Below are 71,772 nucleotides of genomic sequence, written 5' to 3' on the forward strand. Positions count from 1 at the left end.
AATAGCCAGCCCAGCCTTCTGATGGAAGCCATCGGGGAGATGGGAGGAACTTGCTGAAGGCCACTGAGCACTGGAGGGCACAAGGACTGGCCCCGGCTTCCTGGTCCCAACATTCCAGGTCAAAGCTCACAATTGTGCTGCTTTATCTCCTTAACATGCAACTGAACCTAATTGCAGAATGAAATCAGAAAAAGAAAGCATAGGAGGAAGAAAAGAGCATCTTGGGGTCTCGTCTTCCAGATGGCCTCTCTATGGGTGCACACCCGCCCTCCACAGAAACGGACTGAGTGCGTTTAACAGTGGGAGAAGCAGGTCCCTGGGAATCCAGTACAGCCCACGCTCTGAATTCCTTGGAAGAAAGAAAGGTTCTTTGGAAGAAAGTCACCCTGAGCAGAGGAGAAAAAAATGCGGAGGGGGAGAATGGCTGGTGCTTTGGCCAGCCTCAGTTTCCCCAGCTGCTCCTTGGCAGAGGAGGAGAGACAAGCAGAGAGCAGGTGACCTGTGAGTTCCTGTGGGGACACTTGCATCCTGTGGGTCTCTGCATTCTCTTTTCTACTTGGAATATCTGGTGTTTCCTGGACCAGGAGGCAAAGTGGTGTTAACTCTGCTCCTTTGTGTGGGTTTAGAATCTGCCACGGGAAATGAGTGGCATCACCCACGAGGGGCCAGGCAGTGCCTTTCAGACCCTCCCACACCATGCATGCCCCACTGGAGGGGTGGGATCTCCGATGGCGTTGCAATGGACAGTTTTGATTTTCACATTTCTGAGTGCTCGGCCACTGAGCTGCGTGCCAGCCACATACATGTTCTGATGCCCGTTAGCAGGGCTGGTCCTAGGCCCGTTTGACAAGAATGAAACAGGTGGCAACCAGCAGAGCAGATGCTGGCAGCGACTCACCCGGGAGTGTCTCCAGCTGCCCGGAACTGAAGTAAGAAGAGCTTGATTTTCTCCACCTGCCTGGGATCGTGGCGCTCAGGGTCCCCCAAGAGCAGGTGCGTGTAGATCATGTTGTTTTTCACATTGGCTCTGAGCATGGATTCTGGGGTCCTGAGGAAAAGGAGGAGGGAAGGATGATGGGGGCGTGGGGAAGGGCTGTGTGCTGGAGCCCACCTCTCACCTGGGATCCCCTGGGAGGCGCGGGATGATCAGAGACTTTGACCCAGAGACTTTCAGAAGCCATCTCCCCTGGACCAGCTGTGGCTCCCTGCTAGCAGGTGTCCATTTGCAAGGTATTTGTGTCTCACTGGTGATTTGTTACTCCGGTAACATTTTTCATTGTGATATAAAATTTAGGGAGAAAATGCTTACAGGTCCTACAGATGATCACCACCACACCGCCGTACCCATTCCCAGGACCCTCACCACCCCTTCCCAGTGACAGTGTCCCCTCAGCCCCTAGAGCTATGCTGCTGACTTTTATTTGATACTAATCATCTCTTTGCTGTTCGTTTTAGTTCCACCACCTAGGGAAGAAGCCATGGTTTGTAAGTGGGGCTCCTTTTATTTGAAAAAAAAAATATTGGTGATCCTGTTTTTTCATTTCTCTACGTCTCCTCCCCTCCCCCACTTATGGCAGATGAAACTGGTTTTCCCTACCCACGGAGGGAGTTCAAGTTTCTCTTTTAAAGCAATTTATTTATTTATTTTATTAGAGCTTCATGGTTATAAATAGTAGTTGGGTTCATCGAGACAAACCCATCCACACATGGGAACAAAATATAGTTTACTAAATTTTTTTTTCTTTCTCAGCTTTTAAACTTTTGAATCTCTTTCCCACCTCTTTCAGGAAAAACGAACAAAAAAAGAATGAAAGAAAAAAAAAAAAACAACTTGAACCTTTCTTCCACTTCCCTACTTCCTAAAATACTTCACACTTTTCATTTCCACTTCTCAAAATCTAATGTTCCCCATAAAATGAATTATTCACGTAAGTACATTTAGAAAAAAATAGTTCAGGGAGCCACACACACGTAGGAGATGGGCAAAATTAAGACGGTACCCAAAGAACTGAAGTTTGGGGAACACTGATTATGTTCCATTTGTGAAGAAAGTCTTGGAGAGGTCCCTGGAGGGTCAGGGGCTGGAACTCAGATGCTCTGTGCCCCAGAGAGGGCAACAGGGACACTACTAACAGGCGGCAGGCGGGCGCAGCAGGAAAGCCACGCTGCTGCAGCGCCGCCACAGGCCACCAGAGGGCAGCACGGCCCCAGCTTCTGACTCCAGGCAGCGTCTGGCGGGGTGCGCAAGGGGCGGCTCCCGCTGGGGACGTGAATTTGCCCAGACTCACCCCAGCCTAAGGACCCTTAAATGGAGGTCTGGGACACGCTCCCTTCAAAATTACCTGGTGCTTGTTAATGTTTTGGGGCCCTCTTGGACTCATTAAATCAGCATCTCTGAAGATCCAAGTGTGAACAAGGTCATGGCCAGAAGACATTTGAGAACAGGGATCTAGGGAGGTGGGCACCAGCTTGCAGGGTCAGAGTTTGGGAGGGAGTATGTGTGTTTGTGTGGCGGGGAGCAGGTTTAATTTTTTTTAATTAAAAAACTTTTTATAAATCCACTCATCATTCATCCTTCCATTGTCAGTCTGTCATCTGTCTGTCCATCCATCCATCCATCCACCCATCCATCTCCCCATCTATTTATCCATCCATTCATCTGTCTGTCCATCCATCCATCCACCCACCCACCCACCCATCCATCCATCTATCCATCTACCCATCCACCCATCCTTCCATCATTCCATGCATGCATCCATCCATCCATCCACCCATCCATCTCCCCACCTATTTATCCATCCATCCATCTGTCTGTCCTTCCATCTATCCATCTATCCACCCACCCATCCATCCATCCATCCACCCATCCACCCATCCATCCATCCATCCAATCATCCACCCATCCACTCACCCATCCATCCACCCACCCATCTATTCATCATCCATCTCTTCATCTATTCATTCATCCATCTATCCATCTGTCTGTCCATCTACCCATCCATCCATCCATCCATCCATCCATCCATCCAGTATTTAGTTACTAAACTCTTCCTTGTGTTCTTTCTAAATGTGGGGCCACAGTGGTGGACGAGACAGACTCCATTCCTTCCCTTGTAGAGTCCATGCTTTTCTGGACAAGCCAGATAATAGCAAATATGAAATGGCAGCCTATGCGAGCTGCCTTGGAGGAGCTGTGTTTGAAGCAAGGCTACAGTGGCTTGAGGGAGGGGGCGAGGGATTCTTCCCTGAGGAAATTAAGCTTGAACTGAGATCTGAAGGGTGAAGAAGTAGTTCACCAGGCAAAGAGCCGGGAGGAAGAGTATTCCAGGTAGAGGAATGTCATGTGCAAAGTCCCTGAGGTGGAAATGAGCTCACTCTGTGGAGGAAGCCAAGAGGGCAGCATGGCTGGAGCCAGGGGAGAGGGGCAGGGCGGCTGGACCTGGGGCTCAGGCAGGAGGTGGAGACTGAACACGCAGGTTGTCTAGTTGCTCTTCAAAATGGGACAGTAAAGTCTGTCTTGCAGGGAGGACTAAGTGTAGTGAGGGGCTTGAAACACGCAGTGTCCCGTCCAGCACACAGTTGGTGTCAATATGGGGAGCAAACCTGGACATGACCGAGTGTGGGTCCTCTGGGCAGAGGCACAGCTGTGGGGAAGCCCCGACAGGTGCGAGGCCAGGGCTGTCACCGAGGGCTGCAGGACCAGCAGAGAAGCCTGTTCTCAGCAGGGTGAAAATTACCGTTGGCATGGCTCTCTTGTTGAAAGCAAAGTGAAATTGGAGAACATACTGTTTTCCCTAACTAGGCCAAGATGACTAATTATCAGACTCATTTTGAAAGGTTACCATATACAGACAAGCCCCGAGATGGGGAGAGGAGAGTGTGGAGCCCTGATTCATTCTGAAACCCCAAGATGGAACTCGTGTGCGTAATGACTGTGAACGTTCGGTTTCACTCAGCTGTCACCGCAGGCGCGATTCAAAACAAGATGCTCAGCAGCTGCTCCCTGGAGCATCTTGGGCAGCTCCCGGGGCGCTCAGGAGGGCTCTGCCAGGCGGCCCAGGGCATGTGATGTGACAGCTGGTGCCAGGGAAGCGGCCCCCGACCTGGTGTCTGGAAGCCGAGTCCAGGTTTGACTTTGTCACCTTTTGACTGTGTGGCTTTGGCTAGTTCCCTGCCCGTCTTCTGGGCCTCAGTTTCCCCATCTGGAAAATGAGGTCCTGACCAGATGAGGGCGTCTGCAGGGTCGTTCTAAAGCACTTGTAAGTGGTGTGGTTTGGGAGGCCCCGTCTTTGGCTCCTTGGGCTTTAGTTTCCTCTTGGTCATTTTGGGTCCCTGGAGAGGGCGCGTTCATTTTGCTCTGCATAGTTGTCCCCTCCCTGGGAAGCCCAGCGACTCTAAGTCCCCCACTGTAGACCCCTCTGAGACAAAGTCCCTGTTCCCGCCCCCCGGGGTCAGTGGTTCCCTCTGCACCAGGCCACCATGCTCCAGTCGGGGAGGTGGGGACAGGGTGGCCCACTGTGGAAATGTGCAGGTCCCCTGGGTCTCACCTGGGGGTGGTGGGGTTTGACACTCCCAGCCCAAGGGGCCCCTGAAGGCCCTGAAGCCCTTCAGATGTCACTCTCCATCTCTGGGACCAGCAAGGGAGGAGCCCTTGAGCTCGTGTCAGGGCCAAAGACGGATCGGGGCTTCCAAGTGCCGAGTGCAGCGTGGGCCCTGGGCCGTCCAGGACCCCGTGGGCTGCTCACAGTGACCCTGTGGGGCCGACGGGCTGAGGGGCCTCCCCAAGGCTGCACAGTGCGGAAGGGGCGGGGGCTTTTCACGCAGCCTGTTGACTCTGCCCTCCGCAGCTCTGCAGGGGCCGCCAGCTGTCCACTGGACCTGCACAGGGACGCAGTAGCTCTGAGCAGCACCCAGGGAGGCAGAGCTTGGAGCAAAGCTGAGGAGACCTTGTGGGTGGGCAGAACGGCTCACAGACGTCCATGCTCATTCCGCCTCCAGGTGGCTCGGAGGGCAGGAGCTTCACTGTCCACGTGGCTGCGTGGAGACCTTCCATCCACCCCCCTCCTATGGCCACGTTCAATGGCATGGGCCTTCCTGTGGGCCAGCTGAATGGTCAAGAGTGTCCCTGTGCAGGGCTGTAGCTGTGTCCAGCCACTTTATCGGTCTTCCAAAGAGTCTTCAGAGGTCTGTTTTTTTTGTACTGGGAATTGAACCCAGGGGCACTTAACCACTGAGCCACATCCCAGCCCTTTTTATTTTATTTATTAATTTATTATTTAGAGACAGAGTCTTGCTAAATTCCTTAGGGCCTCCCTAAGTTGCCGAGGCTGGCTTTGAACTTGTGATCCTCCTGTCTTAGCCTCCACTTGGATTACAGGTGTGCGCCACTGTGCCTAGCTTCAGAGGTAATTTTGAAAACAGTGTTTGCCCTGAGTATTGGCCTTAGACCTAAGCCAGACTGGACCTGGGGCCACACTGGTGCCTCTTCCTGAGCGTCCTGAGCACACTGGTCACTGGGATAACTGCCATCAAGTAAATAGTTTGTTGCCTGCACTCAGACCTCACCTCCAAAAAGCAGGACTGTCACGGGTCACTTCCACGTGGAGATGGTGGTACCTGGTGGGGCATTCAGACCAAAATGAGAACTGTTTTCAAATTGAACATAAGCCACTGTTGGGTACTGTCCGTGATGTGCTTAAGTATAATGCATCATGTAAAGCAGGATTTCCAGGAATACAAATTGCTCAACACCCACTAAAAGATTCTTGCTCAGAGAAGATCCTCTAGGGGTAGATGTGAAGAGTCCCTGGACGTGGGGATGTGATTGTCAAATCACATCCCAAACCTGAACACTTCTCACCACTTTCTCTTGACCACTTCATCCAAGCCCTGGTGCAGATCAGTCAGATCCTGGGGTCTCTGCTCACGACTCTCCATGGTTTCCCTTTTACCCTGAGTCTGGGCTGGAGTCCTTCCTGTGCTCACCTGGTTCCTGCCCCTACAACCTCCTTGCTCTTCCCCCCACCGCAGGGCCTTTGCACTTGCTGCTAGCTCTCCCGCTGACGTCCGTCTGGCTTCCTCCTTGCCTCTTCAGGCTCAGCTGTCTCCTTCTTGGAGTTGCTCCTCTGGATCAGTCTCTGTGGAGTATTAGCTTCCTAAAGTCACAGGTACCTCCCTCACTCTGTGTCCTCTGCCTGCCTCGCTTGCCTTCCTATTTTGTCCCCACCTGGCCTGGGGTCGTGCATGGTCCTCAGTGGAAACAGTGACTTTGCCTTCTTCCCTGCGACATCCCCAGAGCCAAGGCTAGTTCCTGGGCTATGGGAGGACACAGCAGCCTTGGCTGAATGGATGAAGGCCCAGTAGAGGCAGGAACCGGGCTTTGGTTGGTCAGCACTTGGCCGGTGCCTTGCTGGAGGCTCCCGGGCCGCGTCTCTGGTTTGCGGTGGAGTTGGAGCCGTTCCCGGGACCCGAGCCGCGCTGCCGAGCCCACGCTCCTGTTCTGCCCATCACGGTTTCCTGGGCACCTGCACTTTCTCTTCCCTCCTCCTCAGCGCCATCCCCGACACAGCAGTTGGGTTTCTTTGGGGCCGTTTCTCACAAAAAGCCAACTTTCACCACTTCCTGGAAGTGGCTGGGGCCACGGGGACTAGAGAGGAGACGGGCTGGTGGGTGGCTTTGCTCGCTCCTGGCCGGGGGTCTGACCGCCTCCACCCGCAGCCAGTCCTGCAGGGCCCAGCGCATGAGCCCCTTCCTCGGTGGGCAGCAGCGGTCCACGCCACAGGCTGGACAAGGACGAAGGTGACTTCCCAGGGCAGAGGAGCCTGGGGACCTGCTCAGACTCTGGTGGCCTGGACGTCCTCCAGCCTGCGTGGCTCGCTCCCATTCTGAAGTTGGCAGAGTTGGTTCTAGAGACCTCCGGGTGTCTGTGGAGACAGTCTCTCCCCGGGGGGGAGAATGTCGCTGGAGGTTAGGTAGGGGAGGGCTGCGGGGCACCTGCCGCCTTGCTGTGAGCAGAGCCGTCCGCCACGTCCCCTGCCTTGGTTTCTCTGCCACTGTGGAAGGTAGAAAAGGGAAGCTGTCCCCAGCCCAGGACTGCAAGCCCTGAGGTGTCCCTTACTTTGGAAACACACAGAGGACCTCTCCTCTGGCCCCTGGCGCGGGGGCTCCTTCCTGAGCTGTGCGTGGTGAGGACCGCTGGGCTCTTCCTCCCACACCTGCACCTTGGCCACACTGACGCGCTTTCTGTGCCCGTGGAAAAGCACGTCTTTTCCAGAAAATCAGGTCTTCCACAGACAAAATGGAACTTCAGGTTTGGCATTTGAAATCAAGTCATGCGTCTGAGATCCACCCGTGCGGTGGGTGTCGGTGGTCGGCAGCTTTCTGTCGCATAGCTGCCCCCCCAGGTTTGCCCTTGCAGTAGCCATGTGAAGGATGTTTGGGGGTTTAGCCCAGTTTGGGGCAATAATGAATAGTGCTGCTCTCGCTGTCCTGTGCAAGGTTCTGTGAGCAGAGACTTTCTTTTCTCTTGGGTGAATATCCAGGGTTGGGATTGCTGGGCTGCATGGTACGTGACCGGCCTTTATAACAAACCGACAAACTGTTTTTCCAAGTGGTCTTAACATGGTGCACCCCCACCAGCAACGCATGAGAATTCTGCGCTCTCTGTCCTCACCTCCATTTGCTGTTTTTTTTTGTACTGAGGATTGCACCCAGGGGTGCTGCACCACTAAGCTACACCCCGAGTCCTTTTTATTTTTTTTTTTATTTTGAGACAGGTCCTTGCTAAGTTCCTGAGGTTTTGAACTTGCCATCCTCCTGCCTTGGCCTCTGGAGCAGATAGGATTATAGGCAGGTACCACCATGGCTTCTCAGTTTGTTTTAAAATTTTATTCTAAGCGGGGCATGGAGTCACATCACTTGTACTTCTAGTGACTCAGGAGGCTGAAGCAGGAGGATCTCAAGTTCAAGGCCAGTCCCTGTTTTTCGTTTGTTTGTGTGTTTGAGCTGGGGATTGAACCTAGGGGTGCTTTAACACTGAGGACATCCCCAGCCCTTTATAATTTTTATTTTGAGACAAAGTCTCACTAAATTGCTTAGGGCCTCACTAGGGTGCTGAGGCTGGTTTTGAACTTGTGATCCTCCTGTCTCAGCCTTCTGAGTGGCTGGGATTATGGGCGTCAGCCAACATATCCAGTGAAAACTCATTTCTTAAAAACTAAAATTATTTTAATAGCTATGTGGGAGTTCTGCATTGTGGATTTTGCTTGCATTTCTCTGAGGATAGTACATTTTAAAATGTCAGACTTGCATGTTAGTGTGGATGGATTGCACGTCACAGGACGCCTCCTCCTACCTCCTCCCACTTCCACCCCCATCTCTATTATCATCTTTACTTCATTGTTTCAAAACACTTATATTGAGGTGAAGTAACAGTTTGGATCTTTTAAAATGTGAACTCTAATTTTAAGTGCTCATTCTTATGCTTGGTCTGCTTATTTATCTCTTGACTTGCTAGATTTTATTGTCAAGTAGTTTCCCCAGGAGACTCACAGGTGGGCTCTTCTCTCAGCTGGCCCGTGCTCGCACATGTCAGCCTGTTAAACTTTGTACTTGAGCCGCAGCTGTGCTGGATGGGGTGACATTGGCTCAGATGGATTTGTCACTGGAGAGCCATTTCCCAAGACGATCTAGCTTTGGCTGGGCCAAGTTGAAGCCTGCTTCCAGCTTGATTTTTATTTTCCGTTCATAGATGTTCCGCTTTTTCTGCAGGAATGTCTGAAGGTTTATTGCTCAGACTCGATCTCTCTTTTTCTAAGAATATGCAATTTCTTTTTTCTTTTTTTTTTTTTTGGCACAAGGAATTGAACCCAGGGGTGCTTAACCACTGAGCCACATCCCCAGACCTTTGGAAAATATATGTTATTTAGAGACAGGGTCTCACTAAGTTGCTTAGGGCCTCACTAAGTTGCTGAGGCTGGCTTTGAACTTACGATCCACCTGCCTCAGTCTCCCCAGCCACTGGGATTACAGACGTGCGCCACCCTGCCCAGCTACGAGTTCAATTGTTAATGAAGTACAAATGCACATAGCTTATAGGTGGAGTGATGCTCTCAGTTTGTAATGAGCACCAGCTATCCACCTTCTTCATCCTTTCCATCCTCCCTTGGCCCCTTAAGCTGCTGCTTTTAGCTTTATTCCATATTTCTAAATAATATGGCTGTTTTGCTATTCTGCCTTCATTTCCCCCATTTTGAGCATTCTCTATTGATACCCTGTGTTCCTACCCTCTATCCTTCTGTTCTGTTGGTTTCTTTGGAGTTGGGCTTGTTGGCTTTGTTCTTTATCTTTCGTAGCTGGAGTTTCTCCACTGTCTGGGACCCTGGTGTCGGTCCACATTTCAGAGGCTCACTGAAGCGCTAGTGAGTTGAGGGGAGCAGGCTTGTTGGCTGGTGGGCTTCACTTTGGGGTAAAGGGGCAGGATCTAGGTGTGCCATGGAGAGACCCCAAATGTTGGTATGTTTCCTGGACTCATTTCTCCAGAGAGGGACCCACTGCTCTGTGCCCAGGGCAGCAGGCTGTGTGCGAGCAACCTGTGGTTGGATAGAAACAGGACCTCCGCCTCCTGTGGTTTAGCGTTCACATTTGCCCTGGGCCTGATGTTTTTAATCACAGCATCTCATACCCTTGGCTCTGACTGACGTTGTGTGTGTGTGTGTGTGTGTGTGTGTAGTACCAGGGATTGAACCCAGGGGCACTTTACCACTGAGATACAACCCCAGTCCTTTGTATTTTATTTTTCTGATGCAAGATCTTACCAAGTGGCCTGTTTTGGCCTCAAACTTGCAATCCTCCTGCCTCAGCCTCCTGTGTTGTGGGATTCCAGGCGCATGCCTGTCATGACTGACACGTCTGTTGTATTTGCTCTTGAGAATTTGGCTTTCAAAATATTCCTCTAGTGTCATTTTTGTGGGTTTCAGGAAGGACTGTAAATATAAACTGTGGCCCATCTATCAGAATCAGTCAGATGTCTCAAATATGCACTCTTTAGCCATGAAATTCAATTCAGATCTGTCTCGGGGGTGTGCATTCTGCATAAAATTTCCTAATCGGCAGAATCAGATTTTTCTTGACATAAGGGAATTTTTCTCATTATTGTTACTTTGAACGCTTTTGTTCCATATCAGTTTTGCTTCTGTGCCCAGCTGCCCAGGTAGGGTCATCTGTGACTCTTGCGAATCCATCAGTCCCTGAGCGTTTCCTGTCTTTGCCTTTCCTAGCGGCCTCGGTCTGTACCATTGTCAGCAGGGCCGATTCTGCTTTTGACATCCGGAGTTGATCTGTGAGTTTGTGATTCTCTTGTTTTGCTCTCAGCCTATTCCGCTGGATTTCTCTTTTTCACTGACTCAACTCTCAGTGTCTCTGAGACAGGTTTGGCTGCAGTTTGAGGCCTGGTATTCTGTGTTCTGATATTTTCCTTACGCGGGATGAGGGCTGGAGCAGGGTCAGCCCGCCGGGCTGTGCGTGGACTGTGGAGGAGACGTGTTCTCTGTCGCTTCTGAGATTTTGTAAGCACATTATGGTAGGGTTAGCCCTGCTGGGGAGAAAGACAACTTCTCTTTAGAATGTTAGTACTCCTGGCCCCAAGCCTTAGCACAACCTGAAAAATCCCACCAGCTTCCCCAAATGGATCAGGGAGGTGCTGGGTGAGGCCCTTGGGGCAGCGCAGGGCTGAGGCAGGCTGGGAGTGGGATGAGGACCACGTGGCCTGCAGCCCGCCCGGTGGCCTCGATGGCTGTCTCCAGGGTGAGCAGGTGGGGTCAGAGCGGACAGCCCCGTCCGGGGATACTGGCAGTGGGTGAGCACCTCTGCGGCTCTTTGGGGAATGGATGCCGGGATCAGAATCCCGTGGTGGCGGATCTGGAAGGTTCTGACTAGGTGGTTAAGGAGTCTGCCTCTATAATAAGGTCATGTTTCTGGGGACCTGTGGATGTTTCTAGGGAGAGATGGGAGGGCTCCAGCTGAATAAGAGGATGTTCGTTCCTTACATCCTCGATGCCTTTCAAGACTTGGGAAGCGCTCTCTTTTGTCTAATTAGTCATTGTAACCATGTCTCCATGGTGACTCTTATGTTAGCGCTCACAATAGACGCGTGTGCACCCACTAAAGGGGCCCCGTTGCCCAGCCTCGACCGTGGGCCCAGGGTGGAGTGGCTTTTCACAGCACAGCCATCGGGGCTGCTGCACAAAGCACAGAAAGAAGCGGCTGTTCCCACCCGTGAGAGCCGGGCTCTTGGAGGCCTCGGGCTCTGGGTTTAGGGATGTGAAGCCCCAAGAAGCTGATGCTCAGCTTCTCACACGTGGGGGAAGCTGCGGGAGTCAGATTCCTTCATTTTCTTTTCTTTTTGAACATGTGTCAAAGATTTGTTTTTTTAAATCCATTAATTTCTGAAAGAACCAGTAAGGTGTTCAATACTGGTTCAGGAGAGAATCCAGAGGTGCAGGGAGATAATCCCAAATGTGTCCAGGAGGGGCCAGGGCTGGGGGCGCGGTAGAGCGTGGGCCGAGCGTGGGGCTCTGGGCTGGATCCCCAATGTGGGGGGAAGGAAACAAGTTGTTTAATGGACGAAAAATGGGGTTCTTATAAGAGCCTACGAGGAGTGGGATGAGATTTAGTCTTTCACAAAAAAAAAAAAAAAAAATTGAGAGCCGAGCAGAGCTCAGTAGAATGAACGCGCGCGCGCTCTGGTGGAGGTGGGCCAGGCTCGGTGGGGGACACAGAGAGCCTTGGGCTCTGCAGGTCCAGGGCTGCTCAGAAGGCAGTGCAGCAGAGGGGACAAGGCTCCAAGGGACAAAGCTTGGGTGGGTCCCGGCTCGTTCCCATTAAATGTCCCCCCAGACCCTGCAAAAAGCCCTAAATACAATCAGTGCACTGCTAACCTCAGGGCATGACGGTGGGAAGGAGCCTCCCTGGGTGACTCTTATGTTAGTGCTCACTGCCCTCTGGGCAGTGGAGCTGGAGCACAGGGACCACAGGACCCAGGTTGCAGGGCCCCAGTGCAGTGACCCTCAGTCCTCATTTCTGCGCCACAGGGCCTGTGAGCTGTTCCTGGCCCCCGCTGGGCTTTTGGGACTGATAAGGCCCCAGCTGTCTTGCTGGGTACTGACCATCAGCCCCCGCTGTAGAGAGACTAGGAAGAAGCCCTGGGGCTGTACCCTGGGATTCAGAGAGGGGGGAAGTTAACCAGCCCTGCCCTTGACTTTGCTAGGTGTCTCCTACCTGCACTCGGGAGGCCGTCTTTAAACAGGCTCTGCAAGCCCTGGCTCACAGCCGCTTTGTCTTGCTTTGCACACGGTTCTAACAAGCCCTGTCTTTTGGGATTAAAAGGGTAGAAGAGTTGGTGGTGGCTGTTGGTGAGAAGCAGCCGTGAGGTCCGGCAGGGAGGCTGGGAACGGGACAAATACAAGAGCGGCTTCAAGGCAGCGTGTACAGTGGCTGGGATGGAGCCCAGAGCTCTCTACTTGCCCACCCTGGCACAGCGGTCACCCGCCTGGCAAGAGCCTTGGGCATCAGGAGAGAAGTTCCCGGGGGGCAGCAGGAGCCTCAGGAGTATAAGGTTCTGAGCTCAGTCCCCCACCTGCGGTCCGTGCGGCTCCAGGCAAATCACTTCTAATAACATCTCAGAGTTTCAGGAGCATTAAGTTGAGCTCGCGGGCACACAGTAAACACTCATGAAGAATTATCTGCTATTAACAGAGGGACGAATGACCGTCAAGTGCACGGCAAAGCTCAAACACGACGAGGGAGCGTGGAGAGCCGCCAAAGGGCACCTGTGGCCTGGTTCTGTTTACAGACACCACAAGCAGGCAAAGCTAGCCCGGGACGGGAGCCGTCAGAGGGTTGGTTCCCAGGGAGTGAAGCACGAGGTTTTGCTGTTTTGTTAGAAACTAGAACAGATGCAGAGGATCCCAGAGACAGATAGCCGCAGCTCAGGGGGTTGTTGGAAGGGCCCCGGGTTGATCAGAGCCCAGCCTCTACCTCCCTCCAGGGTGGGCCTCTTGATCTGGGTGTTGCTCATTGGGGGTTCAGTTTTGAAAATCCAGGGACTGCACACTTACACTCCCTGAACTCTTAAAAAAAAAAAAAAAAAAAAAAAAATATATATATATATATATATATATATATATATATATATATATATATATATATATTTAGTTGTTGATATACACAATACCTTTGTTTTATTTTTATTTATTTTTATGTGGTGCTGAGGATCGAACCTAGTGCCCCCCATGTGCCAGGCAAGCGCTCTACCACTAAGCTACAGCCCTCCCTGCACTCTTTATATGCATATTGTGCTTAAGAAAAAGTTTAAAGTGTTAGCTATTGTTAGTTTTCGGTGGTGCTGGGATGCAGCCTAAGGTCTGCATGTGCTAGACAAGCTCTGACCCCCACCCCCAGCCCTATCATCATTGTGAAATCATCATCAATTTAAGTTCTTTGAACCCCGAGCTCCTCATCATCCAGGGGGGCCGGTGAGCCTGTTCTTGAGGTCTGGCTAGAAGATGCGAAGTTCACACGACACACATGCGCTGTATTAGGTGCCGGTAATAACATGGTGAGCCAGATGCAAATCCAGGGCTCGCGTGCCCGTGAGGGGAGAGGACAGCTGGGCATTCACCTGATGTGAAGGATGGAGGTGTCAGGGCAGCTCTGTGTTCAGAAAAACTCAGTCCTGGACACATCTCCATCCCAAATGGTGTCCTTTGCTCTTGATGGGTTCTGATTTAGCTCCTTAAATAATTAGCTTCACTTGTTGGGAAGACTTGCTAAGAACCGTCAGGCCAGGGAAGGCTTAAGTGTGCAAAACCGACGATGTCTATCTTCTCTAGAATTTCTCGCTGCAAAATCAGGAACTAGAGCACACCAACCTTCAAGAGCTGCAGCGCCGAGGGCTGGTGAGCGCCGCAAAGAAACATCTTCTCCCTCCTGCTTTGAGGAACTTGGGTTTCCAGGCCCTGAGCCCTGCAGGCAGGAAAGCGTTAAGAAAGAAATGTGCATTTCCACTGAACAAGAAAATCAACTTAGAAAAGAAATGTGTATTGGAAAATATCTATTTGCCTGCAAAATAATGTAAAAATAATGAGCTCCTATTCCCCTTTGATGTGCAGCGCACGCTTTTAAGGAAAGATTCTGCATTTCTGAGATACTGGGCCTGGCGTGTAATGAAGTGGTTGTTATGGCAACAACTTTCAAAAGCAAGTATTTTCTGAGAGATGTGCTCCACACAGCCAGCGTGAGAGAGGGAGACATGAAAACAGAAGGCACCAGATGCCAAGAGCATCCGCTCCGGGTCCAGGGGGGGAATAAATGTGCCCCCTCCTGTCCCCACCACCCTGGCCTGGCTTTGCAAACCTGCAGGGAGGGCCAGGCCCCCTCCCTGGAAGGGTCCCCATGAGGAGTGGGGGAGGGGCGCTGGAGGGGACTGGATGGTGTCTCCCACCCCAGGATGGAGATTGGGGAAGTGACAGGCGCGCTGAGCCTGGGGGCTCCATCGCCAGTTATTTTCCATGTCCCCTCCTCCCCGCGGCCTCCAGCCTCAGCCTCAGCCTCAGCCTCAGCCCCTTCCATCCTCCTTAACCTCCCTCCCGGCTTCCCAGCCCCCATTCATTCAGAGTCCAGCCTCCCCACGGCTTCAGGCCTCCTGATCCCTCCAGCCCCTCATGGGCCTGCCAAGCCACCAGGCCGGGTGCTAAGAGCTGGGATCGGGCACCTCCTGTAATCCACAGGCCGACCCCTGGAAGCAAACAGCAGCTGGGTCTCTATTGCTGAGTGAATGGTGGTCCTCCTCTGGGGGTCACTTCCTACCATCCCACCTGATAGATGGGGAATTGAGGCTTGGAGATGGTCTCACCGTGGGCAGTGGTGTCCAGCCTTCCTTCCCCGAACGCTGCGCCTGGCCTGGTGCACTGTGTCCTGTCTTGTGAGGCCTGTCCCAAAGCCCACCTGAACCCTGAGGCCATGGGAACACACCACTACCTAAGACCCCCGGCTGGGCCCTTACTACCTGCTGGGGGGTGTCTGGGCAGGGCAGACACATGACCTGGGACTGGGGACTTCCAGGAGCGGAACCACCTCTGGGAGACTGTGCCTGCCTGGCTCCCCAGGCTCCTGTCCTGCAAGGCCTGGCATGGAGCCCTGGGTGGGATGGACCTCATCAGTTCTGGAGGGTCCTGGAGGGCTCTCAAATGGATTTCTGAGGGATGCCCACTTTCTACGTCCTTGCAACTGAGGACCTGCTTGGGCCAGGCCCACGTTTACACGGACAGTGAGCGTGAAGCAGAGGACCATGTATGTGGCACAGGGTGAGAATGAGTGTGTGTGGCATCTTTCGAAGACATTTATGTGGGAGTTGGGGCCACACACGTGTGTGCCATGTGTCAGGGTGAGGGAGACAGGTGTGTGCACAGCTTCAAGGGGATCTGCTCTCTCAGCAAGTGTCTATATGTGTGCGTGGGTGCTTTTGAGCGTGCAGTTTGTGTGTGTGTGTGTGTGTGTGTGTGTGTGTGAGAGAGAGAGAGAGAGAGAGAGAGAGAGAGAGAGAGAGAGAAAGAGCATGCTTGCACCTGTGCACGGCAGACACATGGCCTGATTGCGGGAACTTACTCCCTTAGGGGCACGTGTTTAACTTTGTGCACGTGTGTGTTGTGTGTGTGTGAGCGTGTGTGTCACCACGTGTGCACCTGGCTTGATGAACATGTGAGGTCGTGTGCTGCCACAAGAGGTTTGTGGAAATGTGTGTCGGGGACAGGGGTGCACACCTGGGGAGGCCGGTGGCTGCGTCCCCACTGCTGCATTTGCCAGGTCGAGAAGCCACAAAAGGAGATGGCCAGGTTTGCCGTCACTGCTCCAAGGGACCTCCTGACAGCTGCCCTGGCTAATGGAGAGTCACCCAGCCAGGGCTACGCCCTCTGACTGTCCCCTGGGTTGTAAAATCTAAGAGTGGCAGAAGCCGCCTTGGAAGCCACCTAGCTCTGTCCCTCATGTCACAGCTGAGGAAAGACAGAGGGGGAGGGACTTCCAGGATCGCACAGCCAACTTGGGATAAAGCTGGAACTTGGGTTTTCCCTGGGTTTGGTCACCCTGTCCTCTAGGACCTGCAGCCAGGTGCCCGAGGAAGAGGAGAGAGCGGGTTATCAGAGGGGTAACTGATATCAGGCCTCAAGTATTGTAAGAATTTATTCCCACTCTAATTAGGGGACCTTTAAAAAATTAGAAATCTTTGTTGTGTCAATTAGTTGATTGACCACCATTGGTTTCTGGGTTAAGGAAACTTGATGCGCACTGAATGAATTTGTTTATCAGGGAAAAGGACCCGGGGAGATGGAGAAAGAAATTCAATTAAGTGTCCTACTGCTGAGTGACAGCTTGTATTTGATAGGACTTTTAGCTTAATTGCTTGTATTTCATTAAGAGATTTATTTATCAAGAGCATTCTTCATTTCAAAATCTTGGCCGGTGTCTGACTAGCTGCGGCTATTTTTTTTTTTTTTGCATTGATTGAGGATGATGAAGGAAGAACCCAAGGAAAATTCCTGTATCTTTTTTAGCTTTTCCAAGGGATCTGAACCCAAAGGAAGGAAGGCTCACCTCGTGGACCACCTTCTGTGTTCTTCATCACTGGTTTTCTTCCCCACAGAAACTGGTTTAATTGTACCTTTGTAAAATTGTCCAATTAATACTGCATTCACAGACAGAGATGGTTTTCAAAATAAGTATCAATGAAAGTAAAATTATCTAATTTAATTAGAGAAGTGATTACTATCATGGTTTTCCCAGAATATCAGAGAAGCTCAAAATGGATGCATTCTAAATCCAGCTAGCCCTGGTGTCCTAGAGGTAAAATAAAAACTAGATAATGTAACTCGTTCAAGTGATTCAGGGATTTTTTTTTTTTTTTTTTTTTTGGGGTGGTGCTGGGGATTGCACCCAGGGCCTATGTGCATGCAAGGAAAATACTCTACCAACCAAGCAATATCCCTAGTCCTCAGGTGACGCAGCTTTGAAGGCCTCCTGGTCCTTCTTGTGAGAATTCCCCAGTGCATAACCTATCGTAGTTATAGAGAGTAATCACCTTGTTTTATGGGTGAGAAAACCAAGGCTCAGGGAGGGCAGAGGTTTTCCCAAGGACACCCAGCAGGCCCCAGAGCTGGTGCCTGTTTCTCTTGCTGCTGTTTGGAGGCTCATATAGGCCCTGCGGAGTTGCTGGGTAAGTTCTGCGGCAGCTCTACCCTTTCCTTTTGATCTGTTAGGATGGTCGCAAATCAGGACCAGGTTTAAGTGCTGGCTCTAGTCTTTTATGACCCTGGACAGGGACCTGGAGCCCACTGGTGAGCTGAGGAGAGTAGGTGGATCTGTCTCACAGGTGACTAGGAGGCGTCCAAGGGAATTCCTGACCACCACGCTCTGTAAATGTCAGCAGTTAATTGTTTGCCAAGAAGGACTGCATTTGGGAAAAAAAAAAAAAAAAAAAAGGTTTTTCTAATTCTTAAAAATAACTGAGGGTCACTGTCCTGCACTGAGCAGCCCCTCCCCAACCTGGTTCTTAAGAAGAAATGATCTACTCTGGAAAGCGGCTGGATTCTGCCCTGGTCAGTGATGAACGCCGGGGACCGAGTTCCTGTGTCCGCGGGCTTTGTGTCCCCAGGGCCTCTCTGCAGCCCTGAGGAGCGTTCTTTTCCTTGGGATGGAAAACACTGATTCAGGCTTCTCCTTCCCTCCTCTTGCTTTCCTCCCAACTCCCTCCTTGCATCCAACACAGGAGTTTCCACAGCTTCCAAAGAGCTGGCGTGTGCATCTAACTGCGTGTGGCCTGAGGTGAGCCAGGTGGGGACATTTACACCCTGGGAATTGGCGGACCCTGCAAAAGAAGGGTTTTATATGGAGGCTGGCGGGGGGAGGGCATTTGTTTTCTAGATCCCTATTTTCCAGCCCACTGTAAATCTACCCCTCCATCATGTGGCCATCTCTGTCACCTCTAGACATCCAGCCACCAAACTGTCCCCCACTGAACCACTCCTCCATTCAACACTCATTAAATACCCCTTGTGTGCCAGGCTCTGTACAAGGTCCACTCACAGGGTGCTACTGGTCAGGGCCTGCTCCCTGCCCTTGAGAAATTGACAGTTTAGAGGAACTGACACCTTACATCTGTCTCACGCTCCAGGGCAGTCCTGGACATCATCTCATTTGATGATCACGGTCAGCATTGTTATCTCAGGGTAACGATTGAGGAGATTAAGGCTCAGAGAGGTTAAATGAATCGCCTGAGGTCACACAGCCCTCGGTACATTCATTTGTTCACCGGTTTTGGCAGGGCATGATATCGAGCTTAGCAACATGCTCACATCCAAGCAGAATGTCAAGGTGAAAACAGATTTTCAAATCTGTCCTTCAGAAATAAGCCTTCTTTAAAAAAAAAATAATAATAAAAAGAAAGAAAAGGAAAGAATAGGGAAGGTTATTTTTCCATCTTGCTTAGATGGGGACAGTTTTGAATTTATTTTTTCAGATTGAACAATCGTTCCTCAAATGGATAGTGATAGGTGATCTAAAAAATAATCTTTAAGAACGTCGCCGAGTTGGGCATTTCCTCCGGGTGACATAACTCAGTGTGACAGAATGCATTTAAATTCGCAGACAAGAAATGGCCAGGAGTGCAGCGTCGAAGGTGCCTGGTGGGCGGCCTGCTCTTAACCCTCTCCTCTCCCCACTGCCCTCCTGCCCCTCGGCTCAGGGCGCCTCCCTGCCCCTCACCAGCCACCGCCCGTCCCCAGGCACAGCCTTCTCTCCTCCTGTGACTCTGCCACTCAGGGCCTCGCACAGGCCAGTCGGGCGCCCCACCACTGGGCTGCAGCGGCTCCGGAGCATGTCCTCTGTGGATTCAGCTCGTGGATGTGGACAGTGGGCAGCTCCCGGGGAGAGGGCGGCTTTCCTGATGGGCCCAAGAAAGAAGCCGTGGGACCTCTTTGGAGTCGGCTGTGCCTTTCTGTCTGGATGCCTGACTGTTCCACTGTGTTTTTAGTCCCTCACCTATGGCCACCGTGGTGGCCAGAAGTGGGCCCTGTCTGGGGCTCAGGGGCTCCACTCTCAGCCTGGGGAGAGTCTGTGGAGTCTCACGCGTTCCCCTGGTTTGGAGGCCGGGCTCCCCCGAGAGCCTGGGCCAGGGCTGAGGCCAGGGAGGAGGCACTGCAGGGTGCTCAGGACCCTGTCCCCTGCTGCCCAGGGTTCTGCTGCCACCTGCTTCATCCCAGGTACCTCTGTGGCTTTGGAGAAAGGAGGGTGAGGCAGGTGGTGAGGGTCCTGCAGAGGCGCAGGTGGAGGGGAGCCTCAGGTCAGGGTTCCCGGGGCCAGCCTCCAGAGCAGGGGACCGTGCTGGCCTTTAGCAGGATATGCACAGGGGGCTGGGGACACGAGTCTGGCAAAGGGATCAGGTGGGGAACCAACAGCACCTCTGCAAGGCGAGCAGGAGGAGAAGGGGAGGGACTGCCCTGCTTCCTGCCCTGGTGGATTGTGGGACAGAGAGGGGCCGGGGGAGGGGCCGAGCAGCCTGAGCTGGGGGGTGGGGGGAGCAGGGTGGATGCCCTGGAGAGCCCAGGCCTCTGCTTGGCCTCCTGGAGAGGCAGGGTAGAGGTCCCAGAAGGGAGAGGCTGGAAGGAGCAGAGGGAGGCACCAGCCGAGGCCCACGGCAGAGGCTCCTGCTAGGGATGCACAGGGCCATGGGGCAGAGGGGTGGAGAGATCCCCAGAGGACTCCAGAGCTGCCCATGAGCTAGTGCAGAACAGACCACGGGCTGAGCAAGAACCAAAGGAATGTCTAGGGTGTGGCCTCCAGGTGCGGAGGACTCCTGCTCTGTGGAGCCGAGCCGTCATCTGTGCTCACCTTCCACAGTGAGGAATGGTTGCTAGGAAGAGGCTGCCCGGATTTCCCAGCTACCCATGTGCCTGGTCACATGAAAAGTCCCCACCAAGAGAAGGTGAGTGGCAGCTTTGAAGAGGTGGGTGGGGCTTCTTATTCTTCATTCTCCCAGTGACTAGAAGAAGACTCTGTGGTCCCAGAGGTCGGCAGAACCAAAGCTGGAAAGAACCTGCCGGCCACGAATCACCAGAAAGACTAGGAAAGCTGCCCACAGACTGGGAGAGGGTGCTCCTGCAGGAGAGCTGTCCTGAGTCAGGCCTCCCCTCCCTCTCCCCTCTCCTTCTACCTGAGCTCTGAGACCCTGTGGGCCTGCGTGCACCTGCCACCCAGCTGCTGGCCCAGGCGGCCCCGGGGAGACGCTGCACACAGGAGATACACCGTCCTACAGTGTGCCGCCCACCTGCTGGGGACTCCAGGTGACTCATCCCACCTGCTGGGGCTCCGGTGTTTCTTGCACAAGTTACAGTGAGGTGACCTGTGCCGTGCTAGTTTGCTCCGGGCCCTGTAACAAAGTGCTGCAAACCGGGGGGCTGAAAATGACAGAAATGTACTCTCTCGCAGTTCTGAAGGTAAAGCTCAAGGGGAAGGTGGCAGCAGGGCTGGGGGACCCCTCCCACCTCTTCCTCACTTCTGGTGTGACAGTTGCCCTTGGTGTTCCTCGGCTTGCAGTTGTCACTCCCGTCTCTGCTTTGTCACCGTGGTTTTCTCCTCCTGTGTCTGTGTGTCTCTTCTCACAAGGACCCTGGTCTGTTGCATGAGGAGACCCCCCTGCTGCTGCGTGACCTCCTCTGAACCACGGGCCTCTGCAGGGACCCCACTGCCATTGAGGGCACAGCTCCGTCCTGGGGTCAGGGCTTCAACGTTTGGAGGGCGGCTCAACCTGTCACTCTCTCCTGGGGGTTCTTCTCTTCACCATGTGCAGAGTGTGGGGGAATCCCGGAGGAGACAGCTGGTGACGTTAATCACGCGCCACTGTTTTCTGGCTTCTAGGAACGTGTGTTTGCCTTGCTGACTCTGCCTCTGTGGCAGGTAGTCCCCAGGCAAAGCCTTTCCTCCCGAGAGGCCACCAGAGCCCTGCTTCCCGGGGAGGGGACACTCAGGCTGAATCGGGACATGCACCCCCCTATCCCTCCACCCTGGTCTCTGGCACAACCTCCCTCTAAGGCGGGGGCCCCCGTGGTGGTGGGAAGTCCTCTTTCTCCGACCTGAAGACCCTGGAGCTCTCGTCTTCGTCCTGGTGGAGGTGGCAGGACACTTTTGCCCTCCTGCTCCCGGGGGAGCCAGCTCTGAGGGTGAGGGACCGATGGTCCCCATCCTAGGGAGCATCCTGCTGTCCAGGCCTTGGAAGGGGCCATGCCTTGGGGCCCTGGACAATCAGAAGGGCCCATGTCCAAGGTCGCGCTGGGCTCCACACTCAGGGGCTGTAAGATTTGCCCAAAGGAGCTGAAGACTGTTGGGGACCGCAAGTCAAGTCAAGATGGCGCCTGGCACTTTGCCAGGAGGAGTGGTTTGTGAGGCAACGCCACCGAGCCATTAAGATGGTAGGGATTCCTTATTGGCTGACTGCTGTATCTGGATGATGCTAATTGAGTCAAGCTGTGTGTAATCAGTTAGGTATATATACCTCTGCGGTTCTGCAATAAAGCGGTTCCCGCTACCTTGGGTTCCCGCTCAGTTCCTGCTGAGTTCCCTCGCAATAAAGCAGTTCCTGCTTCAACCTTCAAGTTGCTTGTCACCTCCCGGTTATTTTGCCCAGCCGGACTGCGGCAGAAGACTTCTGTCCCCACAGAGACCTGGGGTGGACGTTTCTGTGAGCTCTTTGAGCACCAGAGCTGGGGAGCAGAGGGTGGGTGGGCGGACAGCTTCGGGTGCGTTCCTGCCATGGAGCACCAATGGGTGTTGTGATTGTGACTGTGATTATTATTTGAAGTGCTACCAAGCCACACAGAGCAAAGGCTACTTTCTGTGATGCCAACTGAGTGGCGCTTGGCATGAGGCAGCGCTGTGGAGACAGGAAGAGGAGCGCAGGGTGGGGCGGTGGAGCCCGGGGCCTTTTAGGGCAGAGACTCTGTCCTATGATGCCGTGGTGCCTGACGTGGGCATTTGCTGAAGCCCAGGGGACATGAGGCACAAAGAGTGAACCTAACACAACCGTGGGCTTTAGTCACTGCGATGTCCTCGTGTCGTGCAGCAGTTTGGGCCAAGGTGCTACCAAAGGCCGACGTGAACAGGCAGCCTCGGCGGGGGAGGAGAGGGCGGGGCCCAGGGACTCTCTGTAGTTTATGCTCAATTGTCCTGCAAACCCAAGACTGCTCTAAGAAGAGCCTCTTAAAGAGCAAGCTAGCAAACCCCCAGGGTCCTGTCACCGGGAAGCTCCTGGGGCCTCAGCGGGTGGGGCCTCTTGGGATGTCCCTTGTGGAGAGGCTCATTGCATCCATGTGGCCTTATTTCCTCTAGTGACTGTTCCTCCTAAAATGCTACCAGCTTCGAATGGCATGGCGCTCCAGGCAAGAGGAGGTCCCGCCCTGGTCCAGGTGTGCACAGGACCCCCCACGGGGCAGGCCTGGTGGCAGGTAGGACGCAGCTCCAGCCTGTGGAAGGAAGCTCTTGAGACTCCCGAAGATGGGGCCAGGCGGGGCCAGCATGTTGAAGGTGGGAACAAAATACCAACCAGCAGCCCCAGAATGAAGACAAAACCCTCAGCAACTGAGATGGATCTGGTGCAAAAGTTCGTGAATCAGAGGATCCCATAAACAGGTATCAAAAATACAAGTAAAGACAAGATCTGACCCTGCACTGGCCTGGCTCAGCGTCTCTCCTCTGGCCTTTATCTTGGCCCATCAGATCCTGCTCTTATGTAACTGTCATCTATCTATCTATCTATCAAGATAAGAATTTTTCTTTCTTTCTTTCTTTTTTTTTTTTTTTAGGACTGGGGATTGAACCCAGGGCTGTATCTCTCTAGATAAGAACACGCTGACATGGAATAAAGTAGGTATGAACGCTGCGTAGACTCAGCAGGCGGGTAAAGACTATCCCAGGATACCCCTCCCTGTTCCCAGCCACCCCCCTTGCTCAGGGGCTCCCGGCCATGCAGCCAGGGCACTGTGCACGCTCTCTCCCCTAAGGCCTCCCAGCTGTCCCCCCTGCTGGGCGCCCTGAGGTCCAGCAGTGGACGTCTGCACCGAGCTCACTGTGAGGTGTCCTGCCTCTCTGCTGCTTGGTTCATGGCCCCGTTTGCTGTGTAGAGAAGAGCTCGTCCTCACCAGGGTGGATGCTCGCTCTGGATTCCCGTCTCCATCACCCGGCAGCATCCCGTCCAGGGCTTGTTAGATGCACCTCCATGGCTGAAGAGGCCACAGGTGCTGGTTTTTTCCTGGTTTTACTAAGTATGTGAAGCAGCCAGTCGAGCCCAACAAAGACCCAGCTTGCCACCCGTGCGGCTGGGCTGGGCCACCTGTGCAGCTGGGCTGGGCCACCTGTGCGGCTGGGCTGGGCCACCTGTGCGGCTGGGCTGGGCTGGGCCACCTGTGCGGCTGGGCTGTGCTGGGCTGGGCCACCCGTGTGGCTGGGCTGGGCCACCTGTGCGGCTGGGCTGGGCTGGGCAGACACAGTGTCCCGCCAAAGCAGCCCCTGACATCTGACCTTTGTTTCCATGCCAGACGCGGAGCCTGTCCCTCTACTCTGGATCACTACTACTCAGAGGCCTTTAATCGGGGTTGAACCCACCACTTACCAAGTCCTGGTCCTCACCCAGCAGTCCAGCACCTCCGCCTGCATTCCTGTATTACGGGTGTCCGTCATTTCTCACCATCTCCTGCTCTGCCAACAGGGCAGATCCCCCAGACTGTTTGGGGCATCTTAGATTCTAGCTCTAAATTGGACACTTGAACCAGGACACTTCTGCTGGCCCTGTGGTGCTCATGTCCTCCAATCAGAGACCCTGACGTCCAGATCTTCGGTAGCCCCATAGTTTGCTCTGAGTATAGGGCTGCTACATACAGGAGTATAGGTTGTACACTGCATAAGCCCAGAGGACACCATTCAAATGGAATAGATGTGCATGGTGCCCTTGGAGTTGTGCGATGCAGCAGCCTTGTCTGAGCAGATAAGCACAGGTGACTGCAGCCTCGGGGAACTCCCGTCGATGTGCTTAAGGGAAGCTGACTCTGGTGCCTGAGACAAGACCAACAACAAAAATAACAATTATTTGCTGTTTGAAGGACTGTGCTGATCTCCACAGCATCCCCGTTAGGTGGGGCTAATCACGTCCCCATTTTACAGATGGGGAAACAGCCTCATGAGGTCGGTGGCTGGCCGAGGCTGGAGACGGGTGGAGCCGGGACCCGAGGCCCAGGGACCCAGCCCTGTTATTCCCGACTGCATCCAGGACTGGGAACTGGATCCGCCTCAGAACCTCCGACTGGGCGGGATCCGACAGGTGGCCCAGGACCCTGAGAACAGGCCAGTGCTGCCCCTTGCAGGCGGCAGTGGCGTGGCGCCGGCTCTGCCTCGTTAGCTGGCAGGCTGCACGGGTGCTGCCAGGCGCTGCCGGACTTCAGCCCCGGGGCGTCAGGGCTCCTCCTGGAGCCTTTCTGCACAGGACCTGGGCCTGCAGCGACGACGTCCACGGAGGACACGCTGGGAGGGCTTTGGAGGGCACGTTCCATGCCCAGTGCGGGTTGGCAAGGCGATCAGCTGGCAAGTCCGGCTTGCTCCAGGTGCTCCGCCGGACGCCACCTGGTCTCCCCACTGTCCTAGAGCTGGGCTCATTCCCGCCATCAGGTTCAGAAACCAGCAGGTGGTGCGGCAGGGGCACTGCAGGGCCCCGGTCTTAGCTTCAGGTGAGGGGGCCCCTGGCCTCTCCAGAGGGTCACTGCCCACCTCTGGCTGGAACACCTAAGACGGATGGGGACTGGAGGGAGGCCCCAGAAAGGACGGTGAATGATTATTCAGGACAGTGGCAGCCGAGAGCCGCAAGCGACTGGGCCCTGTTTTCCCAAGACACTGAGCTGGGCGGAGGCACAAGGCCCGGAGGCCGAGTTGCTTCTGGGCTGGTGCCGAGGGCTGCTTTCTGATTTGTTCCTGGCTGGGGGCCATTGAGAGGGGAGAGCGAGCCAGTGGAGGCTGGCTGGTTGTCACTAGGGCGGCCTCTGTGTTCGCGGGCTTCTCCTGCAGGGTTTTAATAGCGGCCTCGGCTTCCCAGGGGGCCCAGGGCTCTAAGTGAGGCCCCTGGTCCAGCATGGCCTCCTGGGTACCATGTGGCCCTGGGGGGCTCTGGAGGACCCGCACCTCTCACACCCGGTGCAGGAGGGGAAGACGGGGGCTGCAGGGGTGTGACAGAAGTTTGCCCGAGGCAGAGAGTGGCCTCTTGGACCACTCAGGGCTTGGGGACATGACGCAGGCAGGGTGGTCGGTTACACCTGGACTTCACTTAAATTGGAAAGACGTCTGAATGGCGGGAACCGAAGTTGAGCCCAGTCATCACCCAGGGATGAGGCCCAAGCGCCCGTCCTGACTTGGATCCTGGGAACCCGTAGAGCCACCCGCTCTGCACCCTGAGGACCAAGTCCTGGTCGAAGCACTGTGAGCCTGGGCCGGGCTGTGAGTTGGGGAGTCTGAGCTTTCTGTGCCTCGGTTTCCTCATCTGTTCTGGGGACAGTGAAGCTGACTGTTAGAGCCTCTACTACTTGCTCGTTTGGCTGGTGTCTACCTGCCCAGCCCTCCCTGTGTCCTCCCCACCTCGATTCTGACTGATTTTCCAGCTCTCTGTGGTACTCATGGGGCTTCCAGTCTCAGCATCACAGGGCCTGGCTTGAGTAGGTGACGATAATGCAAATCGGGTTACTAATTAGTGGGGGAGTGAATGCTGATGGACTGGGTGGGAGCAGCAAGAGCTGTGGGCGCCACAGTAACATACAGGACCCCCCTGCGAGATCAGTTGTACCATCTGTCTTGGGGTTTCATGGTCCAATTATTTATTTAGTGTGATGAATGATTCTTGGCAAACTGTAGACCTCACCAGAAATGGCCCTACACAAATGTTTCCCATTCATACCACAAAGTGAAAGACTTTCTGTTGTCTGGGCAATTAGTATTTTTTCTGAGCATTAGTTCTAAATGTGTGATTGACGAGTGGATCAGCTAGTAGAGACAGATGAACCGGTCATTAAGACTCTAGGAGCTAGAGGGGATGCAGGAAGGGCTGGATCAAGGGGATGTCCTGTGCTGTGCATCCCCAGGAATTCACTTTCTAAGCCACAGCTTGTTCTTTTGTAGAATGGAAATGTCAGATTAGGATCTCAGTGGCTCCAAAGTATCAGAGACACCAGGGAAGCATTTTGTACATATGAGCCCTGCAGACCACCTGAGGTAGAACTTAGTCCTGCTGGCAGTGACATTCTGCAGTACTGGGTTTTATGATGTGGCCTTGCATAGGGCTGTTTGAGAAAAGTAGCAAAAAAATAAAAAAAAGGGCTTCATCTGAGCTTTGCTTTTCCCTGAAAAGGGGAACAAACAGAGTTTTGGTAGAAGAATGACCTGGTTTGACTTGGGCTTTGGAAGGACCCCTCCTCTGGCAGCCAGGTTGAGGGAGACCTGGGAGGGTGCAGTCAGGGAGAGAAGGAAGAGGCTCAGCAGTGTCCAGGTGAGGGCCGAGGGTGCAGGCACCATGGTGTTGGTGATGGAGAAGGTTGGATTCTAAATCTCTTTTGTAGCTTTGTGCCCTAGAATTTGGTGTCAGTACAAGAAAGAAGTCTGGGGTGATATCAAGAATTTGGGTCTGAGCCGCAGGAAGGGTAGCGAGTGACCTCGTCCTGCCATGGAGGTAACTGTCGGTGAGGAGCTTTGGGGTGTTGGGAGCAGTAGGAGTTGGGAGCCTAGCGTGGACCCTGAGTGAGCAAGATCCTCATGAGACCTCCAAGCACAAGTGCTGTGTGGGAGGCCACTGGACGTCCACGGCGGAGTCAGAAGGTGTAGACCTGAAGCTCTTGTGTGGACATTAACTTAGGGCGTTTGAAAATTATTAACTTAAAAAAAAATCCATGCCAATGTGATAGGTGAAAGATGGTGTCTCCATATGATTTGCATAACTTGCATTTCCAATGTAATTAAGTTAAATTAAAAAAAAAAAAAGATTTGTTGACAGATAGAATCCTACATCCCTGTGGGCGCGCGGTGTGATGTTTTGGTATAACTCGTACCTGTGTGTGGATCAACTCAGACTCCATCATCTCAAATATTTATCATTTGTTGTGATGAGAACATCTAAACCCTCTTTTCTAGCCCTTTTGAATTCTATGCAGCAATGTAGTCGAACAGCAGAACTTACTTCTCCTCTCTGGACGTGAATTCGAACCCACCGAATAACTCCTCAGTGGCTTTCGGCCATTTCTGTTTCCTCACCTGTGGGCTGAAGGGTCCTCGTCCCCTGGAGACAGCGCCACAGGGTGTGGCCTTTCTTGTATTGTTGGGAAGCCGGTTTAAGTATTAAGTTCCTTATTACACGACAAAGAGCTCTTCTGAATTTCAACTTTGCAGTGGGGCTCCTGATTTATAAGAGGCGTGCGGCACGTTCAAGTCCAAGGGTATCGGTTGTTCCCTTTTCCAGTTATTTTGTGTCTGAGACCTCCTGCTTGAACACTGGTCTTCTCCTGATACCAAAAGGTATCGATCGATCTTCTATTCTAGTTTTTCTGGTTTAATTAATAACTCTCTGGTTGTTTTGGAATTCATCTTGATATAGAGTGCAAGGCCTTGAATTTTTTTTTCTTGCCCCACATCGTCAATGAATCATCCCTGCATCATTTACTGAGCACCCCACACCATTTCCCATTAATTTAATCGCCACTTTAATCGATACTAAATTCTTGCCTACACGTGGGCCCGTTTCCACGCTGTTAGTTCTTTTGTAGCTGGGTCTATTCTTCGACACTGTTTTAGTTATTATAATTTTAAAACCCGTTTCAGATCCGGTAGCTCGGATCTAACATTTATATTTTTGAAAAATCCCTTTATTCGCCCTGTTGATTTTTTCCATTCATGCTTTTGACTCCCAGTTTTGTAAAAGTTCCAGAGAGTCACCAGCCATTTTAATTACAAGTTAATTAAGCTAATATATGACACGGGGCAGAATCAATAGATTGGTGACATTTTTCCTGTCCTTGGGCAGCCATACATGCTGTGATGTGCAGGTCTCTCCCCCTCTGTCGAGTTCCTGTGCTGCCTCGGATACTTCTGAACAGATCTTCATGATTTTATTCCTAGGTAAAAATCAGTCAGTCAATCAATCAATCAATCTATCCATCTACCTGTCATCTATTATCAATTGATCACCTATCACCCATCTACCTAATCTATTTTCTGTTACCTGTCGTCTATCTGCATGTCTGCCTGCCTGTCTGGCTATCTGTCTATCTCATAGCTGGGAGCAATCTTGTCTCCCAGGGGACTTTGGGCAATGTCTGCAGATGACCTTAGTTGTCATGACTGCAGACAGACCTGGCATGGAGTGGACAGAGCTGGTAATGCTGCTAGGCATCGACAGTGCCCAGGACCCCCCTACACAAAACAGTGGTCCAGCCCCAGCACCTGTGTCTGTACTGTGACGGGGACTCTCCCCCCACCCCTCACCCCCCACCCCCGTCTTGTCCTGGGGGCACAGCAGGGTGTTGACAGTGGCTGAGGAGACTGGCCAGCTTTGCCCTCTGGGTGTCTGCCTTCCCTGAGAAATAGGAGCCCAAGTGCCCAGAGGTGTGTGGCCTCTGCCTGGTCTGACTAGTTCATCTCCCGGAGCTCAATGTCCTCAGGATCATTCAAGTGGTCATGTGTGTCCTGTTTTTAAGGCTGAGTGATGGGTGTGCATGTGTGCGCACGCACGTGTGTCCATTCCTTCACGGGTGGACGTTTGGGTGGCTCCTACCTTCTGGCTGCTGTGAACATGGACGTCCAAACCCCTCCGTGAAGCACCACGTGGGTTCTGTTGCACGTGCACCGTGCACCCAGAGTGGACTGGCCGCAGGTGTCATCCTGTGTTCACTTGCTTGAGAAGCTGCCACGCTGTTTCCCCAGTGGCTGCCCCATTCTGCCCTCCCACCCGGGGGCCACAGCTGGGATTTCTCTAGTCCTCACTGTACTTGCTTCTTCCTCTCCCCTCCTCCCCTCTCCACAGCCCTCCTCTGGGCGGGAGGTGGTCCCTTGCTGTGGGTCTGGCTTGCGTTTCTCTGTGACTGTCATGCGGTGCGTCTTTCCACGCACTCACTGGCCACCTGTCTACCTTCTCTGGAGAATGTCCCTTGCCCGTCCTCGTCCACTGTTCAGTCTGGTGCTGTGTTATTTCTGTGGCGGAGGCGCATGTCTTCAAAGGGGCATTTAAGGGACCACTCCGTGTGCACCTTTCCTGGACTTTGTTTTTCGGGTAACATTTCTAACCTCTCAGCCTCTGATCGGTGCACGCCTCCGTTTCTCCTCTCTCCTGCTACTGGGCATTTGGGTGGTTCCCAATGGCTCTCTATGGCAATGCCTCGGTGACCGTCCCCGCTTGTTTCTTTGAATGCATGTTTAACTCAGGCATAATATCATTTTCCAGCCACCCTCTCGAGTTCTCTAGAAAGACACTATGAGCAGGGACCGAAGCAACGCTTTGGTGGCTTTCCCATAGCTGTGATTCCTGTCTGTTTCTGGTCCTTTCACGTGGCTTAGAGATTTCACAACAATAGTGAACAGCAGAGGGACGTGACCGTCCTTGTTTTGTTCTTGACATTAGCAAGGTGGCCTCCTGAGTGTCACTGTTGAGAATGCTTTGGGCTTTCAGTTTGACATAGATACTATTGATCATTTTAAGGTCTCATCTCTTTTTTAAAATTTAAATACATTTTATAGATTTATTTCAAGATTTTTGTGTTTTTCTTCTTTGAATCAATATAGTAAGAAACTTTTAATATTGACAAAAATCTTACAGTTTTTTTTTTGTTGTTGTTGTATTGTTCTTAGTCTGTTGCAAGGTTACATTTACCTCTATTTGGTTTAGTGTTTTGGCATATACAACAAATTAAGTACGATCAGCTCTTTTGTGGGCTATCTTTAAGTCCCATCAACAAGGACTTTTTTTCTCCCTAGTAGGACATTAGTGACACATAATTTGTGGGTAGTAAAATGCACAAACCTGAAGTGTATTATGGCTTGATGAATTTCGATAGATATGCACACCCCAGGAGCCATCCTCCAAGTCGAGATGGAGTGTCTTTGCACGGATCCAGAACATTCCCTGTGGCCCCTTCCCTCCCACTCCCTCAACAGCTTCTCTGATTTCTATCAACAAAGATTAATTTCATTTCTTCTTGAACTGCATGTAAATGGGATCATACAATTTGTACTCCTCTGTGTCTGGCTTCTTCCATTCAACATGTTTTTGAGATTCTTCCAAAACAATGTGTCAACAGATTCTCTAGCTTCGTAAACTCAACTGGTGAGATTTTCATATCTCTCTCTCTCTCTCTCTCAGTAGGGCTGGGGATTGAACCCAGGGTCTTCCTCATGCTAGGCAAGTGCTCTATCACTGAGCTATGCCTCAGCCCTCATTTTTTACCCTTTAATTCTCTGAAGAATTTTTATTACATGGCAATGATTTGTTCTGTGAAAGGTTGAGGCAATTCACCTGGGACAGGAATCCTCTGAGTCTGGAAGCCATTAGAGAAGGCAATAATTTGACAATTTTTCCTTGATTATTCTTTTACCCAGGTTGTCCATTTATTTTGAGACAATTTCAATATGTAGTGTTTTCCCTGAAAATAATCCATTTTGTGGAATTTTTGAAATTACAAGCATGTAATTATACACAAAGTGCTCAGTTTTTAATCTGTAGTTTCCCTCTTGACATTTATAGCATTTATTGGTTTCCTCTAATAGTAAAAAGCAAAACTATTTTTTAAAAATTTTTAGTTGTAGATGGGCACAATACCTTTATTTTATTTATTTATTTTTATTGGTGCCGAGGATTGAACCCACTGCCTCACACGTGCTAGGCAAGTGCTCTACCACTGAGCCCCAGCCCCAACCAGAAAGCAAAGCTATCTCATAAACCAAATCTAAAATTTATTTGACTGTTTTTCTGACTATAAAGATTACTAATCAATAATGTTTGCTTTGACCATGTTTCCAGCTTCTTTTCCCTAGTTATTTTGAACTTTTCTTAAAAAACAAATTATTCGAATGAATGTTTGTTTTACCTGTTTTCATTCTTTTCTGATTAAACAGAAAGGCATTTAGGGTTGTGAATTTGCTTATGACTCATCTTTGTCTCATTCTGTTAGATTTCCTACATGATATTCTCTTTTTCTTTACTTTTAAATAGCCTGCTTGCAGTTTTGATTTGGGGTCTTCAGCCTAAATGTTATCCAGGAAAGCACTTAAAACTGATTGGGTTGTTTGGTTTGGTGATAGGAGAGCAGAATTTATTATTTATACTTCTCCAGTGCCTTCTAGGGAGGGTGGCTCCTGTCCCTTTAGGTTCCCTCATGATATCAGTGGTGACAGGTATAGGTGTAAATGCTTTAGGGGAGGTTAATCTGAGCTCAATTACTCTGCATAAAAAGGAGGGAGATTGATGGCTCTTGAGAATCACCAGGGAGATTTGCAAGGGAAGAGTGCAGACGTCTTGTGGCTGAGACCCAAGGACCTCAGAGATCTCAGGAGTCAGTGGGCCCACCTACAAAGGGTCAGGTGTTAACTTTGAAAACTGAATTGTTGTGCTTGTGTGCCCTTTGACCTGTAGACATCCAGAAGTCATGTGGGATGTTTGGCAGGGAGTGACATGATCTAGAGTTAACTGTGTTCAGACCCTCCCTGGCCACCCCCAGAGGGCTGGTGGTGGGACGATTCTTCTTTGGAATTTGAGCATCTTCAGAGTGGAGCCTAGACCTCTTCACACTGGATTGGCCCCTACAGATCTGCTTGCGTGGATCTCACCGTGGCTGAGCCCAGAGGTCCTGATCAGGTGTTCTTTTTGTGCTTGTGAGCAGAAAACCAAGGGTCACTTGTCAGTTAAGAAGAGCCTCTACCACAAAGGACAGAGAACCAACAAACAAGCAAAGAAACTATAGCAACTCTAAAGGGAGACGGAATCTTAAAGTGTCGCCATTCTCAGAGAAGTCACACAAGATCAAGAGATATGGCGTTCATGAAATGAGTAAGAAATGCCAACGGAGAGAACACACAGTTCAGAGAATCTGAACTTCAACAGAAGTTCAAGGAAACTAAAGATAAGACATGCTCAAAAGTGAAAAATTCAGCAGAACGGTTAGGTGTCGAAGCCTTCTCAAGGTCTCAGGAGAGACATGAGGAGGTGGAGAACAGAGAGACACAGACTGAGAGATCCAGCCTCCACATAACAGAAGTCGAAGAATGAGGGACACCGAGGTCAAAAAGGAAAACATCACCAAAGGGCTAATATAAGAAAAATTTCTAGAATCAGGGGATGTGGAATTCCAGATCGATAGGACCCATCAAATGTGATGAATAAGAACCACATCTTTGGAAATATATATATTTTTTTAAGGACTATGCACCTGAAAATTAGAAGAAAATTGATGCCAAAGTTGGAAGTTAACCCCAAGTTACCTTGTGTTATGCACAAGACCAGACTGCTGACGAATGGATCTTTGTGACAATAGAATGAACCCTGCCATGTCAGGACAATATGTGTTCCCACCATGAAAGATGGTCACGTAGAAACACAGCATTTAAAAATATTTTAAAAATATTTTTGATGTAGGTCAGAATGGAAAAACCTGTCACTTAAAAATGAGGCAGAGGGGTAAACATCAAATTAGCATTTGTTTTTAAAGCTGTATGACTTGCAAAGCGCCGTCACCATGTGTGATAAAGTCTTTTGTTTATTTATTTTTTTTCAGTACCAGAAATTGAACCTAAGGGTGCTTTACCACGGAGCCATATCCCCAGCCCTTTTTATCTTTTTATTTTGAGACAGGGTCTTGCTAAGTTGCCCAGTCTGGCCTCAGATTTGCAATCCTTCCGCCTCAGCCTCTCAACGCAGCTGGCATTACGGGCGTGTGACCTGCTGCCTTTCAATTAATTTTAACACTACCACACACGAGGCGTTATGACTCTCACTTTGTAGATAAGAATAAAGCTCAGAGAGGTTACATGAACTGCCTCAGTGCACCAGGTTTGCAGTTGGCAGAGCTTGGATTTAAAAGGAGGTCTCAGATTCTCTTGACCTGTCCCTCATGGTCACCTCAAGGTCAAAAGGTCATAGTGACATTTCTCTGAAGTTCACCCAGCAATTCCTTCTGACAGTCACTTGCCAGATTACATGATGTGGCCACCCGCCTAGGCCAGGGAAGTTGGTAAATGCAGCATTAGAAGTGGGCGCGTGGCTTGATGAGTGAAACCCAAGTTCTGTGAGGAAGACAGATTTGGGGAGGCACCAGGAGTCTCTGGAAGCCAGGAGCCAGGGCAGCCCTTTCTTGATGAACAAGAAGCTGTTTGCATAGATGAATCCGCTTCCTCTCTCTTGGCCATAGATGATGTGAATTATTTTCATGGAGTGGAATCAAGTTTTCAATATAGTGCATGTATTTAATATTTAAATACCACGAGTTAGCTGGCTTTGTCTCTCCTCGTGATAAGATTATGATGATGCTACCAAATCCTGTTAAGGTTTAATGAGTTTTTCTGCTAATAAAAAAAACAGTGATAGTGTTTTAAATACTCTGAAAGTAGTTATCTAGAGTTTTCCAGACTGTCTCCCCCATGCCGTCTTCCCCAGGACCGTCTCCCCTCTCGCCACTTCCCATTCTCTTTCTCCATCAGTTCAAACTGTTGACACCTCTGACGGAAAGTTAGCTCATGGGATGCCAGAGGGAACATCTAGTCAAACAACCCACACTGCAGATGGGAAAACTGAGGCCAGGGAGTCAAGGAGCTCTCTGACAAGGAGTAAGTCTCTCCTGGTTCTACCCAGCCTGCCTGAAAGATCAGTGATTCTTCTTCTCAGCAGGGAACACAGAGCGAAGGTCTTGAGGTGAGAAAGAGATTGGGGGCACTGGAGGAACCTCAAACAGGCCAGTGTGGCTGGAGTTGGGGAACAAGGAGGTGAATCATTTGAGCCAAAGCCAAAGGGGTTGCCAAGGACCACAGTAAGTCAAGCAGTGCAGACCCTGACAAAGATATGGGGGTCTGGGCTGGGGGTGTGGCTCAAGCGGTAGCGCGCTCGCCTGGCATGCGTGCAGCCTGGGTTCGATCCTCAGCACCACATACAAACAAAGATGTTGTGTCCGCCGAAAACTAAGAAATAAATATTTTTTTAAAAATTCTCTCTCTCTCTCTCTCTCTCTCTCTCTTTAAAAAAAAAAAAAGATATGGGGGTTTGCAACTAGTGTTACCAGGAGGGCGAGGGTATAATTTAACTTCAAAGCTCAGACGATCCTTGCAATTGCTTTGTGGAGACAGATCCGAGAGGGCAGGAGAAGGACAGTGAGGAGCTACTGCAGCCATCCAGCTGAGGGTCATGGTACTTAGACTGTGATACGGGCAGTGGGGTTGGAGAGACAAGCAGATGGCTGTATAGGGTGATACCCTCAGATTTGTGTATGAATGGTACCAGGAAGAGGAAAGGATGCATCCTTGAGTTCCACCTTGTACAGATGAGTGGCTGGAAAAATCCCTTCACTGAGCTAGGGAGAAGCAGCAAATTTGAGTGCAAAATTCAAATTTGCCTTTGCACTGAAGTTTCTGTGATACATTCTCATGGAGATGTTAACACAGTAGATAATATATATTATGAGCTAGACTTCTCTATTATATTATTGACTATTACTATATACAGGAAAATCACTATTTGATATAAATAACTTTGTGTTTTAAAGATCTCTATCATTAGTTTGAATGGCTATTCTGTGATTTTGGGGATATCCTGCAAAAATGATAAATTTGCCTCTTCCTTCCTGAAAGTTTTCTTTCTTATTATTCTTCTTGTCCTATCACATTGGCTACAGTAAAGGCTCTATTACAATTAGTTTTAGAGGTGAAGTAATGCTGATAATTGAGCAGCCAAGAGGAAAATTATTTTGGGGACAAAGGAAGCTAGAGACAGAATATACAGTTAAGAAATTATGGCAATAGTTTAGGTGTGATGTGAGCAGGTCTTTGAATAGGGTGAGAACTAATGACCTAAAAAGGGAAGAGATACCAACCATCCCCCAACCACCATATACTCAGACAAGAATTATCTGGTCATAAAATATGATCACAAAGCTCTAAACTGGAGCACAATGGTTGGATCAACAGAAAACAAAGAATATCTAAGCAATAAATGTTAAAGTTGGCTATAGTGCATCCATCTGAAAACTAGAACAGAAAAGAACTTTATCAAAATTCTCAGTTTATACAGTTCTAAAAAGGTAGGATCCAAAGAAACATATGTGTATATTTTCTGATCTATCTTCTTGATTGTAGCTTAATCCATTTTCTTCCAAAATATCTTCCTACTGCTACAGTTAACAAATGAAAAGCAAGTGTACATGTAACATACCTTTGGTTCCCCAATGCTCTTGTGATGTGGGTGATAATTCCCATTTATCCAGGACATGACATTCTCTAACACGCTGATATTCCCAGGGTTTCCTCCCTTGCAATTTAGGCACCATTAAAAATCAATCGTCGGGCTGGGGTTGTGGCTCAGAGGTACAGCACTTGCCTAGGACGTGCGAGGCCCTGGGTTTGATCCTCAGCACCACATAAAAAATAAATAAATAAAATGAAGATATTGTGTCCAACAACTAAAAAATAAATATTAAAAAAAAAATCAATTGTTGTTCTTTGAACACAGCCTCCTTCAGCTGCTCTCCTGAGCCTTGGTATGTGCCACTCACCTTGTGATGTCTGTTTGTCCTTCAAAGTCCCACTCAGACCCAAGGAAAGATCTTAGTTGCACGATGAGAAGGGAGCGATGAAGGTAGAGCCAGTCCCTGGAGGAATCTCAGATAGGTGGAGGGCATAGCAAGACCTCTGGTGTCCTCTGTATCTGACACAGTGTTACCTGCTGGCCCAGGCTTTGCTAAGCTCCTTGCTTCAGGGAAGAAAAGAAAAGGAAAAGCCTCTTCTTTAGCCAAATGCATTCCCTTTCTACATTTTCAGAGTGTCCTGGAGGAGGGTACACATTGACTGTCTTCATTGGTCACCTCTCCATTTGGGAGAGATGGCCAATCATGTCTCTTGTGATGTGAGGAAGTCACAAGGATGAATCTGGAGTCTGGGGCTGTACTAAGCGGAGACACCTCAAAGCTCCAGGGTCTGGACACTCGAAGGCCTTCTTACTGAGTGAAGGTTTTTGAAAAAAATAAAACAAATGACATGCACATGGCTGGCATTTTCTGCACTTAGGTTTGGTTGGGTGGGAGTGGACCTTAGGTGGCCTTCAAGCCTTGGAGACCCCAAATCCCAAATCTACCTACAAATATTCATTTCTGGAACCTTCCCAGCTTGTGCACACTGTCAGTGTTTGTCACTCCTACACGCACCCCGGGTTCACTGTCAGACCGGGCGACTGTTGGGGACAGGGACTCAGTCTACCCCGCCTGGCTCACCTACAGGGCCTGGTGCATGGCGGGCTGCAGCCGGTGAAACCACAGATCGGCCTCTGGCCTCGGCTCCTCGGCCCCTGTGCATAGCCTGCCATGTGGGCTGCCTCCAAAGGAAGAAGAATAGGATTCCTGGTGACTCTGTGGGTCCAAGTGGTTTCCAGGCTCTTGCTTTCAATCTCCAAGAAAACTCTCCCCCTGTGTGGACGCGAGAAAGCATTCGGCCAGCCAGCGCGGGCTTGCCTAAGACGGGGGGGCAGGGAGAAGGGAGAGCAATGTTGTCACTTTAATTGCATTGGCATAAATATTTGATATTCAATAAATTAGATCTGGAGCAAGGAAAACATTCTTGCAAATGGATTTTTTACCTGGAGCCCAGCCCCATTAGCAGAAGAGTGGAGGGCAGCCTGCCCCGGGGCCGGTAATTAACTCAAGTGGAGCAGAACTAAGCATTTTTGACAGCCTTCCTGGTCTGGAATTAACTGTCATCTCAGAGGGAGAAAGAAACTGCATTGTCACATTAGGACTTTCATGAGGCTCCCCGAGCCGCCGCTGGGCTGGGTTTAGCTACATCTCCCCTTCATGTCCCACTCTATGTTTCAGTATTAGCGACAAGTTTAAAAGCAACTAATGATGTATTTTATATCCATGTACCTGAACCACAGATTTCACTGAAAGAGAAGACATTAGCATGGTAATTCAATTTCTCCCCCCACCCTTTTGGCAGTTGTAATGAAGCGAGATCCAGTGATGCTGTTAGAAGTCACAACACTGGGATATTTGAAGATAGCACAGACTGGCTTTTTTCCCTCTCTCTGTATCAGGACGCGCCTGTAATGAGCAACCGCTTAGCCCCTGCCCGTCTGCGCCGTCTCCCCCAGGGCCCCCACCGGTGTTTATGAAAGTAGCAATTACTTCTGAGAAAAGGCAAAACTGCTGGAGCCTGAAGCCCCTTCTAGAAGCCACCACTTGTCTGTTCCGTGGAAACAGATACGGTGGAATCTGGAGCTGGGCTGGGCCTCGCCTGGCCAGTGTGTGCGACGGGCATGTTTCCAATAAGGTTGGAGGTCTCTCTGCCAGACTTTGTGTGCTGTGTATGTGTGTGTGCACGCTTTGCACATGTGTGTGCAGGCATGTGTGTGGGTTGTGCCTGTGTTTGTGTGTGTGCGTGTGCTCCATGGTGCTGGGCGCTGGCTCCAGGGAGGACATGCAGGGTGCACGGAGCACACCCGAGCGTGTAGTGGTGCTCGCGGGTCAGCCACACCTGCTTCCCTCAGACTTTTTGTGACTTTGAAAGTCACGGCACACACCTCACCATCTCCATCGCTCAACCTCAGCCCTGTGTCCCTGGGTGTCCTACACTGGAGTGGAGCCTGCATCACCCTTGACTTTCCCGCTACTGCCTTCCTAACCAGGCTGCCCCCATCTGGCCCTCAGCTGTGACCTGGACTCTGTCTTCTGCCTGCCTCGTGCCCTGCACAGCAAAGGATCTGCAGGTGTGATCGGGTTTCGGTTCCTGCCCTGCTTGAAAGTGTCCCTAGCTTTCTCCTTGGTGGCCTAGCAAGGCTTCCTGACCTTGGCTGCTTATTAGAATCTTGGGGATCCACACTAGTTGGACCAGATTCACACTGTTAGGGCCCTGGTAAATTTGAATGCTCTGTTGGGCAATGCCTGTGGCTTACAGGATCAAGCCCTAAAATCTTGCCAAATCTGCCATCTCCCCTTTGGGCTCCAAAAACTTCAGGCTTGGCCACCCTGACTTCCCTCTCCACTCTCACCGCTTCCCTGGTTAACTCCCACACTTCTGTTAAGACCCAATGACATATCACCTCCTCTCTGAAGCCTTCCCCAACTCCCCAGCTGAATTGTGGGCCTTGCTCATTTGCTTATGTAACTGATGCACGCTGAGAGCTTGCAGGAACCACGTCTCATGCTGGGTTCCTCAGACAGCCTAGTGCCAGGAAGATGCCAGGAGATCCCTATAGGGCACAGGGAGTCACTTTCTAGAAAAAGTGGCCCTTGGGGTCTGATCTGAAGAGTGATCAGAAGAGGTGAGGGCTGGGAAGGGAAGGGCTGGCGAGTGTGTTAGGGTAGGATTCTGCCCACTTCCCTGCAGTGCTGGTGTGTTTCCAAGCAGCACTTACTAGGTATTTGCTGGTGAAATTAAAGGCCATACCTAGAGGGCTAGTGGGGGCCATGCAGGGTATTGGGGGTAAAGAGGCAGTATGGGAGGGCTCAGGATATGGTAATCTCTAGGATTAGAAACAGGTGATGAGGTGTGTCCTGGAATTTACAGAGCACCTAGGTGCTCTGTGGGGCCCACGAGCAGGCAAACATTCCCATTTCACAGATGCAGAATTTGAGGTTCCAAATGACTTACTTCTATGCCTGTGGTCATTCAGCTGGTGTGTGGGAGCTGGGCTTTGAACCCCAGTGGGCAGCTCTGGAGTCCAGGTTTTGAATGGCAGTACCAGGCACCCTGGGCTGGAGCTGGCCATTCCTCTTCACCCATCTCAGCAGCCCACACCTGCTCAGAGCCCGCTCCTGAGAGGCGCTGGGGAGGTGGGAGCTGTGATAGCCGTGGGAAAATTAGAATTTTCAATGATAACATTCAAGACAGAAACAGGATCTTTGAAAAGGGATGTAAGCCTCCTTTGAGAGAACAACCTGAGGTCTGCAGCAGCAGCTGCATTTCTACCCATGTTGGGGAAATAAGCAAAAGGGCAGAATTCAGCCATTCTTCCCGCAGTGCCAGGCCTGGGGGGGTGGGGTGCAGCCACGAGGCTCTGCACCTCCATTGCTGGTTTTCATGTTCCCAGTGTTGTGGAGACATCATTTGCCGACACGGAAATGCACAGATCTAATTATTCAGCCTAGGACTTTTCTTTTATCCGCCCCCCCCCCCAAAAAAAAAAACCAACTATTTGGGACTAATTTTATGTTTTCAAAAATATTGCAAACCTAGTACAGAGTTCCTGTGTACCCCGCACTTGGCTTTCCCTAATGTTAGCATCTTGCATCTGTGGTCCTGTTGTCAAAACCAGAACCAGCGCTTGTGCACCACTATGAGCAGAACTCGGGGTTTTCTTGTGGTTTCCCTAGCCTTTCCATTCACATCCTCTTCCTGTTCCAGGGTCCCAAAGCCCATTAATTGTCATGTCTCCTTTGCCCCCTCTGCTCTGTGACGATTTCTCGGTTTTTCCTTGTCTTTTGTGACCTTGACAGCTGGGTATGTTGTAGATCATCCCTCAATTTGGGTTTCTCTGGTGTCTTGCTCGTGATTAGACCAGGGTCATGGGTTTGGGGGAAGACCACAGAAGTGAGTGCTCTACTTGTCACAGTGTTCTCGGGGGTATCGTGGGATGTCCACATGACTTACCACTGGTGATTGATGACGCTTTTAAAAGTGCATATACCTGCTTGACACCCCCAAATCTAGAACATATCCAGATTCCCTGGGTGCCCCTCTCCATCCAACCTCTACCCCCCACCCTTAGGCACCCATTGTGTGGATTTCTATCATGGTCAGTTAGCTCCATGGTGCCTGTGCTTGAACTGCACATGGAGGAATCCTAAGTATGGACCCTTAGCTTAGCTGGCTTTTTTATGCACAGCATTTTTTTTTTTTCCAGTACTGGAGATTGAACCTAGGGGCACTACATCCCCAGCCCTTTTAATTTGAAATTTTGAGACAGGGTCCTGTTAAATTGTAGAGGCTGGTCTCAAACTTGCAATCCTCCTGTCTCAGCCTCCTGAGTTGCTGGGATTACAGGTGTGAGCCAACACACCCAGCTGGACACCATGATGTTTTTGAGCTATATCCTTGTTCTTGCTGGTAGCAGTAGATTGCTTGTCCTGTGGTGGTCCAGTGTTCTGCTGTCCAACGGCACCCAACGCATCCACTCTTTCTACCACTGAGGGACATTTGGGTTGTGTCTGGTCGGGACTGTCATGGATAGAGCTGCTGCCAATGTTCCTGGGCCATTCTTTCCCTTCAGTTGGGACAGTCCATGTGGTGGGGGAATCTTTCATTTCCACTCTTCAGCTCTGTCTCCTGATGACTTTCTAAAAATAACTTCATTTGCTCTCTCTGCAAATGGATGAGGGAAGAGTAAAAGCCTCTGTAAGGAATGAGGCTGGGGGGAGCAAGTCTCTTTAGTTCTTGCTCCAAGATGGTTCTCACAGGTGTCCACTGGTCTCTGTGTCCCTCACTCACACTGGAACAAAATCACATGCACTTTTTCTCTCCTTGTTGGTTGAGCTGCTCAGTTCTGCCCCTGCTATTCTTGCAGTTCATTTGCCAGAGAGGTCTTTTCAAAACGCTAATCAACCCAGCTCTCCAAACACCATCGGGGCCCCCAAACCTTCCTTCTGTCTTAGGAGCAGCTTCAACCTCCCCTGGCTGCACCCCGGGCCCTAGAGCACAGAGCTCTGCCCACCTGCCCAGCTGCGGCTCCCTGCCCAGCCAGCTTCCTCCAGCTCAGAGCCTTTGTGCTGGGAGTTCCCTCTGCCGGGAAGGGGCTTCCAACAGATCCTGCAAAGCTGCACCTGTCTCTTCCAGTGCCAACCTGGAGAGGCTTTCTCCGACCACCCGGTCAGAAATAGCAGTCCCTCCTCCTCACTGACCTGCTTTCTGGCAGCCTATTCTGGACATTTCATCTATATGGACTTTTTGCATCTGGCTATATCAATGTGCCCTCATGTTCCTTCGCGCTATAGTAGAACTCAAAACTAAGTTCCTTTTTATGAATGGCACTATTCCATTGGACAGACATACCGTACTGCATCCATTCATCAACGGAGAGTTCCATTTTTTTTTTGACTATTATAACTATGCTGCTGTGAAGATTTGTATACTTGTTTTTGTTTCAACATATGTTTTCACTTCTCTTGGCTATAAAGGTAGGCGTGGGATTGCTCACTCACAGGACAGCTCTGTGCTTAGCTTTCTGAGGAGCTGCCAAGCTGTTTCCCACAGCAGGGGCACGAGTTTCCATCCCACCAGCAGTGACGAGTGTTCCATTTCCTCCCCATCCTTGGCCACACTTATCATTCTCCACCTTCTTGATTATAGCCATCTTAGTGGGTATTGCATATCTCACTAGGGTTTCAGTTGATGTTTTCCTGGTAATTAATGAGGTTGAGCATCTTTTCACGAGCTTCTTGGCCATTCGTAGATCTTGGAGATGTTCAAAACCTTTGCCCGTTTTTAAATTGGATTTTTTTTTACTGTTGAGTTGTAAGAATATGTTATATACTCTGAATCCCTGTCCCTTATCAGACAGATGACTTGGAAGCATTTTCTTCTATTCTGTTGTTTGTCTTTTCACTTTCTTGATGGTGTCCATGGAAGCACAAGTTTTAAATGTTGATAAAATTTATTTGTTTTTTCTTTTGTTGTCTTGTGCTGTTGCTATCATGTCTAAGAAACTGTTTCCTAATCCAAGGTTGCAAAAATTTCAGCCTAACTTTCTTCTAAGGGTTTTATAGTTTTAGCTCTTAAAATTTAGATCTTTCATCTATGTCAAGTTCATTTTTTGTATATGGAGTAAAGCAGGGGGTTTTGCATATGATGTTATGGTTTCAATATGAGGTGTCACCCACAAGCTCCTGTGTGAGACAACGCAAGAATGTTCAGAGGCGAAATGGTTAGATTATGAGAGCTAACTGGATCACCTGCACGGTAACTGTGGCTGGAGGAAGAAGGTTACTATGAACATGTTACTTTGGGGTTTATATTTTCTCCCTGGTGAGCAAGGCTTTGTCTCTGCTTCCTGGCCATCATGAACTGGGTAGATTTCCTCTGCTGTGTCCTTCTGCCATGAAGTTCTGCCTCACCTCAGCCCCAGAGAAACGAAGTCAGCTAACCAAGGACTGAATCTCTGAAACCGTGAACCCAAATAAACCTTTCCTCTTCTGAGTTCTTCTTATGGAGTCTCTCGGTCACAGCAACAGAGAGCTGACAAAAACACGTGGGCATCTGGTTGTCCTAGCACATTTTTGTTGAAAAGACAAACTTTCCCCTGTGGAATTGTTCTGACAAATTGACAAAACTCAAAGGATCATGGGACATGGGAGGGCATGACTATAATCCCAGCTATTTGAGAAGCTGAGGCAAGAGGATCATAAATTCTAGGCCAGCCTGAGCAAGGTAGCAACACCTTGTCTCAAAAATAAAAGATAAAAAGGGATGGGTATGTAGCTCAGTGTTAGAGTACTCCTGGGTTCAATCTCCAGCATGGCCAAAAAAAGTTAATGAACCATAAATCCATAAATACCAGGGTTTATTTCTGGTGGATGACCTTTATTCCATTGTTTTATCTTTATGGCAGTTTCATACTATTTTGACGACTATAGCTTTATAATGTGTTTTGTACTTGAGGAGTGTGTGCCCTTACTTTGTTCTTGTTCAAGGTTACTCTGACTATTCTAGGTCTCATATATTTATATTAGGATTAGGATTAGCTTGTCAATTTTGCAAAAAAAAAATCACCTGGAACTCTGATAGGAATTGCATTGAATCTGTAGGATAATTTAGGGGGAGGGAATTTTTCTGTGTTAGCAAGATTAAGTCTTCCAATCCATGAACATGGGTGTCTTTCCTTTCTTTTAGGTCTTCTTTAAATCCTTTCAATGATGCTCTCTAATTTCAGTGTACGTGTTATACTTCTTTGATTAAATTTATTTCTAAGTATTTTATTTTACTTTGTTGTCATCCTAAATGGAATTTTTCCTAATTTTATTTTCTGGTTATCCATTGCAAGTGTGTAAAAATAGATTGATTTTGTATGTAAATCTTGTATCCTGGAACCTAGATGAACTTGTTCATCAACTCTAACAGTTATTCTGTGATTTTTATTTAAGATCTTTCTATATGTAATATTCTGTCTTCTGTAGACAGAGAAAACTTTACTTGTACTTTTCTTGCCTGATTGTCCTGGCTAGAACTTCCAGTTCAATGCTGGATAGAAGTGATGGTATGGTTTTGACATTAGGTGGTCCCCAAAAGCTTACATGTGAGAAAATGCAAGAAAACTTTAGAGATGAAATCATTGGGTAGTGAGAGCCTTAATATCAGGATAATATCTAATAGAATGACTTACTAGGTGATACCTTTTCTATATTTTTGAAGGATTCATGTTAATTTTTTTTTCTGTAAGTATTGGGTAGAATTCACCAGTGAAGCCATCTGGTCCTGGACTTTGCTCTGTGCGAAGTTTTTTTGATCACAAATTCAATTGTTTTATTTGTTATAGGTTGACTCAGATTTTTCGATTTCTTTTGAATCAGTTTTAGTAGTTTGTGTCTTTCTAGGAATTTTCCCATTTTTACCTAGATTATCTAACTTTTGGGGTACAATTATTCATAGTGTTCCATTACAGTCATTTTTATTTTTTGTAAAGTTGATCTTAATGTTATTTGTTCTCTTCCTGGTTTTAGTAATTTGAGTCTTCCCTCTTTTTTTTTTTTTTTTGGATTTTTTCAATATTTATTTTTTTAGTTTTCGGCAGACATAACATCTTTGTTTGTATGTGGTGCTGAGGATTGAACCCGGGCTGCACACATGCCAGGCGAGCGCGCTACCGCTTGAGCCACATCCCCAGCCCCTTCCCTCTTTTTTCTTGATCAGTCTAACTATAAGTTTGACAATTTTATTGATCTTTTCAAAGAACCAATTTTTGGTGTCATTGATTTTTCTCTATAGTTTTCTATTCTCTAATTTATTTCTACTCTAATATTTATTATTTTTCTTCCTTCCTATTTTTTGTGTAGTTTACTCTTATTTTTTTAGTTTCTTGAGGTGAACATTTAAACTGCTGATTTGAAATCTTTTAGTTTGTTCATATAAGAGTTTAAAGTTGTAAATTTCCCTCTAAACATTCCTTTAGCTGCATCACATAAGTTTTGTACACAGTGTTTTTGTGAAAGCATTTTCTGTATCTTTGAGATTTTTTTCTTTGAACCATTGGTCATTTAGGAGCATATTGTTTAACATTCACTTTTTTGTTAATTTCCCTAATTTTCTTCCATGTTGATTACTAATGTTATAATATTGTGGTCAGAGGATATACTTTGTATGATTTCTAGCACTTTTCATTTATTAAGACTTATTTTATAGCTTACAGTTTATTCTCAAGAATGTTTGGTGTGCACCTGAGAAGAACATGTATTCTGATGTGTTGAGTGGGATGTTCTGTAGATGTTCTATCACGTTGTTTATGGTGTTGTTCAGATTTACATTTTCTTACTGGTCTTTTGCATAGTTTCTCCATCCATTATTGATAGTGGGTTATTGAAATCTCCAATTGTTATTATTTAATTATTTATTTCATCCTTCAATTCTGTCAGTTTTTGCTTTATGTATTTTGAGGCCCTGTTATTAGGTTCATACTTATTTATAATTGTAATATTTTATCATTATAAAATATCCTTTTTGTCTCTATTAAAAGTTGGTGTCTTATAGTATATTTTACCTGATATAAGTATAGCCACTCCAGCTCTCTTCTGGCTACTGTTTTCATAGTATAGCTTTTTAATTTTATGTATTATTTCATTTTTTATTGATATATAATAATTATGCATATTTATGGGGGTGTAGTGTGATGTTTCAATACATGTATACAACGTGGAATAATAACCAGATCAGGGTAGTTGGTATAACTAGCATCTCAAACTTTTTATCATTTTGTTGTTTAGAGAGCACTCAGTATCCTCTTAACTAGCTATATTGAAATATACAATTAATCATTACAACTATAGGTAATCTACTATGCTATAAAACAAGAACTGTTCCTCCTATACAGCTGCATCCCTATACCATTAACCATCTGCTCGCCAGCAACGGTTTGTCTCTTGCCCTTCCCAGCCTCTAATAACCACTATTGTATTCTCTACTTCCATAAGGTCAACCTTTTTAGGTTCTGCCTACAAATGACAACATGTGGTTTTATCTTTCTGTGCCTACCTTATTTTTCTTGACATAATGTCCTCTAATTCCATTCATGTTGCCATGAAATGAAAGGATTTCATTCCTTTCTAAATAACTAAATAATGTTCCTCTAGGTATATATAATACAGTTTCTTTCTTTCACGCCCATTAAATAGGTGGGTTGATTCCATATCTTGGCTATTATGAAGAGGGTTGAAAAAAACATAGGAATGCAGGCATCCCTTTGATTATGGTAGATATTTTTCTATCATTTTACTTTCATCTTATTTGTATTTTTGAATATCAAGTGTGTCTCTCATAGATAACACATAGTCAGATCATGTTTTCAAGTCTGCCCTGCCTGTATCTGCCTTTTGTTGGAATACTAAATTTGTATTTACTGTGATTAATGATAAAATAGGTTTTACATTTGTTATTTGCTATTTGTTTTCTCCATATCTCAGGTCTTTTTGTTTCTCTATTTCTCCATTATTCCTTCTTTTGTATTAAGCGGGCATTTTCAAGTGTACAATTTTAATTGATTTGTCATTTCCTTTATTGTGTTTTTTTTTCTTTTTCTTTTTTTTTGCAGTGAATTTCTTAGTGGTTCCCCTAGGGATTATAATTAATACCTCAGTTTATAACAAGGTATTTCAGATTAATATCCACTCAAGTTTGATAGTATTCAAAAACTTGGATCTAGCTGTATTCCCTTTCTCCTACTCTGTGCTGTTTTATCATACAAATGATATCTTTATATATTGTATGCCTATCAACACAGTTTTGCCATTATTGCTTTTTAAAATTTTTTTTAGTTGTAGATGGACACAATACCTTTTTGTTTTATTTTCTTATTTTTATGTGGTGCTGAGGATCGAACCCAGTGCTTCACACATACAAGGTGAATGCTCTGCCACTGAGCCACAACCCCAGTCCTGCCATTACTGCTTTTTGAAGTTGTTTTTATTTTTATTTTTTTTTTAAACTGCGTTTTTAGTCTCTCAATCCGAGGAGTCTTTTTTTTTTTTTAAAGAGAGAGAGAGAGAGAGAGAGAGAGAAAATTTTAATATTTATTTTTTAGTTTTCGGCGGACACAACATCTTTGTTTGTATGTGGTGCTGAGGATCGAACCTAGGCCGCATGCATGCCAGGCGAGTGCGCTACCGCTAGAGCCACATCCCAGCCCTTGAAGTTTTTTTTAAAAAAAAAATAGGAGAAAAAAGTTACAAGCTTTACCTTCCAGTGTTTCAAATACATCTTCACATTGATTTTGACCATCATAGTTTCTAATAAGCTGTTACCCTTATTGAGAATTTTTAAAATGTGATTAATTATTTTTCTCTTAATGCTCTCAAGCTTTCTTATTGTCTTTGGATTTGGCCACTTAATTATGGTGCTTCTAGTCATGAATATTTGAGTTTATCCTACTTGAAATTCATTGAGCTTCTTGCATGTGCAGGTTAATGTCTGTCATCAAATTTTGGTAGTTCCTGTTCTTTATTCAATATTCTCTCTATCCTTCCCTCTTCACTCCTCTCCTTTTGGGACTCCCATTTTGCATATATCAGTACACTTGATGATGTCTTACAAGTCCTTAAAGCTCTGTACATTTTCTTAATTATTTTATCTCTGTTCCTCCAACTGGATAATCTCAAATATCTTAAAATTGGCTTTATTTTTAAATTTTCTACCTGCTCAAATCTCTTGAAGCTGATTTCCATTCCATATGGACTTTTCATTTCAGTTATTATGCTTTTCAGTTCTAGAATTTCCATTAGTTATTTATTGATATTTTATATTTGATGAAACACCTTAAACTTTCCTTTAGTTCTTTAGACATGGTTTCATTCTTTTTTTTTTTTTTTTGAAAAGTATATTTCAAAAGAACTGATTTTGAGGTTTTGCCTAGGAAGCCCAATGTCTGTGCTTCTTCAGACACTTCCTCAGTTTGATTGACTGCTCCTCACCCCATCTATGGTTCTATTTCCCTGTTTCTTCACATGTCTTATATAATATTTTTTTTTTCATTAAAAAAGTGGGCAATCTAAATAACAATGGATTCTCCCTTCTTCCTAGGCCTATTGTTTTTATTTTTTGTTGTTATGATTTTTATTGTTTGTGCAGTGACTTTTCCAGACTAATTCTGTAATGATGCTGTTTTTTGTTGTATGTGACCACTGAAGTCTCTACTTGGGTTAGTTTAGTGCCAGCCATTGATTAGATGGAAATTTCCTGAAACCCCTGGATTCCCTAAGTCTTCCAGTCTTTCTTACAGGGCTCCGTATGCACGTTGGGGTGTGTCTTTAGTATTCAACTTAGCGGTTTGCAACTCTGATTGAGGCTTCACCTCATGCTTGCAGGGAGCCTCAAGATTAGCCAGAGGTGGGTGCTTAGGACCTTGTCTTGTCTCTCCTCATCATGTTCAGCCCTCACTCATGTGTGTGGTCTTCTTTTTAAAACCCCCTTTGCAATTTCTTTCTCCAGCTTTTTAAAGGGCTTTTTATTTTTATTTTTTAAATTGGGTAGTTGCTTGCCCAACTGTTTTCTCCCCTCCTGCCACTACAGTGTTAAATAATTCTCCTTATTGTTTTTGACAAATGTCCCCCAAGAGAAAAAAAAAATGCCTGTTCACAATGGCAAACTCTGAGCCACGTCAAATAAAGGTGTGCCTTGCCAGTGGGGCTTTCCAGGGGACTGCCAGACAGGTCAAATCATGACAATTCCCTGAGCATGGAACTTTGAAAGAGCTCCAATTCTGTTCCAATTTCTCCAGTGAGTTCTAGGCTGCTGATTCTCCCTGTGTCTATGGACTGTTAGTTTTCAAGGTTAAGGTGGGCTGAAGGGCAGGGGCTGGGGCTAGGACAAGTTAAAATACCACACATCTCACTATTCTTATCAAGAGTCTGCTTTTTTAAAAAAAATTTTCCCCCCAGATTGCTGCAAGCTTTTGGTTAATTTTTCAAGTTTTGAACTAGTTAATTCTGGCAATTTTTGCAAGCATTCTCATTGCTTTTATGGAGGAAGATATTTGCAGGGGAGGGGAGTTTACACTGCCAGTTATTATTATATTTTTTTGATGATGTCACTTCCATGTAGACAGACTTCAGCATGTTCTTTTTGGTGACATCTCTCATGGTCTTTGTGCTACTGTAAATATTCTCCAGCCAAATGTCACTGTGAATGGATCTTTAATTGCACAAAGCTGGGTATCTTGGCTCCTTGTGATGGGAGACCCCACGGCCCGGGGAAGCAGGAAACACCACCTGGGAGGCATTGCAAAGGATTGATTCCAGGAGCTGGGCTTTCTCCGAGTGATTCTGAGGAAGGTAGAAGAAAGCAGGACTTTTCTCTGAATCGGATGCTCCCTGGTAGTGGAAGCGACTCTATGGTTGAATATGTGTGCAGATCTCAAGGATCTATTCGATTGTGGGGGCGATGAAGTGAGATTAAAGTTGTAATTGGTAAAGAAATAGCAAGTACCCTCATTAGCTAGGATGGGGAGTGTAGCCGGGTGAGTGATAACTGCCACAGAAATCAGATCCGACTCCCTGGAGACTGTGAAGGGGACCTTACAAGGAAAAATAGCCTTTGCAAACCCGATGAAATGAAGGATCTCAAGATGAGGGAGATTATCTAAGATCATCCAGGTGGGGCCTGAATACCACTGTCTCAAGTGTGCTGATAAGAGAGAGAGAGAAGGACGTTTCAGGTACCTGCATACCATCTCTCTGCCTTCTCTCCCAGGAGAAGGTGGGGGTGAAGACAGAGCTGAGCGGGATTTGAAGATGCTGACCTTGAAGACTGGAGAAATATGATCACAAACCGAGATATGCAGAGGCTGGAAAGGACTGGATTTCTCCCTGGAGCCCCTGGAGGGAGCACAGTCCTGCAGACACCTTGATTACCACCTGGTGACCCTGAACTCAGGTGCTGGCCTTCGGAACTCTGAGAGGATAAGTTTCTATTGCTCTAAGCCACCCATTGTGTGATGATTTGATGTAGCTACAGGTAACTAATATAGGGGCTATCTAGTCATTGTTTGGTTTGGTCATGGCCCTTATTTTCATTCTAAGTTTGTGAAGGAAGGGTTGAACTGTACTCTCTGCCCCCTAAATCCTTATGTTGAAGTCTTAACCACCAGTACTTATGTGATCTTATCTGGAAATGCAGTTGTCTCAGATGTAGTTAGCTGAGATGAGGTCATAAAGTTGGAACCCTGATCCAATATGACTGGTCTCCTTTAAAAGCGGGGGAGTCTGGACATTGAGACCAGCAGATAGAGAACACGTGGTGACCACTGAAGATAAAGCTGAGGAAGCGTCAGAACCGAGGAGCCAGGTCTGGGGCAGACCCTTGCCTGCCACTCAGAGGAAGCTGGCCCTGCAGGACCTGAGCTCAGACTTCCAGCCTCCAAAGCTGAGGCAGGAAGTTAAATTCCTGTTACATAAGGTGCTCGGTGTGTGGTCATTTGTTATAGCATCCGAGCAGACCAGTGCAGCCCAGATGGGACCATGGCGAGGTCTAGCTTTTGTCTTCCTCAAACATGGTCCAAGGGGCCTCGTCTGATGGTAGTGCACTCGCCTAGCATGCGTGAGGCACTGGGTTCGATTCTCAGGACCACATAAAAAAAATAAAATAAAGGTATCGATGTTCGCCTTCTATGAAATTCTGTGTTCAACAGGAAAACACCAGGGCTCAGCTGTGAGTGCCAGGCAAACCCCCAATGTCAGGTCTGCTTCTCTTTCTCATAATAAAGCCCTTACTCATCTGATAGATGTTATCCTTATCATTTAAAAAAATTTTTTAGTTATTGATGGACCTTTATTTTATTTATTTATATGTGGTGCTGAGGATCAAACCCAGTGCCTCACACATGCTAGGCAAGCATTCCACTCCTGAGCTAATTTTAAAGACTCTAACTAATTCTTCTTGGAACATTTACAACCTCAGTCCACTTGGTATTCATTTTGGCATGGGGGATGGCTGACAGGCGTATGATCTCAGGTAGAGGGCAGGGGGATAGAAGTGATCACACAGGTCTTCCCAGATCTTTATTGTTGACCTCTTTGGTTACTATGGTCTGAATATATCTGCTCTCCCAAGAGTCCTACGTTGAAATCCTTACATCCACGGGGATGTTGTTTGCAGGAGGTGATTAGGACATGGGGGAGGAGCCCTTATAAAAGACGCCTAAGAGACCCCTTGCCCTTCCCACCAAGTGAGGGTGAGCTCTATGAATTAGGAAGTAGGTGCTCAATAGACACCCAATCGGCCAGAGTCTCCATCTTGAACTTCCCAGTTTCCCAAAGTGTAAGAAATAAATTTCTGTTCTCATCAGCCATCTCCTTTACCATAGGTTGTCATGGCAGCCCAAACGGACACAGGTAACAGGCTGGCTCAGACTGACCATTGCTAATTCCTCTCAGGCTGGTTCGTACCTAGAAATAACCCCAGAGCGATCACCCAGAGCACCGGGGACTCAATCCCTTCTCTTGGTTTCCTCTTGGAGGCAGGAGGCGTGCCAGCCTGTAAGTTAGGACGGTCCTGGCTCTCGGGGCCCTTGCTCCTGCAGCTCCCGCGCCTCAGCGCCAAGTCCTCCCAGAGCCCCACCCGAAACCCGCTCTTCGTGGTCTATTTGGATAAGTGCAGCGCAGGATCAATTATGGATGAAGCTCTATGGGAGACGAGTAAGTGGGCTGTTGTCTACTTTGAAAAATTAATGGAGCTGGTTAATATGGGAGCGCGGTCCCCCTTCCTCCACGCGGGGAGGCTCCTCTCTCCGCGGAGGCTTGGGCGGGCGGAGGGTCACCGCCCCGTGTCTGGGTGACGTGGGGCTCGGGCTCGACTCCTAGAAAGGGCTTTGGAGTCCCTGCCCCTTAGACAGACAAGGATGCAAAAGTCCATCAAGAGTAAGCAATGTGCCCAAACAGGAAGGAAAGACTGATCAATTATTTTTACAGTTTGATTTTTCACCTGGAAAATTAAAAAACATTTGCCTACATTGAGAGATAGCTGTATTGCAGCTGTTTTCAAACATTTTGGCCTCGGGCATGTTTTATACCCTTAAATAATTATTGAGGACCTTAAGGAGTTTTTACTTAAGTGGGATGATATCAATATCATCTATTGATATTTCCTATATTAGACATTAAAACTCAGACACTTGAAAATGTTTATTTATGAACTCATTTAAAGTAACAATAATCCCATTGCACGTCAACACTAACAACTTGGTTTTTGACACTTTTTTTTTTTTTAAAAATATTTTTTTTAGTTCTTTTTTTTTTTAAGGTGGACACATATCTTTATTTTATTTTTATGTGGTGCTGAGGATCAAATCCAGTGCCCCATGCATGCTAGGTGAGGGCTCTACCACTCTACCACTGAGCCACAACCTCATCCATCCATCAAGATTAAGCAATTTGCCCAAAATAGGAAGGAAAGACTGATCAATTATTATTACAGTTTGATTTAAAAACTTTTTCATCTGGAAAATTAAGGAATTGCCCAAACAGGAAGGAAAGAGTACCATAAAGTTTATCATTTTAACCATTTTTTCCTATATTTTTAAATTGGTGCATTATAGTTGTACATAATGGTGGGACTTGTTGTTACATATTTGTGCATGCACACGATTTAACAGTATAACGTGGCCAATATCATTGCCCAGTATTTTCCTTTCCTCTCTCTTCCTCCCTCCCCCTGTTTTTTTTTTTTTTTATTTTTTTTATTCCACTCTGCTGGTCTCCCTTTGGTCTTCATGAGATCCACCCCAAAGATGAGAGAAGGCATATGACCCTTGACCTTCTGAGTCTGGCTTATTTTGCTGAACAACGTGTTCTCAAATTCTGTTCATTTTCTTTTATTTCCCTTCTCCTTGGCCATTATGATTATACATAACAGTGGGATTTGTTCCATCCATTTTCCTGCAAATAACAAGTCAAGCTCCACTGTGTATGAGAGCCACATTTTCTTTATCCACCATTCTTAAGCTGAAGTCGCTAAGTACTTCCACATTGTTGCACCACTTTGCCACCACTGTGTCCCTTAGAGGACATGTCCCCACCTGTCCCTCCCCCTGGCCTTTGTAACTACCTCTGTCTCTATGATTTTCTCTACTCAGGGTATGTCATAGAAGCAGAATAATACATATGGATTTCCAGTTTTCCCAGCAGCATTTGTTGAAGAGGCTGTCTTTTCTCCAGTGAATGTTTTTGGCACCCTTTGTCTAGTATGAGATAACTGTTATCTATGTGGGTTAGTCTCTGTGTCCTCTATTCTGTACCATTGGTCTGTAAGCCTATTTTGGTGCCAATAACATGCAGTTTTTGTTCCTATAGCTCTGTAGTATAGTTTAAGGTCTGGTATTTTGATGCCTCCTGCTTCACTCTTCTTGCTAAGTATGGCTTTGGCTATTCTGGGTCTCTTATTTTTCCAAATAAATTTCATGATTGTTTTTTCTATTTCTGTGAAGAATGTCATCGGGATTTTAATAGGAATTGCTTTGAATTTGTACAATGCTTTTGGTAATATGGCCATTTTGACAATATTAATTCTGCCTATTCAGGAGCATGAAGATCTTTTCATCTTCTGAGGTTTTCTTTAATTTCTTTCTTTAGTATTCTGTTGTTTTCATTGTAGAGGTCTTTCACCTCTTTTGTTAGATTTATTCCTAGTTACTTTATTTTTTTGAGGCTATTGTGAATGGGATACTTTTCCTAATTCTCTTTCAGTGGATTCATCACTGATGTATAGGAATGTGTTTGATTTATGGGTGATGATTTTATATCCTGCTACTTTGCTGAATTCAGACATTATTGCTGAAACAGACATTATTGCTATTTCATTTTGCTACTAATAATAAATGCTACTACTAATAAACCTCTATCTCTCACCCTGCACAAAAGTCAACTCAAAGTGGATCAAAGACTTAGGCACTAGAACAGAGACCCTGTATCTAATAGAAGAAAAAGGAGACCCAAATCTTCACCATATTGGCCTAGGATCTGACTTCCTTAACAAGACTCTTAAAATGCAAGAAGTAAAATCAAGAATCAATAAATGGGGGTTGGGGTTGTGGCTCAGTGGTAGAAAGCTTGCCTCGCATGTGTAAGGCCCTGGGTTCAATCCTCAGCACCACATAAAAATAAATAAATAAATACAAATGGAGATATTGTGTCTATCTACAACTTAAAAAAAAGAATCAATAAATGGGATAGATTCAAATTAAAAAGCTTCTCACCAAAGGAAACGATCAATAATGTGAGGAGAGAGCCCACAGATTGGGAGAAAATCTTTACCACATTCACCTCCGATAAAGCATTAATCTTTAGGATATATAAAAAGAACTCAAAAAACCTAACACCAACAAATAAATAAATAAATAAAATAACCCAATCAATAAATGGGCTGAGGAACTGAACAGACACTTCACAGAAGAAGAAATATAATTGATCAACAAATATATGAAAAAGTATGCAACATCTCTGGCAATTAGAGAAATGCAAATCAAAACTACACTGAGATTTCATCTCACTCCTGTCAGAATGGCAATCACCAAGAATATAGGCAACAATAAATGTTGGCGAGGATGTGGGGGGAAAGGCATACTCATACATTGTTGGTGGGATTGCAAATTGGTGCAACCACTATGGAAAGCAGTATGGAGATTCTTCAGAAAATTGGGAATGGAACCACCATTTGACCCAGCTATCCCACTCCTCAGTTTATACCCAAAGGACTTAAAATCAGCATAGTACAGTGATGCAGCAAGATCAATGCTTACAGCAGCTCAATTCACAATAGCTAAATGATGGAACCAACCTAGGTGTCCTTCAATAGACAAATGGATAAAGAAACTGTGGTATACATACACAATGGAATGTTACTCAGCTTTAAAAAAGAATGAAATTATGGCATTTGCCAGTAAATGGATGGAGTTGGAGAATATCATACTAAGCAAAATCCCCAAAAACCAAAGGCCGAATGTTTTCTCTAATATGCGGATGTTAATTCACAATAAGGGGAGGCACGAGAGAAGAATAGCGTTACCTTAGATTAGGTAGAGGAAGTGAAGGGAGGGGAGGGGAGGGGACGTGGGGATAGGAAGGATAGTAGAATGAAACAGACATTATTGCTTATGTATATATGTGGCTGCATGACCAATGTGATTCTACAACACATGTAAATACAGAAAAATGAGAAATTATATCCCATCTATATATGATATATAAAAGTGTATAACTGCAGTCTACTGTCATGTATAACTAATTTAAACAAATAAAAAAATTTTAAAAAAGAAGTAGAATAATACAGTTTCTGCCCTCTTGTGACTGGCTTACTTCACTTGTCATCGTGTTCTTGAAGTTCATCCACATTGTGGCATGTGTCAGAGTTTCCCTCCTTTTTTAAAGGCTGAGTAATATTCCATTGTGCATATATCCTGGCCATTTATTTGTTGATGGACATTTGGGTTGGCTCCATCCTCTGGATATAGTGAATGCTATTATGGCCCTGGTGACAGATATGTGTTTGAGACCTTGCTCCAAATCTTCTGTGTCTATATCCACAAGTAGAATTGCTGGATCATTTGGTAGTTCTCTTTCATTTGGTGAGAACCTCTGTGCTGTCTTCCAGGGGCTGCTTTATTTTACATTCCCACCAATGGCGCAAAAGGCTTCTGATTTCCGTGTGTGTGTGTGTGTGTGTGTGTGTGTGTGTGTGTGTGTTTAAATCCAAATGGGTGTTAAATAAATTTTTAAGATATTTTTTTAGTTGGAAATGGACACAATACCTTTGTTTTACTTATATTTTTATGTAATAAGTAAAAGGATCTGAGGAGGCAAGCAAAGCGCTTGCCTTGCACATGGGAGGCACTGAGGATCGAGCCCAGCGCTTCACGTGCGTGAGGCAAGTGCTTTGCCACTGAGCTACAACCCCAGCCCTTAAATAAATTTTTTAATAAAGAATAAATATTTTCCCAGACAAAAAATAAAGCGAGAAAAGGGGCATTGCTTTAGCTTTTGTGAAGCTCTGATGTCTGGCTCAGGAGGCAGCGGGGTCCTCACATCTGCTGCTGGGTTTACTCTGTCCTGGTCTCGCAGGCCACGTGGCCTCTGGAAAATTCCACAGTACCCAGGAGACAAGGAGAGGGACAACGGCTAACAACGGCTAACCCCTAACCACAGTGTCGGTGGTTGCTGGGATGTGGAGGGTGCTCTCCTGTGTCTTCTGCTTTATTGGTAGAAGCAGTATCTGGTTTGTTCATGTGAGGAAGCTGGGCCTTGGGGACATTAGGAGGTTCCCCTGAGTTCATGCACTGGAGCCCAAGGGCGGGGGGGGTGCCCAGTGAGCTTTATGACACAGCCTCCTCAGTTTGGCTTGGAGCTACTGGGGCTGCCGCCTGCCTGTGTCTTTGTCCCACGGGAGCTCGGGAAAGACCCCTGTCGTCTTCTGTCTTTCACCTGGGTGTCCTTCCAGGTACCCCTCTGGGCCCAGCCTTGTTCAGGCTGCCAGACCGAGAACCAGCAGACGCTGCTTTTGGAAGCAATGCTGATCGTTACTTTGTGCAGAAGACTTTCTTCTGCCCATTTTGGGAGGAAGACAGACATGTGGAGCCTGGGCCTCCCATGTTGGCACTGGAAGGAGTTGGCGACACCTCCCCGTTATTATAGATCCGTGGGGTTCACGGAAGACAGGCCCCCAAGGTCATCGAGTCTTGAATGCCTGCCAAGAAGCCCTCCCCCAAATGCTCCACCCAGTGGTCTCCTGACTCCTTGTGTTCCTCCATGACAGGGACGCACGGCCGGGCGCTCACTGTTAAGAGCTCCACTGACCTTGACTAAATTTCAAGGAACGACCTGGATTTCTACAGTGATGGGGAGAACCCAGGCTGGGAGACGAGGCTCCTGGGGTGACATGAGGGGAGCAGTGCCTGGCGCCCCCCACTCCTGGGTTTCAATTTCCTCTTGCAGGACAGCGACTTCTTGTAGCTCCCAACGCATCTGCTTCATCCACCCCTGTGACGCCCGCCCCACCCTGACACTGGCTGTCCTTCGACTTTGCTATTTCTCAGTCAACTTTCAAAAGGTGGGACGTGGGGACGTGGGGACGTTGGGGAGAAAGGCGACGGGGGCTGGGTCCCTCTGACTGGGTCATGGAGGGAGAGCCGGGGCTCAGGCTGCCTTTTTGGTTGGGAAAGGGTGTGGAGGTGGCTCATCTGGCCCTGGCCTGAGAGTAATTCCGGGCTGGCAGGCTGGACCGCCCGTTTCCATGGCGACCGTTGTTACTGGTAACTGAATGAGCATCTCGGAGAACAGCAGCTGGGCGCTGAGGGTTTTCCTTTCTGGCTGAGAGTGAGGGAAGCCAGGCTCTTGGCTGACTGAGGCGAGGAGCCTGCTCCTTGCCTCATTTCGGGATCTTCACTGGACACTGGGGAAGCTAGAGCCACCCTTCTCTTTCCCCTCTGAACTCTGCCGCTGCAGGGGGTGGGACAAACTGACTTAGTGTCTCTTTTCCAGCTTTCTCAGGGAAATACGCTCAGGGACATCCAGCCAGTAAGATGTAGACCTTGGATCCCAACCTGTCTGGTTCCGAAACCTGTGCTTGTCACCCTGTGGATGTCCTGCCTCCGTCTTGCACCTTAGAGGTCCCAGGGAAGCCTGTCAGCCCTGCCCCGTGACACCATCCGTAGGTCTGATTATTTCTGGGGACAGGTAGCACCTGGCAGCGACTCACGGTCCACACAGGCCATCTTGGAGGTGTCTTCCTGGATCGTCCTGAGGTGGGGTCACTGGGACCTCCCGAGGCTGGAGCCCTAGAATTTTTAGGGAAGGGGGATGATCAAATGGTAAATTTTATATTATGTGGACTTGACCTCGGTTTTTAAAAAATGAAGCAGGACTCTACCTGGATGTTTGACTCGGAATTTCTACAGTCACAGGAACATCACAAACCGCTACCAAAAGCCAAGCGTGCCTTCTAGTCACGATCATCGATCAATAAGAAGAGGCGTCATGAGATATCTAATGATTGATTTTAGGATTCTTATTGAGAGGGCTGATACATATTCAGATTCGGCTTGCCCTGCAATCCACTGAGAATGACTTATGACGGGAATTTATACACAATTGCTGTCAGAGGAGTCAGTTCGTAAGAATATTCCAAGCATTTAATTGACTTTTAAAAGAATAGCTCTAGCCGGCTAATTAAATATCAAGTTAGGGAATGTGTTAATTGATATTTAATAAGGATGTCAATTGATGTCTGACTAGCCAATATGTCTCTTAAAATATGTCAATTAGATGCTTAAAGATCCTTTCAAGGGGATTAGGAGCTGGGTGCACCGAGGATGTAATTTGTTAATTTTCTTTTAATTACACATCGCATCCTTCCCTGCTGACTCTGGATGGTAGAACCGCTGTGAGCCACTTGGCCTGATCCCCAGGCTGTCTTGACTCACAGACCCACAGAGCTGCGGAACACTTGCTGGCGCTGGCTTAACATCTGTGTAAAAGCAGAGCCCAGAGAGGGAGAGTGAGCCCCAGCCACGCTCCCCAGCAAGCCAGGGTTGGCCCGCCCACGCTCGCCTTGGCTGATTCTGGATGGGCGTGCGCCCACTCATGAAGGGCTCACCCCGCCTGACCTTCCCCACCCTTTCCTTCCCTGGGACAGGAGGAGGGGCTTCCCTTCTCCAGGGAGACTCTTCTCCCTCCTGGATACCACCGTACCTGAAACCGACGCAGGCCAGCACCTTTCCTTCCTGTCTGCTCCCTGCTCCCAGTAAGAAGTTCAATCAGGGGAGCGCTGTGCAATTTAAAACCCAATCGCAGGAGCTTCCCAGAGAACGTCATGGAGTAGAACCTTCCTCCATTCTCTCGTTCGTTCGACGCTCACTGCTTGCCTGGGTGTGCCAGGCAGCAGGCCAGGAGCTGGGAACCCACTGAGGGCCCTGGTCCCGTGGACCTCACAGTCCAGCAGGAAAGATCAAGACACGAGGTTCAAAGGTCACCAGGGTCACACTCACGAGGAGTCTGGCATGTGACGGAAACCCATGAGGGGCCTGACCTGGAATCCAGGGCCTGTAGGAAGGGACGGTTGAGATTGAAAGGGGAGTCTGGGGGGGCCAGCCACGGAAGGAAGAATGTTCCAGACCCAGGTGAGATGAGAAGACGGAGGAGTGTCCGTCCCAGCTGGGACCGCGGGGTCTGCGCCAGCCCTTCCTCCCCAGGAGGAATCCGGCCCCTGGCCATGGTGTTCAGCTCCTGGGACCTCTGAAGAAGGACCCTCATCTTGAGCTCTCGGTGGCTTCTGGGGGACCCAGCTGCTGCTCCATCCTGAAGGCACCCGGCCAGCGGCTCCTGGGCCCCACCTCTGGGTTTGCCTCTGTCTCTCTGGCGTTCCTTAAACCTCTGCAGGTCAGTGTGGCCCGAGGCCTCCCCCTAGGTGACAGTGACATCATCTGCCTCCCAGGGCTCATCAGGGACTCAGGGAGGGCTCAGCCCACACCTCTCTGTTTCTCAGGGACACTTTTCACCTCCTGGATGTCCCCAAGGCCTCTCAGACTCCTTCATAACCAAACGCGCTCTCCCTCCCTGTTGTGGCTGGGGTCTTGAATGTCCCCAGCAGCCCCAGGTTAATGGCTTGGTCCCCTGGGGGGGGGGGGTGCTACTGGGAGGCATGGAGCAGGGGGGCCTGGTGGGAAGCCCCTAGGTCCTGAGGGATGTGACCCTGAAAGGGATCATTTGACCCTTTTCTTCCCGCCGTTTCCTTCTTGGCCAGGAGGTGAGTGGCTTCGCTCAGTGTTTACCTCTGCCATCCTGAGCCACCTCACCTCAGGCCCAAAGAATAAAGCGAGAAAAGGGGCATTGCTTTAGCTTTTGTGAAGCTCTGATGTCTGGCTCAGGAGGCAGCGGGGTCCTCACATCTGCTGCTGGGTTTACTCTGTCCTGGTCTCGCAGGCCACGTGGCCTCTGGAAAATTCCACAGTACCCAGGAGACAAGGAGAGGGACAACGGCTAATGGTGACTTAATATTAGGAAAACAGTAGTTGCCATCCTCGGCTCTGATGATGGAGTCAGGGCAGCCTCTCTTCCGGTCTCCCATCTCCTTCACCCCTCCCAGGTGTTCTGAAGCAAACCCCTAACCACAGTGTCGGTGGTTGCTGGGATGTGGAGGGTGCTCTCCTGTGTCTTCTGCTTTATTGGTAGAAGCAGTATCTGGTTTGTTCATGTGAGGAAGCTGGGCCTTGGGGACATTAGGAGGTTCCCCTGAGTTCATGCACTGGAGCCCAGGGGCACAGGGGGGGTGCCCAGTGAGCTTTATGACAGAGCCTCCTCAGTTTGGCTTGGAGCTACTGGGGCTGCCGCCTGCCTGTGTCTTTGTCCCACGGGAGCTCGGGAAAGACCCTGTCGTCTTCTGTCTTTCACCTGGGTGTCCTGACAAAATCTATTTTAAACTTCATGCAGGAAAACCAAAAGGGGGAGATGGGCCTGGAATGTCGTGGAAAACAAGGGAAGTCAAAGAGCAGGCGGGCAGGGGTGACTCGATGGCCCGGCCTCCGCAGGAGTGGTCAGGTCCACTCTGAGGGAGAGGAACGGCGGGCGAGGGAGCAGGGAGCCTGAGGCTATGGCTGGGGGGCAGGCCTCCCCACCTCTCTGAGCCTCCCCCTTCCTTTTTAAAAATGTGTGGTTCAGTTAAGTCCATTCCTATAAGTGTACAACTGATCTCCTGAGCACTTCTTGAGGACATGCTTCATTTTTGTGAAAGGAGGAAGAAAAGATTGCGACGCCCTGGGCTGCATTAAAGAGGAATGATGCTCAAAACAAAGGAGGTGAGAGCCCTGCTCCTTACAGTGAGGTCAGACCTCATTAGTTATGTCCCTGCAGTGTAGGAAAACCTTGGGATCACTGGACCAGGTGCCATCATCAGGAGGTAGGGTGGCCTGCAGGTCATGGTCTCTCAGTCAAGGAGGCAGCTCACCTAGGCATCATTTGCCCAAGGGTGTCCTGTGGACTAGCTGAGAATGACGTGGGTGGCCTTTAAGACCATCATGGGGACCAGTGGACACGATGGGGTTCATATGAGAATGACATTTGACCTATCAGAATCCTCAGGAATTCGGGGACAGTCACTAGAGGCAGGGCGTTCCCTGTCCCTTAAAGTGCCGACCTAGGGGATGGTTTACTGGGCACTCGGAGGGCAGGAGCCAGGAGGGCCTCGGGTTCCCAGCAGCTCAGGCCCAGGCCTCTGCAGACTGCTCCCCCTGCCTGGAGACTCTCCCGCTCGGCCTTCCCACCCTGGCCCCCTCAGGGAGCCCCCTGGCCACTCCCTGAAGGTGGGTCCCCTCTGCACTCCCATCGGCCTCTATCTCAGAGGCCAACTGGATGGTTTCCACCACTTGTAGCCATTTAGTCTGCTTTACTGTGTGGGGTGTCCCTTGGAAGACAAGGAGGGTGCCAGAGGGTGGGGACCAGGTTGCTGCGTTGGCTATCTCCAGTGCCCAGCACACAGTAGGTCCTTAACAAATGCTTCTTGGATAGACGGATAAATGGATGGAGAGATGAATGATGGATGAATGCACAGACGGACAAATGGTGGATGAGTGCGTGGATGGTGAGCGGATGGGTGGGTGGGTGGAAGGATGGATGGATGGGTGGGGGGGATGGGGGGATGGAAGGATGGGTGGATGGATGAATAGATGGGTGGATGGAAAGATGGGCAAAATGGATGGGTGGGTGGGTGGGTGGGTGGATGGATGGATGGATGGATAGATGGGTGCATGGGTGGGTAGGTGGATGGGTGAAGAGATGGAGAGGTGGGTGAGGAACCAATGTGTAGATGGATAGGTGGGTGGGTGAGTGGATGGATAGAGAGAGGGATGGATGGATGGATGGATGGATGGATAGGTGGATGGAGGGATGGGTGGGTGGGTGGAAGGATGGATGGATGGGCGGAAGGATGGATGGGTAGGTGGAAGGATGGATGGATAGATGGGTGGATAGGTGGGTGGAAGGATGGATGGATAGATGGGTGCATGGGTGGGTAGGTGGATGGGTGGATGGGTGAAGAGATGGAGAGACGGGTGAGGGACCAATGTGTTGATGGATAGGAGGGTGGGTGAGTGGATGGATGGAGAGAGGGATGGATGGATGACCTCAGCCCCAGGTTTTCGGGTGCCAGCTTCTCCTTTTGCTCCCCTGCAGAGCACCCAGCTGTGTTGTTTTGTCTCCAGGTCCCATGGATGAGGATTGTGACTTCTCCCCAGGAAGTCACCATAGTGAGCTGATTAGGAGCTAATTACAAGAGGAAAGTTTTATGTTTCAACCTCAGAATTAACCACATGAACTCTGAGGAGAGGAATACCAAGGACTAGGTCAGTTCATAGAGTTTAATATGCCCCTTCAGCATGTGAACAGATAATAAAGTGGATATTTTTCATGGCCACTGAAGGGTCCTCTGTGGATGTCATAGGTCACAGCCAGCTTTCTTTGGAGTATGGTCCAACAGCTCACGGGACAGTTTCATGAGCTTTGTTAAAATGTAGGTATCAGGGGCCACCCAGCCCCACTGAATGAGAACCTTAGAAGTGGGGCGCAGGATGGGACATTTCTAAATCCTCTTGTCACAGTTTAGGTATCCGAGAAACCGTCTAGTACAGACTTCAACTGATGATGAGACTGAGGTCAGAGGGGGACAGCAACATGCTCAAGGTCACACAGCATGAACACAGGAGAGCTCAGATTAGAAGCTTCTCTTTCTGCTGCTGGATCGTGATGATGGTGCAAGGGAATGGGATCTCGTAGGAGAATCATCCTAGTGCTCCCAACCCTAAGCTTATATTTAACAGCCCCAATTTTCTACAAATAGTGTCCATTAAATAATTAATGTTCCTGAAAATAGTCTGGGCCCCCTTATGCCTTTTTTTTATTCCTGGAACATCAGACCCTTTCAAATCATAATTAATTAAGACTCTGTGTCCCAGAGAGGTAGCCACACACCCGCAGAAACTTGGTGATTGGGTCTGAGTATTGAGGCTCATGGTCTGCATTCCAGAACTCCCTGATTGAACAAGGAGGAAGTGGGACCAGAGTGAGAGGAATGTGGGTCCCCAGGGCTGCCAGGCACCGGCGTGTGCACCGCTCTCCCCATCCGTTCTCACATGCCGGCTGCACAGCTCGAGTGGGTGGGATCACCCCCATTTTACAAATCTGGGCACCGGCATCTCCAATCCCAGCCGCCTCCTCAGCACGGTGGCATGTGGGTGGGTGGAGAATCTGGGTCACAGAGTCATCTCAGTCCCACAAACTGGGCTTGAGTAGTGATTCGTTGGGGGCTATTGGCTCTTGGCTCAGCCAGACCCTGAGCAGCTTGGCGGAGTAGTCGAGCCAGTGTGTCTGGGAGGGGCCAGGAGGGGTGCAGTGTCTGCAGAGCTGGGGTCTGGGGTGAGAGGGGCCAAGTCCAGAGGCCCTCCTCTGGTGACTGGGCACTGGTGAGTCTATTATGTGCTTTTATAAGTAACTGGCCCTCTCGTCCATTAAGATTTTCACGGGCGAAGCTGCAGACCACCCCCAACTGTTCATTCATTCACTCAGCAAATATTTACTGAGCACCTACTATGTGCCCGCACTGTCTTGGGCCCTGGGAACACCAGGGACCCTGGGGGTGATGCAGACACTAAATTGGCAAACACATTAATTAACTAACGACCTCTCGTGACTCTTGGGTGGGAGATAATACCGGTGGCTGTGCCCTGCGGTGTTGGGGCACTTTAGATAGGGTGGTCAGGGAAGGCCTTGGTGAGGGACGGACATTAGAGATGGAGAGCTGAAGGATGGGGCGGGGAGCTGCTTTAAGACAGGGGGAGAGCAGAGGAGGGTGCTAAGGCTCAGAGGGGGGAGAGATGACGCTCATTAACTGTGGCACTAACGGGAACAGGAGGTCCTGGGGAGTGGGACGCAGCACGGGGCCCGGAGGCCGGCAGCCGTGGGAGGGAAAAGGACGCTTTAGCTCGAGGTAAAGCGACAGGGTCAGAAGGGAAGACCCAAGGCGGAGCAGGCTGGCCCCAGGAACTGAGCTGGCCCTCCGTCTAGGGGAGGCCGGCCGGAGGCTGGCTCACCCTGGGCCAGAGCACGGACTTTCCCCATGTCTTAGTGGAATACTGTGGCCTCCAGGGATCCACCTACCTAGTTCTCTCCTCCACCTCAGCTCTGACCAGGGTCTGCTCACCCCTGTGGCCTGGGGAGCAGAGAGCCCAGCTCAGGAGACGCCCAGCCCAGCAGGCGCTGAGGCCCAACAGCCTCCACTGACAGAGGAGCCCTCCCCGGGCTGGACTGAGGGGCCTCCTGAGAGGCAGGGGCTGGACCCAGTATCTGGAGGAAACCACGGCCTCATGGGGCTGGGGACAAGAGGTCCCATCATGACAGGTCCCCAAACCACACTCAGCCAGAGCTGAGGACAGATGGGCTCTGATGGGGACAGGTGTCAGGGAACCCCAGGACCACAGGTGTGGCCAGCGGGGGTGGGAGGTGCCGGGAGAGTGGAGCTGGTGTGGGTGGGCGGCAGAGACCCTCTGGTGGGAGGTGGGGCAGGGGGTGTTTGGGGATGGAGGAAGGACCCCGTCCAGGCTGGAGGTGGGCAGCAGGCCTGGGGCTCTGATTCTTTCCTGGATGACCAGCTGCATGAAGTGACCCCTCCATCTCCTGCCGTGTCTTCCCCCAGCTGAGCTGGAGCGACCCTGGGAGGGGATGCCCTTGAAACAAGATCTCCGGCCTCTCTACCTCGGTGGCCCATGTTCCACTTCTTTCCCAGGGTCTATGTCAGAACCGAGTTCGTTCTTTAGAGGGGCGTCCTGTTAAAGGCTGGGGTACGGAGTTCATGTTCATACAGAGGCGCTCCGTATCCTGCCCCTTGAGGAAGAAATGGGGTTCATTTATTCGGAATTAATGTTGTCACACATCGCACCGCCTGTGACAAGAACGTCTTCGAGTGGCGATATGGTGTTTGGCGCAAGTGAAAACCCAGGCCACCGTCAGAACGGAGAGACACTGCCTCCGGGCTCCTGACAGGATTTTACATTTCCTCCCCCAAACACAAGCCTCTGGCTTATTGATTCATTTTGGGGTTTTGTTTCAGATCAACTCTAAATAGGAGAGAAGGCTCCAGGCCGGGTGGGCCTCTCCCCCCACCGGGTGCCAGGCCGCCTGGCTGTGTGAGCCTGTGTGAGCCTGTGCTTCCTCGGTCTAACTGACGGTCGAGGCTGGAGGCACATGGTGAGCTTTTTAAGGACTCTGATCACGTGGCAAAGGTACTATGAGGGACACAGCCAATCATCATCCTTTTGACGATGCTCATTATCTTGTATTTTATCTTCACGGTCCTCGGGCTTCCTGTCCTAACCAGAACTCTGACCTGGATGGAAATCAAACAGCACCAACGACTCAAGGGTCCCGGGGCCAGTGTTCTATGGATAAGAGCAGAATTGCAGCCGGTGAGGCTCCAAGGATTCTTTTCACTATGCCTGGACCACAGCAGGTGCCAGGGTAGGTTAAATAGGCCCTCGATTAACGCTGGGAAGGAGAAGCAGGCGGTGCTGAGTGGATGTGAAACCACCCAGAGAGAGAGGGCTCCAGAGCTGAACTGCTGTGTGATCATAAACAAATTGCTTACCCTTTCTGTGCTTCACTTTCTTCATCTTAAGGTGCTTTCCCCAGACATTTGTTATGAGGTTTAATTGAAGTATTATCATGCTTTGGAGCCTTTGAGGCACAAGGTGAGGGCTCCTGAATGTTACTTTAAAAAAGCACCCAGGGCTGGGGACTTGGCTCGGGGGTACAGTGCTTGCCTTCCACTGGTGGGACTCAGATTCGGTCCCCAGGATTGAAACTCACCCCCCAAAATTGAAAAAGCAAAAATCTGGGTGCAGTGTCACACGCCTCTAATCCCAATGACTCTGGAAGCTGAGGTAGGAGGATTGCAAATTTGAGACCAGCCTCAGCAATGTAGGGAGACCCTGTCTCAAAAAGGGCTCAGTGGTTAAGCACCCTGGGCTTCAATCCCCAGTACCAAAAAAAAAAAAAAAAGAAAGAAAGAAAGAAAAAGAAAAGAATCAGCATCATTTTATACCCTCATCATGGTTACTGTCATGATGAGTCACCAGAGGCTTCCCAGAGGAGTGACTATGAAAGACAGCAGTCACTAGGCAACAGTGGGAGGGACAAGCATTCCAGGCTGAAGGAATAGCATGTGCAAAAGTCCTGTGGTGAGAAGGACCATGCCACATTTGGGGAACTGAACAAGGCTGGTGGGACTGGAGCAGGAAGTCAAGGGGAACATCATGGGAATTGAGGGCAGAGAGACATGCTGGGGTTCCAGGACATAGGACCTGGAGCCTTTGTTAGGGCTGCGGTCTTTGACCTGAGAGCAGAAAGTACCCATGGGTATCTGATTGGCAATTTGAAAATCTCCCTCTAGTGGCTTTGGGGAGGAGGAGTAGGGATGGTTCCTGGCGGCCAGGATGAGGGGGGGCTGGTAGGGACAGAGAGAAGGTTGCAGAGAGAGGCTCAGAGGTGGACCCACAGGGGCTGGCCTTTGGGCAGATGTAAAGGGAGGGAGAGGAGGGAGGCAGGGACGGCGCCTCTTAGTTTTGCATTAGGATTGGGTGGATTGTGGGGGACAGGCTCACTTCACCCTCTGAGCCTCGGTTTCCCCATTTGCACGCTCAGACTTCCCCAGGCTCCCTTCTTCCCCTGGGCTCACCCCACAGGAGCTGCCTTTTGCTCTGTGGACGGGGTCACCTGTGCCTAAGTCCCGGGTCTCATTTTTTCCTCATCTGCCAAATGGGGACCAGAGCCCTGCCCTCAGGCTTCTGTGAGATCCTGGAAGGTGACAGAAGTGGGGAGTTCTCTGCCAGTGGAGGGCCACCCGTGGCGGTCAGGGCGAACAAGCCAGGTCCACCAGAGGCTTGGAAGAGTCCCACGTCCACACACCGTGTGAAAAAACTCCCACTCAGGGGGTCTCCGGGCAGCGCCTGCTGGCCCTCAAAACGACAGAGTGACCACAGGGATGATTCCGCAATTCCTGTGGCCCCATTAAAAGTACCAAGAAAAATGAAATTCACGTTAATACCATATTGTATCTAACCCAATACATCCCAAATATCATCATCTTTCAACGGGTGATCCAGATAGACATTTGTTCACGAGGTATTTTATGTCCTTGTCATTTTTGTGCCAAGTGTTATAAGTCTGGTGTGCGTTTTTCCCTGACAAGACCAGCCACGTTTCAAGTGCTCAGAAGCCACGGGTACCTGGCGGCCACCCGAGGAGGCAGACCCCTGGGGATTATTTCCTCTGACCTGCCATTCAACAGATGGGGAAACTGAGGCCCGGGAGGGCAGGACAGCTCTGGGGACTGTGTAGGCATCCAGGTCCCCATTTTCCAGGGGGACCCAGCCCAGCCCCTGTGCGGGTCAGGTCTCCCGCAGCCCCTGACCTCCTGGCAGCCGGAGTGCTGGCCACTGCCCTGTCCCTCCCTCCCCCGTCCTGGTATCTGCAGTGGGACCACTGGAAACCAGGCCAGGCCCAAGGAGGGCAACATCCCTGGTCATGCCTGCCCTGTCTGGGACCTCAGCTGCAGAGTTCCCATTCATGAGCTCTGAGCAGTGACTCCGATCCCACCCGGCCCCCTGCGGACACTTCCCTGCCCGCCAGCTGCCAGCTGCCCGCGTCTTCAAAGCTGAATCTGAGTTCCTGAGTCTGCTGGGAAATGGATCACCTGGGGCCCAAAGCCGGCTCTCAGTGGGTCCCGGATGCGGCAGAGCTGGCACGTGGGACTCTGAGAGGCGAGGACTCTGGGAAGACCGAGGGGACCAGAGCTTGGAGGTGAACTGGAGCCCCCTGGGGCCAGCTTCCTGGGTCTGCAGCCCACCCTGTCACCTGGCCCCTGGAAAGAGGACAGGTGCATCCTGCACATGGTCAGTGCTCTCCATATTATCTCAGTTAATCCTCTATATGGGCCCCCAGGGGAGGCCACGCAGTGACCATCCATGCTGTAAGTGAGGAAACAGCTCAGCGAGGAGAAAGAATCTGCTCAAAGGCTCAGTAATGGGAGGAGCGGGGTTCAAACCCCCACCTTTCGGAGCTGGGCTGGAGGTGGAGGGGCAAGTTTTGTTTTTGTTGACCATTTAGGCCAGGCTCCTCTGCACAGTCAGATCTCTGAGCTCTTGTCCCAGCAAGCCAGCTGCCCTGCAGTCTCCCTTGCAGGTCAAACACAGCACCCTCAAGCCCAGCTCCCTGACCTGCCCTGCTCCATCCTCTCCTTGGAGACAGAGGGCTGGGGGGCTGGGGGGTGCGAGGCAGGGGGCAGTTTAGACTCCTGGGAGTTATTCAGCTCTCTTGCCTCTTCTTTAATCCCACCCTCAGTGATTCATTCAACAAACATTTATTGAGGACTTATTACATGCCAGGCACTGTTCTAAGCTCAAATGAAAAGCGGGGGTCATAGAACAACTTTTTCTGCAAACTAATCATGGCATACGTGCTATTGTGAGTCACAATATTAATTCAACAAAACGCCCCATTCTGTAGCTCCACATTCTCTGAGCGCTTACTAGAGGCCACGCCCTGGGCTTGGAGATTCTTGCTGGGATTTTGGCACCAATCCTTTCCCCAGAGGGGAGGTGGGTGACAAGGGCAGCCCCTTCACCCTTTGCCTGTCCCATCCCCAGGGAGCAGCTAGAATGATCTGTCCATATACGTGATGATGACACAGAACTGGGTCATTTAAAAAGTGATGTTATCTCAATCCTGTCACTCTATAACTACCCCCGGTCCAGGAAGTAACCTATGGATGTCTTTCCATGTCATTATTGAAAGATCCGTGTCATGTCCCCACCGCTTTAGGAAAATACAAAAAGAGAAATGTGAGACCATCTCACCCTACCTGGGGCAACTGTCGAGACCTTCTCTGGGCACACTTCTTGGTTTGCCAGGTCTTGGACCTATAGTCTCATGGATGCATGTTTGTAAATGGGCTGGGGCCCTCCAGCCCTCAGACCCTCTCCTTTAGCCACGCCCTCCGGGTCCCTTGGCCCCTCCCCTCTTCCGCAGAAGCCCAGGAGCAGGAAGGAGCCTCGTGGGGAGGGTGGGCTGGGTCAGGTGTGTTCCCACTTCTCCTGCAGGACACAGAATTCCTTGCTCGTGCAGGGGATGGCGTCCTGCTTCAATACCAGCCTCCCTCTAGCTCCTCCCACTTGGCAGCCCCTGTGGGAGCACCCACGGGAGGGTGCAGCTCTGCTCATCCGAGGCAGGGCTAAGTGGGACTCCATGGTCAGCAGGCCCAGGGGTGCCCAGCTTCTCTCTTGGGGAGAGATCGTAGGTGGTTCAGACGACATCCTGGGATAAGTACCTTTGTCCCCCAAGCTTTTATTGGTGTAGGTAAATCCCCTGAGGTCTGAAATTTCTGGGTCAAGGGCGAGAGCATTTAAAATTCTCACAAATGCTGCTGCCACACTAAAAAGTATTCTGAGCCCGGCACCGTGGTTCACGCCTGTAATTCCAGAGTCTGGGGAGGATGGCAAGTTCAAGGCCAGCCTGGGCAACTTAGCAGGACCCTGTCTCAAAATAAAAAATAGAAAGTGCTGGGGATGTGGTTCAGGGGTAGAGCAAGCTGGGTTCAACCCCCGGTGCCACAAAAATAAAATAAATAAAAACTTAAAAGCATTTTATATCAACAGAGAGTGTTCTAGGATGATTGTAGCAAGTCACAGTCCCAGCCCACGTGGGTGGACATGTGGCTGTGGTCCAGGGGCAGGGAAGTGGGGTGAGTAGGAAGGAACAGGGCTGCTTGGGAGGTACGGGAGGAGTTCAGCTTTGCAGAAAGAATTCTGGGGCTGGAGTAAGTTCAGTCGGGGCAGCTGGGAGGACAGTGCCTCTCCCACACCCACATAGACGGGGTTCCCATTCTTTTTCTCCTGTGAGCCTCATTAGTCCCTGGATAAGAGGGGACATCCAGGGCCAGGCCAGCGTCACCTTGTTCCTGACGTGGTGAGATCACTCCCCCTCACAGAGGAGGGAACTAAGGCTTGGGCGGTGCCCTGATCATCCGAGTTCCCACCGCAGGTCTGTAGGGTCTGAAGCTGGGTCCCCTCCCCAAGGACCCCCATGGAGTGTGAAGGAGGCAGAGGCAGGCTGGGGTGCTCCGGGGAGAGCACAGTGGGAGCCGGAGGTGGGGGATTCTGGAGGGTGTCATGACTTAATGATGTGATCCTGGCTCTCTGCATTTCAGGCCACTGTTACGGCATCTGTAAGTGGGTAGGTAGATTTAGATGAGGAGTCACGAAATGTCTCCTACCAGGGACCCAGGAGACATGCAGGGAGACCCGGCTAGTTCATGAATCTGACATTTCATGAAAAAACAGGGCCTGTAGCCCTCGGTGGGGCATGGCAGAGTCTTCCAGACCAGGTTAGATTCCTAACCTTTCTGAGCTTTGGACATCTTCTCCCAGCAAATCTTTTAAACATACACACACAAAATAAAATACAGTATATTATAAAGGATTCCAATTATATGGAATATAGTTATCAAAATCTGAAAGCTCTATGTCTGATGGAGTAATGTGCCTTTTATTAACATTGTAAATAACAAGAGCTAGGGACAGCTCTAATTAGTATCATCATTTTGAATCCGTGATGAGGGTCAATGGTCTTTCGAGGTAGCCTCAGTGATTGATACAAATTTTTGTATCTGTGATTTCTTGACAAAGCAAGGGCCCTGCTAAGGTGACTGTGGTTTGAGGTGACATTCACAAGAGAAGGACATGCTGAATCTCTGCCAGAAGTTCCTAAAGGGACAAATCTAATGTTTTTTTTCTTCCTTCAAGTTTTACCAACCTCCCCTGCTAAGACCCCTTGTCTGGGGGTGAGCGGGGGACCCCAGGATGTTTCAGCAAAGGAAGGCCCCGTGACCCGTGCACCCTCCACGGCTGAACCCCGGGCAGTGGTAGCTAGTCCCCAACACAGGCCCTGGCCAGAGCATCCGACCTGAGGCCCCAGGAGGGCCTGCCCCTTCCCCTCTGCGGCCTGGTGAGTCACAAACTGTCCTTTCTCAGGAAGACCAAATATAAACAGTGGGGATTATCTTGAGAACAAGATGTTTGTTTACTTTGTAAAATTGCAGACACAGCAAAGCGCTGTGGCTACAACTGCAATTAATAATAATTTAGGTCAATTTTTCCTGAGGCGAAGCTGCGATCTTTTCCTTGTTTTGTGTTCGGGTAACATTACATTGATTATTTCCTCTTAGTCATAGATATTTTTTATTGCTTTTCTCCTCCCAGAGTACACAGGCAATCCATGTTGTAAACATTTCAAAACATTTCAAAACACTACAGGATGTCAACTCCCCCCCATTTCAATTTATTCCCCAAAGAGAACCCCTAAGGGATTAGGCTGCACCTGGCCCCTTGCACCTAAGAAGTCAAAAATGCTACTTGTCTATGCATCTGTCTCCTCAGCTAGGATTGAGTATTGTGCTTTATTCATCTTTATACACCTCATGCTTACCCAGTAATGGATACATAACAGGATTCCATATGTACATTTGCTGAACTAAGTAAATGAATACGTGAATTTATTTTCAAAGATGTATCATAAACGCCTGGGTAAATCCACCACTTCATTGTTGCAAGTCACTGAGAACTAAGTTGTAGCGACGTGAAGAACTTCTTCAATAACCACGAACGGGGACTTGGTTGTTTCTAGTTTCCAAGTTTATTTCCATTTTGCACCAATCAGCTTTGTAAAACACATGTCTTTGCATACCTCTTTAGGTATCTTTTAGACTCAGAGAAAGACGTTGCCAAATGACCCTTTCTATATGGGTTGTGCCAAATTGCAACCTTCTGCCGAATTAACATCTATCACCACAATTTTTTTGTGTGTGCTCTCTCACTAGCATCGAGCATTTATTTGGCAAATGTAAGCACACTCTATGCAACAAAAATTAAATTTGTTTAGTATATACCAAAAGTGCTTCTACAATTCCACTAAGACTTCTGATAGGATTCTTGTTCTTTCGAATATTTTAAAAGGTAGTATATTTCAAAATAAATCTGGGCTTACAGAAAAAGTTGCTAGAACCATATGAAGAACTTTCATATGTCCACACTCAGATTGTTTATTTGTTATCACATTTCTGTTTGTGTTCTCTTTCTCCATTCTTCTTCTTCTGAATCTTGGGAGGGCAAGTGGCAGACATAACATCCCATCATCTCTA

Source organism: Marmota flaviventris, chromosome 2, assembly GCF_047511675.1.
Source record: "Marmota flaviventris isolate mMarFla1 chromosome 2, mMarFla1.hap1, whole genome shotgun sequence".
NCBI lineage: Eukaryota > Metazoa > Chordata > Mammalia > Rodentia > Sciuridae > Marmota > Marmota flaviventris.